Genomic DNA, 72,089 nt, shown 5'->3' on the forward strand with positions numbered 1-72,089 from the left:
TTCAAGGGAATGTACCATCTTAGAGTCTGTGTTCTTTTCTTTATCTGTGCCCTTAGACCTGTTTTTCTACTGTTTAGGCTAGTTCTTCTTCTGACTATTACCAAGGCTCCCAGTACTTGTAGTGCTTAAAAATAGGCAAAAAGGTTAACAGCCACAGCATTCAGTGTTCACTAAATGTCTTCTAAAATGAGATACATTTTAACATACAGTATATGTTCTTAAATCTACTATAAAGGATCAGCTGGGATTTTTCCAATCTATGTCTCAATAGAAACACTAGCAATGCAATTCTGCATCTTGCTCTAACAGGGCTGGATCTCTTCCTACAGGCATACCCAGTAATCCCAGGTCAGAGAGCGGGAGAAACTCAGACAACATTTGTAGCATTCTCTCACAGTTTGACATGTGAAATGTAACAGGTTCAGAAGAAATCTAAGAGTTATTTTTACAGGTATTTAAAAATAAGATACTGGATTTTTTTCCTTTGCTTTACAGCAGCATCTTAAGGCATGTAATTACCTAGAGGAGTGGGAACACAGTGACACTCCATAAGACTACTTTCTGAAGTCATAACCAGAGCTCTTTATCAGTGGTAACTTTAAAAAGGAAACTGTAAAATTATTTTGAAGTCTTTCCAGATTTTTCTTCAACTTTAGATTTGTTTCATCCCTGCTCCACATTGCTTTAGGGCTGGGAGATTAGGCAGCTTACTAGGCTACATTTCAGTACCTCTGCCTGGAGCTAGCTGTCAAGGGAGCCGTTTGGACAGGCAGAGGAAGCATGCTCTGAATTCACTGTAAATACAGACAAATGCCTGCACAGCAAAAACATTACTGGAGCTGGTTCAAAGATGCACACATTTCCTGGTCAAGAGCAGAGGCTAGAGGAGATTGCTGTCCCCCAGACCATGCTACTGGACTCTAATTTATTTCAGCCAGAATTTTTCACCAACTAAAGCTCATTCTTAAAACAGGAAATATATGCAACTTGTCTTAATAAAGATGTTTTGATATTTGAAAGCACAATCTGAGTAATTTTGAAGTCTGAATAATATCCATGCCAGCCTTCTACCAGAGTTATAAAGTCAATTATTTTATTAGAAGACATATGCTTGTTACTAAAAATAGTCTGGTCTCTTTGCTCGAAATACAAGCCAAATGATCACACAGATTACTTTTTGTGCCAACAGCATTTCATATTGCAACTTCCTCAAAATTTTGCCTTGGAAATGGAAAGGTCATTTAACAAGCAAGAAGAGCATTCTGCAGTTTGGAGTGCTTCCCCACAACCTGGGCAACTACAAGCAAAACAATTTCGGACAAGGTCCTCCAAGGCTGTCTGCACCTTCAAGATTTGATGTCCTTCTTTTGAAAATCCAGTCAAGTTCTCATCTACAACTTTATGTACGAAATCATATTCAAGCTAAATGAAAGGAGACCTCAGTATCAAAGCAATGTTTCACGATATTTACCAGATCATCTAATAGAGATGATCTGATAAATAGCTTAAAAAAATCTTGGTGAAAAGAAGGAACTTTTTTGTGTGTTTTACTATACTAACACAGGATACACAGATACTCAAAAGGCAGAGAGCTGGCAAATATTATGTAAAGTCAGAAGAAAGGGACGACCTTTTAAAAATTTTCATTAAAAAAAGAATGGACCAATGTCAATACGCAACACCAACAAAGAATTGGGGTGCATGTGTAATAATGATGGTGCTAATTGTTCAACTGTACAGCAAGCAACAAATGCTAAATTTTAATTCAAATTCACTGGTCATCCTTAGTGATTTTATAGATTTGCAAATCTTAGAATTGTGTACAGGTGCAGTAGCACTCCATTTCAAAAGAAGACAATTTACAAATAACTAATTTTTAGGATAAATGGGGTATGTTAGATGTCTACCATCTCAGGAGGCATATCTGACAGGTTGTCAAGTGCTTTAAGTACATCCCATGAATGATGAATAACCTGTCCACAGTTATCAAGCAGTGGGAGCAATACACCTCAAGAAATTAGGTTAGAGCTCTCTTGGCTAGTAGCACATTTATGACAGCAACAGGACTACTCACAGATAAAACAGCCTCTCCTGTCAGGGTATGCCCCCTGTGATCACCAAAAATTTCATCAGGGATCCTTTTGGAGAGGAGGCAACTGAGTGGATTATCTGAGAAACATGGGGCTCTAAACTATCTGCTCTGACTTCATTCTGATTATAAAAGCACAGGTTTTATGGGTTGGTGCTTACAGAGAGGATTTTTTTTTCTGGTTATATCTAAGTCACAGGCTTGAAGAGACAATCCCAGCTCTCACAGCCTCTCCTCATCTGATCAGTGCTCCAAACCCTAAATCATTTTTTTACTCATTTGTTGGATTCTTTCCAGGACAGCAAGGAGTCTCTTGTATTGGGGAGCAAAGTAGGATGCAGCACTCCAAATCAGAGCTCACCAAGGCTCAGGAGAGGAGAAGGATCATCTCTCTCAGCCTGGTGGCTGCTGTCTTCTCAATGCAGCCCAGGAGGCTGTTTGCCCTCTTTGCTGCAAGGGCCCATTGCTGGCTCATGATCAGCATGGTGTCCTTCATGACCCACAGGTCCTTTCCTGCAAACCCATTTCCTTGATCTTTTGCCTTTGCTGAACTTCAGGATGCTTGTGTCAGGTAAAATCGCACCCCATTCTACACAAAGAGGTAACTGAGGAGCAAAAACCAATGTGGCACTTGTGGTAGAGATGGCACACCAGAAAAAACTGGCACCTCTTAGGTCAGAAAAAAACAGAGGAAATAAATTACAACTTCAAAGCAGCAGTCACCTGGGATTAGAAGTGTGGGTGCCAACAGGGCACCTATCTTTCTGATATGTCTGAGCTCACATAATCCAGCAGTGTCTGATTTTCTTATCTTGAAGTTATTTGCTAACTTTATGCATATTTTTCTTAATGAAACAAGTTCATCTATTCACTAGTGATTAATGCAGAGAAAACCCTATGTCTTATTCCTGCAGTATTATCCAACATGTACATGGTTCAGATTAGAATATGTTTTGACAGTGCAGTATATATATTTCTTCCCTACTGAAAAGAAATTGGTCAGTTGAGTTAAAATAGCATCTGGTTGTATAATCTGTTCCAAAGGACAGTATTACTCAGAATCCTCTTTTACACCTTTTAGCTCCAAACACATCCAGGGCATACGAAACAGTGTGCCGGGTCTAGGAGAAGGGAATACTCAACTAAGACATGAGTGGCATCCCCCACCAAGAACTCCAAACACCTTTTTTGGTCTCTAATGTTCCTGTTCTCACTCATGCATAGGTGTTATATCTTCATAACCTTCTGGAAGACTGGTTTATCTGTCCCACTGAAAGTTGCTTACTTGTCATGATCTTGGCAGATAATCTGCTACTAATCTTATCTGAAAAGTTATGGTGTCATTCACACACACAGAGTTGCAATTTTTTACACTAAAATGACAAAGAGTAGGGAGGTACATTCTTCTGTCTGCAGATGTGAGTTGAGTGATACACTTATTCACAAAACAGTTCTAACAAAGGAATAATACTGCCAAATCTCCATCAAAACAAAATGGTCAAAAAATACTCTGAAAGTTGTCTAACAACATGCATCATATCTCTTCTCCTAAGTGCCTTTAACTGGTTCACAGTGATTTCAGACTTCTTCCCAAACTCAGTGAATTCTCCCAGTTGAACCTCAAACTCTTCCTCTGAGCATGCTTTGGGTTTCCTTTGGCTTTTGGTGTCAGAGCAATGGCATGATGACAGAATGTGTGAGTGAATCCTACCGCAATGAGGTTACTAGGGCTATTTGCCTATGCCTGATTGGTCTTTTCTCTTAGTTCCATTAAAGGCATTTCTCTTTTTTGTAAATTATCTACCAGACTACAGCCTCTGGTGGATCTCAGCAGACATCCACAGCCACACCTGCTTTCTATAGCACAAATTTATGAAGCCCTTTTTGGGACAGACTTAATCTATCATAGGAATTGTTTTTTCCTCTCAGAACCCAGTACAGCAGATGTGATAAAGCACCTGTATAATAGGCTTTCTCAGCTGCTGCCACTGGAGGATGTGGTTTACCACACTATGTGTGAATTATGGCCTACATTTGGAGCTTAAGTAAGCCTGGGCAGGGAGAATGAATTACAAAAGCGAATTGTGGCGATGACAAACACACAGAATAAAGTGGCTCAAAGTCTTGCTAAAAAGAAATTAATTGGTTTTTGATGGCCGAAAGCAGAAGATAAAGCTTGTGTTAGAGTGTCCAAAGCAAGTAACCCAGTACAGTTAAACACTAAGGCAGAGACCACATGCCTCTCCATAAAGACTAGCTTGTATTTATTATTTCCTTTCCTACTTTGTCAGGTAGGTCTGAAAATAGCTGCTTCTGGATTTGTCCAGCTGCCTTACTTTAGTTAGTCTCTGTTGTGGTTTGAAAGCAAAACGAATGAGAGGCTCCAAGTCAGAGATATAATTTAATAAGAAGAAAGGTAAAAAGGTAAAAATAAAATAAAATAAATGCAATAATACAAAGGATCACTGACAGAGTCAGAATACAACCTGAGCAGGATGGTGGAAGCTGTCCAGGTGAGGTGCTCTTCCTGAAGCAGTGATCCTGTAGAAAGGACTGGTAGCTCTGGTCCTCTGGGAATCCAGTGGGTAAGTGCTGCTTGCACTGTCCCACGTACCAGCTTATATCCAGGTGAGAATGCTTGGCTCCTCCCCCTGGGCAGAGCATCTCACAATGGGATGAGGAGTTGTGAAGTGGGTCCTTGATGGCCCATTAAACAGAGATAACTCCTGGAGGGAGTTACCTGTGAGTCATGGGCCAGGCGTTGATGGGCCATTAGCAGAAGACACCCCAAAGGCAGGGGCTTGGGAAAACACTGCCCCACCTGGTTTCAACAGTTCATGAAGATGGTGATAGAATAAATACTTTGTGTACATCCTACACTGCAACCCAGGACAGTTTCCAAGCCACTTTGCCCATGAGACACTATCTAAACTTGCTTATGTGAAAATTCAAGAACAAAATTTGGCCCTGCATTAGACATTTTATTGTTTGGCCAAAGACCTAATGTGTGCCACTTGAAATATTTTCAGGTGCTCCCAAAATATTTTAATATTCCAAGATTCAGCAGCAAACTATTTTTTTCAATATTTAATTGCCAACATAAATTTAGCATCAATATACACTGTTTCCATCAATTTGCCTTCATGCTGTACTCTTGGTAAGTAGAGTTCTTATTCAGGAACACGTGTCTCTGTCTCATGTGAAAAGGCAGAGACATGAGAGAAGTTAATTTGTTGATAGTTCATCAGATTTATTAACCTGAAATACTTGATCATTGAGATATAACCTACTTCTCTATTAAGTGCTGCTTCTAGTACAGAACAGGAGTTACAGAGCAATCTTTCAACAGTAACATATTAAATACCATAATTGGCTTATTGTGTTTTCTGTTTTACAGTTTATAAATGAGATGGAATGCATGATAGATTAATTTGCAAATCTGCCTCCAATGAAAAACTCTTTTGAAAGGATGCAAAATACATTTGAGAATGCCTCTTCTCCCTATCAAGAGAGAACTGTAGAGTTCTGGAGTTAAAGCAGCATTACTTAGGGTTTGAGAGCTTTAAGTCAGCCACAAAGAAATGAAAATCAAGATCCAACAGTTTGAAATGTGTCTAAGTAGGGAATAGGAAAAAAACTGCTACCAATTCATCTGAAATAATACATCACAATGAATCAATTCCAGACTTTGTGGGGGGAGAAGGAAGTTTGCATTTACTACCTTCCTTCTACACCTTTGGCCCTGTATCAATTCAGCAACAGTAATAACTTCCATACTCTAAGAAGAATACCACAGATGTCAACTTCTTCCTGTAGTTCTTCATCAGTTTTGAAATCAAATACAGCCTGGAAAAGGCACCTTTTGCAATTTTATGCAATGTATTTAGCATATCTACCCATAATGATTTCACTGAAAACTTGATCTGCAGAAGATTTCTTATTTACTACAACTCTCTCATTAAGATTATATGAATTGATACAAAGCTATGTAATCTTTCCTCTGTGGCCCAAAGGACATGAAAATGTGTTTCCTTTCCACAGTAAGAAAACATTATATCTTTGGTATGTGGTAGAGAAATAACCAAAGAGAGGTGGATTTGGTAGTGAAATGCCGAGGGCAAAGTCAGATATTAACAGCTTCAATTCATTTGTTTGCAAGGAAAGTAATTGGCTTGAATGTAATTCAAATATATCTGATCTTTTTCTTACCCATTTAAAAAAAACAACCAGATGAGCTTAATTGGTGACTTACACATGATTTCACAGCTTATCACACTCAAGGGATAACAAGATTTCTGAACGCTTAAAACCTCAACTTAATTCAGCTAATTAGTTTTCCAAATATATTTGTTATTTTTAAGAAGCTGCTGCTAAGACAAGCTGCTGGTAAGATAAGCAGCTTTAGAACAAGCTTTCAAAAGTACCGAAGTGAGTGTCTAAACATGACACCACTGGTGGTGGATCCTTTTCTGGTTTTATTTTGGAATATCCTGAATTTTATTTGATGTATTTTGTAGTCCTGCTATTGCTCAGTGTTTTGGCATGGTTGAGCATAGGAGACATAGCAATGATGTATGTTCTACCTGGTTCTTTCTTGAGATGGAACTTTGTTTCCCTCCACTGACAGATCTTTAAATAAATACAGGACTTTTCCTGCAAGATGAAAGAGAAGGCACAAGAAAATCTGCTAGCATCTGTGCTAGGCTCTACAGATTTATCAAAAGAAATACAATGTGCCAGCAAGGAAAGAGAAGAGAGATGAGTTTAAAAAAAAAAAAAAGCCTCAAAAATGATTCTTTGTATTTTTAACCCATTTCTGCAAGGACCACAGGAAATGCCCATTATACGTCACAAGTAGAATCTTTTTTTTTTTTTTTTTTCAATTGATTAAAATGATTTTTTGCTCAAAGGGTTCAAAGGAATTTAGGAATCTGCATCAGCTCACTGAAAATACACAAAAAGGCAGGCAATGCCTTTCAAAATAAAAAACTCCATCAAATTACCCACATCTTTGAAGCTGTTCCTCTGCCCAAGATGTTCAAAGCCTTTGGTAGTAGAGAAAAACATTTATCGGTAGGAAGGTCTGTGCATCTCCATAACAGAACAGAATGTTAGACTAAATGAAAACTTGACCTTTTGAGAACAAGAAAAAAGACTCTGGCTCTTTGAGGAAACAAAGTGAACCCTGGCTTAGCCAGAGATGAGTGTTTGTAATCAGTTAGGCCTGACAGACCTGAAAGGGAAATACAAAGACTGAGGCTTGGAGGAAGGTATGTCCCTGTTTGGATTTAGCTCTCTTCCCTGCATGTTACCTCTGTACAAATAATTAACTAACACAGTTTTTTGAGGACAACATTTGATAACAGTTCTTTCATTCCTGGATGCAGCTTCTAGAGCAAAGTCTCTTACAGCAAAATACAACACAAAGGTTTGTCTGGAGAAAAACACAATAAACGGCCTGCCTGAGAATTGCAGATGATGCTCTGAATTCTGTGGGAGCAGATGCCCTTTTTGCAAGGCTGTTCTTGAGAAAGGCTGAAAAGAGCTGGTCCAGCTAAACCAGCTACCATGTCACTGTAAAATACATGGAATTTTTCCTTTCACTGTTGCTTAAATCTGGTCTACACAGCAAAGTAAGGCTATCAAAAAAAATCTAAGTATACTTGGCTAGGTTTCATAGTTCACCTTCAAAGGAATAGAAACTAAGTCGTATCTTAAATGGGGAAGTTATTCTATGTATGCCTACTCTCTGCATGTAAAGGCTGGGTGACCTTATGGACAAAGTACCGTAAAGCACTTTGGACTCTATCCATCACATTAGTACTCTGGCATTTCACGACACACAAAACCAAGCTGGCTGCCAATCTAAACTCAGTTGCTCACTGACCTACTCAACAGAAAGGTCATTCATCCTCCTCAAATCATCTTCATTTATACATCTGGCTCACTCTGATATTTATCAGGAGTTAATCATGTACAAGAAGCTGAGTTATCATCCATGAATTATAGCAGCACTTCATAAGTTTTGTGACTTTGATTCCTAACTTCTGCAAACTTTCCAAAGTACCCGTGTTTTTTCCTACATGTTCTTTCATACTTTGGAAGATGTCTTGGATTTGAAAATATCTAATAAAATGTTTCAGGGAAACATACAGCTTTATTTTCTGTAATGGACTTTTAAAATAAAAAACATCTTTCCACTGTAAAGAAAAAACTGAGCACTTTGTGTACAGATCCTCCACATTCATTGCTCTACTCTGCTTTAGTCTTTTTGGGCTACATTGTAATAGTGGTCCTCCTTGCAGATTTGCAAAAGCACACCATGATCCTACATTTGACCACTTCATTTCACTACTTCACTCTTAAGGACTCCTTTGTGTCTGCCAATATTTATTCTTTTTATGTAGTTGTAGATTTAACATAGATTTCTTAATTCCTGCTGTAAATGTTCATATTTCTTCGCCTGCTCACAAAGACTTCTAAAAGTTATCAAAAAATATTGCCAATTGAAAGTTTATGTTACAGGCACGATTTTCAACACATTTTATCTAGCACTCTTATTATCTGAAAAAGCCATTTTATCTGTCAGAAATGTCTTGATGTCTCTATAAAATAAATCAGAGTTTCAAACCATATTCTTTGCTCCTTTTATAAGCAGCTAGAATTCAACTAGATATAAATGTATGCATTCACTTTTCTAGAATCTTCCAAACAACCAAACTTTCTTTAAAGTGTTTAAAAGTACAGACTGGAATAAGAGCATATACACTGTCATTCAGAAATAGAAAATCCAAGTTTTTCTCATACTCACAAGAAAATAATCATGTTCTTTAGGTGAAGAAAAATTATTTAATGATAGTCCCAGCAACCTCTGCATCAAACAGTGCCCAGCTTGAGCTGAGGTCCCTAAATAATTACACGGAAATGGCTATTATTAGCCTTGGTTGATTTGCCTTTGCAGATCTGGTTACACTTGTATCATATAAAATCAACATTTTCATTTTTATATTTAATGTTCTCTCTGCCTTCAAATGTTTTACAATAAGTTTTTGTTTTCTTATAAATGGGATGTTTTTGTTTCACTTAAGCACTTTAAATATCTTCACAGTCTACATATTTATTTTTCTGAAGGTGAATTTTCTTCTAAGACTACTTTGCTTTTCTGAATAGATAATTTTCTCTGTTTTTCTATAAAGTAGAACAGTATTAATTCAGACAAGAGAATCAGTTCCTTTACTACCACAGAAGTGTTGCTGTTATAAAAGAGGCAATAAAGTTTGGTGCGGTGTCTAAATGTATTTCACGTTTCATTTAATAGACATGAGCTATGGGCATACAATTTAAGAGAGTGCTACTATGGTCTGAACTGAACCTGAAAGCCAGCCTCAAAGTGTTCAGCAAGCTAAGCCCAAGACCAATTTCAGGTTTCATTGACTGTCTTTATTGAAACCATCTTCCCTGCATAAAGTACATCATATGAAGATATCTATTTGGTTACTTACTGTCAATATACACCACAATAATTTCCCAGGCCAAAGCATTTTTAAAAGCCCTTTAAAAATCCTTCAGTGTACATTCAAATTGGCCTAACAGGACCCAAATGGTCAAATCATATGGCAGAAGGCTCAGCATGGATCTTTTTGCAGGATCCAGATTACACAAAATAACACACACCCTCACAAAAGGTTCATGTGCCCTCAAACAATCTGGCTCGCTCACAGAAACACTTGGAAGAGCTGTAAGTAGGACAAAAATAGATAGACATTCATATTATAACTATCGCTTCCTTTCAAAGTTCTCTGAAATTATCTTCCCACACACACCAATCCTAAAAAGTATGATTAATGCATTCCATCAATAATTATCTTACTGTAAAAACACCCTTTTGCCTCAGCAGCAAGCTAGATTCACCTCAGTTAAACCTGAGTTCAGCCCCACAGGTGATGCTTAGTGTATGTCATGGACAATGGTGGTATTGAATCATCATAAATCATTTTAGCCACATTACTTTAGTAAAAAGTGAACAAAAGATATTTTGTAATGCCTTATGCTTATTTTTCTGTTGTGTTTGTTGCTGTTTGATTTGAACAATTTTGTAATTCATAATTAGTCTTCCAGACTTAGAGAGATTTTATCCTCAGAGAGGGTGAGCAATGAGCAATGTAAATGGCACAAAAATAAATACTACAGCAGAAGGACATAAAAGTAGTCCTTGTGATATGACTGCTGGGAGGGGTATCTTACTAGATTGGGGTTTTCTTACTTGGTATTTTTCATTAGTTACTTTAGAGTTTGTTCTCAAAATTTGTTTACTGTAGCAAATCTGTCATCAATAGATGTAAGCATCTCCTCTCCTAGAACAAGCCTTAAACTTTCAAGAGTTTAGGTTTACGATAATATGCACAACAGAAAATTCTAATGTAGGTAGATGTTGTAGCTGCAAACCATTAATGTTTTACAGATCTGTCAGCACCAAATATTTAACAGCAATGCCTGTCAGAAACTGTAGTTTTATAAAAGCTGTTAGTATTCGTACAATGGTATTACATATAAACATGGAAATATTTCTCAGAAGCTTCTGTGAATGGTTATGAATTACCAAACATAACACTGCTCAAATACAGGAAGCAAATCAATTACAAAACATTCCTGCAGCATAACTTTACAAGGTAGAAATTTAAAATAGAAAAATAATCTGAACATCTTTTAAAGGTTTATGATTCAACCTCCTTCAACAAAAAGCCTGAAAAGAGAGCTGTCCAACTTTCTTAAGCCAGTTAAGAAAACTGAGGTTGATTTCAACTATGATGACACATACTACTTGCAATGGCAGCACTGCACTTCTCATAACAATCCAGGTCTCCTTGGAGTCCTTGTTGATGAACATACTGCCAGGAATAACCTAGGTATCTCTAACAGAAAAAGCCCGGAAAGAAATCCCCAAAGAGAGGACATACTGATTTTCAAACAAAGAAGTATCCATATCACATTTCATTTCACTAACTCTTCAGCATTTTCAGTGTATACACTTGCTTCTCACATTTTGGTTGTCAAAAAGAAAAACGTTTTCTGTGATTATTTTTTTAAATAGTCAAGTCAAACTAATTTAGAGAGTACTACACATTAGTATTTTATGAATAAAATGCTCATGCTAGAAACTGTTAGACTTGCTGATTTTTTAGGGTTTTTTGAAATAGAGCATATCATCAGGTTTTCACTCAATACACATGAGAGAAGACTTCTGTGAATCAGGACTGAATAATACCTCCCCATCTGACCAACCCCAGCAATAAATACTCTAGTCTACAGCAAATGCTACTCAGGTCTGGCCCAAGATCTACTATGAGCAAATAACCAGGTGATGCTTGCACATAAGCGAGGTCCAGTGTAGAGGTGTCTCTCTGCCTTGGCCAGCCCTGACACCACAACAGGAAGGGGTACAGCTTGGTAGCTGGACGAACCTCACCGATGCCTTGGGTTCTTGTTTGCCCGAAGGAGTCAAGCAACGACAGCAGGAAAGAAAGAGGGAGTCTGCTCAGGGTCTAACTGCTGGTTTTTATTCATTCCCCTAGTGGGGACAACCTCAGTTTAGGGTATCTGCCTCAGCAGACACCCCTCAGCAGAAGTAACTCCTTAGCAGAAGCAGCAGGAAAAGTGTGGGAAACCACCAAAAGTAACATCCTTTATTGGGGGGAGGAACTCAGGGATGGGTTTAACTGAGGACAAATCAGGGATCATGTGTTTATGGCTCTGCAGATAAATGACACATATTATAACAAATCAATAACTCTGGTTGGGAGACAGCCAAAATCTCATCCAATCACTCGAGGCCCTCACTGGAACTTCCCAGACTTTTGGGAGAGACCCCAAAGTGACAGACAAGACCCAGGGGCTGTGTAACTTATGACTGACATATAACTGGGGTTGGGGTAAAACCAAGAAGGGTTGAACATGCGTGACATGGGGCAAACCATTATAACTTACAAAAAACAATATAAAACAAGGAACAAATACATACATAAAACTGATAAAACCAAAAACACACCACTACAGTCCAGCACACACAGCTCTTTGCAACATGTTAACATGTTATGTTAACATCTTATGTTAACATAACAATTCCTACAAGTCCTTGTCCTGACTGGAACATCCAGAGATGATATATTACTAAAGTTAAAAAACCCACAGGTGTAGTCTCAATAATCTCTGCTTTGAGAGAATTTGAGCTAAAATACTGGAAACAGTTCTCCAGTCTGAATGCTCCAACCATTTTCTCTTTGCCCTTTATTTTTTTCCCTTCATCCTTTTTTTTGCAGATTTCCAGAAGAGTAGCAAGAAGTTGCATCAGTTCAGATGTATTTCTTTACAGAAATCTGATTTAGCTGTTTGATGTGGCAATGTAGTCTGAGTTGAATTTCTTCTGCTGCTTATCTTATTTAAATGTATCAACTGAACTGTTTCTCATCTATAGTTATAGAGCAACAGAAAATAATGGTGTCATTCTCCCACTGAATAAACTAAATAATAGCAAGGATAAAAATATAGATGGTAGATGAATTAGAGACTGGGTGAACCCCTTCATTCTAACTGAATATTCACCTGATGAGTCACAACACTTCCTTCCAAAGAAAACCCCACAAGGGAGAACAACAGACAAGGAGATCATGCAAACAAATACTGCTCTTGGCAGACATTTCTCTCCACACTCTTTTCTCTGGAATGGGAATGATACAGCTGTGAATTTTAGATGATTTAGAAATTTGCAGTTTGAAATTTTTTTCTAACAAATAAGGTAGATCATCTTTGCCTAAGCAAATAACAAGCAATTTCTTTTAGGATTTTTTCTGTACCCGTTTAAATATTTGCAGTTCTGGTGTGCCTCTTTCTTTCTTTCTTTCTTTCTTTCTTTCTTTCTTTCTTTCTTTCTTTCTTTCTTTCTTTCTTTCTTTCTTTCTTTCTTTCTTTCTTTCTTTCTTTCTTTCTTTCTTTCTTTCTTTCTTTCTTTCTTTCTTTCTTTCTTTCTTTCTTTCTTTCTTTCTTTCTTTCTTTCTTTCTTTCTCTGTTCTCCTATTTCTCTCTTAATCCCTTTTTTTTTTCCTTTGACATAACAAAATATGGAACAATATCAGCAAGTCAATCATATTGTCTTAACTGAATATTATGGATTAATATTAAAATACTTCTTTAAATAGTTTTCAGATTTTACAGAATAGCAATAGATGATCTGAAGACTTAAAATCACAAGGTTAATACTGAGCTCTATTGTACAGTTCTCTTGAAGCTATGGAGTTTGGTAGATTTAACCACAGGCTTCAAGGAAAGCAGCATTTGCTTGAAATTTATGGAAAGCTTTGGTTCAGACCTATTGGATGCCCTATTTAAAACACTTATCTCCTGGTCTGTGCTCTGCTAACATCTGCATTAAACCAGAAAATGACAAACAGCTCGCCACACACTGTAATGTGCTGGAACTCCATCACTTCTGAATTATTCTCAGTTAAACTAGGTGCATGTCATGAAAACTCTCTATATTCTAGAATAAATTTTGGCAGGTGTGTTTGACATCATCCTGAATAACAGAGCTAAACTACAAGAGGAAAAAAAATGTGGACATTTATTACATGAGAATATCTTGCTGATTTAAAAATGCAATTTTATCACATCCTACACAGAAGGAAGCCTACCAGTGAATCCCACTAGCTTCTGTAAATACCTCTGATTATGCAGGGTTCTCATTTTACCTGTCATTCTACCCCTCAACTTGTTCTTGACAAATGCTGTCACAATGCTGTCTGTTGCTGTGAGAACCAGCTATGGTACATAGGACAATAATCCCTTCTGTCTGCCATTTATTATCTCTAGATTTAAATCTTGAGTGGAGTAATTTTTTCAGAAAGGCACTCTTCTTACATGTTACAGCTGCAGAAATTCAGGACAGCTTCAGCTTAGCCTGGAGTCCCTGAGGGACAGCCTGAAGCATCTCTCTGTCCCTCTCCACCCCTAGGCTGCCACTGCAGGGCCTGAACAGCAGCCGTGATGCTCCCTTCACTGAGCTGCCACTCTTAGGGAGACTGTTTTGGCCATTTGGTCTCACCAAGTGCCAAAGATCCAGCAATAAGACACTGGCTGAACATTGTGTCCTGTCACGTGAGATATTTTGTAATGGCTCACACCTCTGCTGTGAGGGTGTGTCCTTCTTATGTCTATCAAATTTTCTACACTAGAAAGTACTTTCTATACTTATTTTTACCTTTAAAAATAAAATAGTAGTTGTCTTGGTTTGGAAAGACAGGTGCCTGCTAGGGAGAGCAGGAGCCTCCCTTGGAATGGAGAATGCAAAAACCTCCTCTTTCCGAATTATTATAATTTTGAAATTTCGTAGACTCTCAGGCAAAGATACGAGGATAGGAATAACAGTTCTTTACTGGTATGTATAACCAGGCAAACAAACAACAACCACAGCGTTAATAACAAACAGAACCAGGAACCCAGGAACAGCTTCCTTGAGTGTGGCACTTTCTCCTTTGGTGCAGTTCCGGGCACAGGCAGCAGGGGTGCTGGTGGCTCCCAGTGGGAGGGGCAGATGTGACGATCCCCTGTGGCTGGAGGGAGCGCTGTGGGGCGGGCTCGGGGAGCGCGCGGTAATGGCGGCTGGGCCCAGATGGGCAGGGATGGAAGGGATGGCTCAGAAACTCTGGAGCTGTGGCTGAAGGGATGGAAGGGATGGAAGAGATGGATCAGAAACTCCGGATCTGTGGATGAAGATGTGGGAGTTCTTGGCAGGCAGGGGGCGTGGGGCTACAGGGTAGCAAAAAACTCGGAGCAGTGCTGAAGAAGCAGCAGGGGCAGGACAACAGTGACCCTGCCCCCAGTGGGGCAAAGAGGGGCAGACTCAGGATCTCCAGACACCTGAGGAAATGGCGACAGGCCCCTCTTTTAGTGGGGCAGGAGATAACCAGCTCCCAGTTCAGTGACTGTCCCCAGGAGCAGAGGCTCACCCAGAGCAGAAAAAACAGGACCAACCTGGGCTCCTGCAGCAGCAATGAGTTCCTTTCCCAAGCAGCAGTTCCACTCTCTCCCTCCAAACTCCAAGATCAAGAGAGCGAGTGTTCCCCCCTCTTTGCTCTTCACCGTCTCAAGCATCCAGCCATCAGTGCTTCTTAGCAACTCAATGGGAAAAAGTTCCACAGGTAGGAAGGAAAGAAAAAGGAAGAAAAAAATCCCAAGAGTAGTAATAAACAGAGAAGAACAGAGAAAACTGTTTTCAAAAGCTCATGCTCAGAACTGTATTTTCTTTCCCAAATATAAAATGCCACAATCTGTGAATTAAAATTAAACCATCAGGCTCAACTGAATGGCACAACTGCATTTGAAGTGCACAGATATGTTAATTCGTGATCCTTTGACCATTTAGATGCACAGTACAAGTGAACAAATGTCAGGAATTCTTTATAGAACTAATCAATGCTGCTGCATAATCTTTGTTTCAGTTGAGATAAACTGTCCTTCCAGTTCCTCCCCTTCTATTGCAGATACCTACTCACAGTTTGTTTTGGAGGGGTTTTCTCTCAAACCTTTTGAACAAAAGTGTCACATCAAATGGGTTTTCTCAAGTTCTGAGGAGTTCTACCTATTACTGAAAATCCAGAATTCAAAATTTCTTATCCAAGTGTTAGCCAAATTCCCTGATCAACCTTCTCTTTTCTCTTAGAATCATTGCTTTTTTATTATTTTTTCTAACAGAATTCCATTATTGTATCAAAGGAATGTGAAAACAGCAGATGGCACTCATTCAGCTCCTGCTAAAATACGAAAAGGTAAATTGCAATATCACATAACTCCACATGAGCAGAAAATGGCAGTTTTATTTGCTTCATCTACAAACCTACTGGTATGATTCCATATGCACACTGATAATTAGGTAATCCTTTTGTTTTACATGTTTCATAGCTCTTCATTGTTTCATCATTTTCACTAAAACCAGCTGGTAATCTCCATCTATGAAAACTGTGTTTGTTTTATTATTATTATTATTATTATTATTATTATTATTATTATTATTATTATTATTATTTTCTCTCCAAGAGGCTTGTTAAGATATGATGTGAACCATTTAAAAGACCTGTATGAGCCAAATATTAAAATAAAAGCAAGACCTTTTGCTTCCAGATAGTAAGTATTAAATACTAGCCGATTTACTAAAAGGCTTAGCATGTATGATAGCTCAAATTGAAATGAATGGGCAAGGAGACCAACTCCTTTTTAATGCCTTTATTAAGATCAGCTCTAGGTAGGGGCTTGAGGGGTTTTGCTCACCACTGCTGCTCCTGATGGTCAACTCAGGGGACGAGGTGTTCAGCTCTGCCACACGGCAGAGATGGGGCTTCCTCCTCACAAGAGTCCCTGGGAAGATGCTGTTGGGCTCCTAGTTCAGAGGTGTCTGCCTGGTCGAGTGCTGTTTAAGTTATGGTGACAAGGTGGAGCTCAGCTTTGGTTGGTTTGAGGTTCTCTATGGTCCTGCTGACTCAGAGTGGTTATTCTTAGTCCTTGATTTTGGGTTGGCTCATTGTTTTTAGGGGTTTTATGTCCAAATAGTGTCCCATGAGCCCTTGAGGCCTCCTCATGTGCATGTCAGGTGGTGTCATCGGTTGCCATGCAGTTGCTACAGGGGGAGCAGCTGGAGAGATACAACTTCAAAGGGGTCCAAGATAAGTATCACTTAAAAGAAAAAAACATTTAGGAAAAGCATTTGCAATAGGTCTGAGATACCAGTATCTAACAGAGAAAGCCTTACAACAGGTAATGGTAAATAGTATCTAACAAGAAAGACACTTTACAATATTAATGCTCAAATGAATTCAGGAACTTTGTATTTTATTTCTTACAAAATCAGATAAGAGAATGAAAACAAATTGTGTTATATTGTCTGTGAAGAGAGCTGACAGAGTTTAAAACACTTTTACATGATGGCTGTTTAAAAAAAAAAAAATAGATTAAAGAAGACTTGGTCAAATAATGTCTGTAGCATTTTGGGTCTTGCTCTAGCAGAGACACAAATGTAAGGGCAAACAGGGAAGGCCAGAATAAGGGAATGCACTTAGAGGATAGTGGACTAGGTTGGCCAGGGGAAGAAGTAAGCCCTTACTGTGATTAAACTCTCTTAGATTGCTGTTGCTCCTGCCATGATGGACCAAGAGTGAAAATTTACATTAAAATACATTATTTTACTTCCTGATGATATGCACTTCTACATTTAACTCATAAGGCAGATTCTACACTTTTATGCCAAAGTTTCTATTTAAATTCAGAATGCTACACCTGTCTTTATTATATCATTGTCAAGTCCTAAACTATCTATTGGTGGAGAGCTTAAAGGAATGTTATAAAAGGTAATCCAGATTGAACACACACACGCACATACATATATATATGTATGCATGTATGTTATGTGTTATGTTTTATATATATATATATATATATATATATATATATATATATATATGTAATGCACACAGTCCAGATGTAAAATTCTGCCTCCCAACTAATAACAATGACATTTTTCAAAGGTTTTAATCCCGGAAGATGTTTGATGTCTGCTAGGAGCTGGCATTCAAAGAGGAGTGGGTATGCACATGCCAATGGGCCACCTGCAGCTAAAGCATGTGAATGAGGATGGAGAGGGATTCTAATGGACAGGTGAGCTTCTGGCATCACTCCCTATCTCAGTCACTATCTAATGGGGTAGGGAATGGTTTGCATAATGCTACAGAGAATTTCCTCTGAAAAGTCTGACTGAGCACACCAGGGAGCTGACTGATCAACCTTCATCACCCCTCTTTCCTAGGAATGAGGAGAGAGGCAGCTGCACTGAAATCACTAAGGAGGCATGGCAGAGGATGGCCTTTTACAAGCAGCTATGAGGACCCTTGAGTCTCACTGTGGCTGTTATACTAAGACTCTGAATTAGGATAGTTAATTTGCATTAAATAATAAACTCACTGTATTTGCTCCTCCTCACAGCCCACTGCTTTGTAAGCTTTACTCACATGTTAATTGAAGACAGACTGAGAGCGTAGGAGTAGAATGTGATGGTAAGGGAGCTCCTCACTGGGAGCTGCTCTCAGCAGGTACAAGTAGGAGCATCAGATGCAGGCAGCAGAATCAGACCCATGTGCTTTGCATACCTATTTCTGGGCTGTCCTACTGAGAATAGTAACATAATTTTTTTCTTTCTGAAAAGTGAAAATACCAGTTCTTACGGAGCTTTCTTTTGTCTTATCAATCACATTATTACTCAAGGCCAGTGTCTTCTGATATGGATGCTTAAAAAAATCTTTGCATTACAATTCCACAGAGGAATATAAACCTGCTTATGAAATAAAATATACTTAAGGATTCTGTATACTTGTTTTCTTCCCTGCTTAATCGATGATTCTTTTTGCTGTATTCCCCAATGAGATCTCAGCACGACATATTTGAAAATAGTATTTTTGCTCTGCTCATACCAGCTAAAAAGTAAAATGCATCTGTCTCTATGACTTTTGTTCAGTGTCCTCCTTCCACTAAGATGTGCTGTAAAAAATACTAATCTTTGCCAGTGTTCCTAGACTCTCACTCTCTAGATATGTAAGTGGGAGCCACAATGAATATAGCTTAAGTGCAAAGAACTTGGTGTACAAAACTGCCATGTTCCTGCTAGATAAGTCCTTAGAGTAAAACTCCTATGGCACAAAGCTCATACAGGAGCCCTACTTTATCCCTTCCAGATCTCTGGGCAGGAACAGCAAGTTCCATGGGTAGATGATATATTTTCCAACTTTCCAAGCCGCTAGCTGAAAATGCAATTTGTGAGCAATCTCTTCTACTTCAAGGATCTATAGAACCACAGGGGTGGAAAATGCCAGTTCCCATTTTTTCTTGGTAGTCTGCCACCATTGGAACCTGTAACACCCTAGAATTATGGAGTTATCAGCTATGTGTCGGGTAAACTTCCAACAGGTAGTTGTTTGGTTTTTTTCCAGTTCAGCTTCTCTCACAGTTCAGCTGACCACTGTTTGCTTTCTCTCTCATTTCCGCTTCAGCAAAACGTATAAAAGCTTTCAGGGAGTTCATGGTTAATAAAACCCACCAGAGGTCACACACCAGACATAAGCACGTTCCCTACTCTTCTTCCTTAGCTAAATTCAGCATAAATTTTAGATTCATCAGGTCTAACCAGCTGCTACTGAGGGACCTCAACAGTCCTCTCCCCCATCAGCATCTGCCTGAGCACCTTCTCAGGTTGTCAGTGCTAGTGCTGGTTTGTACAAGAAGCCAGTGCTCTCTTCTGACCAGGGAAAAGGGCTCAAATATTGGGACACAGCACAGAGAGTAGCAAAAAGCAGGGAAGATTGCCCACAAGCAATGGTGTTTATACAATTAACTTGAAATTTTCTTAGTTTATCTTCTTTCCAGCTTCTTACTACATCCACTGTATACTATGAAAGTCTTTAATTACTTTGTATAAGGCAGGCTTTTGTTGCTCTTTCTCTGGGGTGGGAGAAGAAGGGGAGGGAGAGTTATCTTTTTAGCAATACTGCTAATCTCACAAATATATTAAACTACTAACTGTGAAATTGCTTGAAAAAATGCATCATGTTGTGTCACTTAGGATTCATCCTTCTGATGTGAAAGAAAAGAGAAGAGGTGGGAAGGGTGTTGCAGGTGCTATCTCTAGATGGCACAATGTATTTTCTTTACCAGAAAAGAGGACTACGATAATTTTATTCTGCAAAAATCTGCCTGAAGCAGAATTTCTGTGCTACAGGAAGGTCATAAATGTAGACATGGACAGTCAGTAAAAGACAGGTTTTGCAGGAAGAGAGGGAGATGCCATTTCCAGAACAGTATTGTTGCTTAGTTTGACAAGTGAAATCCAACCTTCCTGCGCTGTCCTTTGGAAGAAGCTGGCTGTGTTTCAAGCTCTCCCTCTTCAGCATATCTAATACCTTAATACTCCAACCTGCCCTGGCCCTTTGCAAGGATTGTTAAGGGTCTCCATACTAGGGGAGGGGACGGGAGGGGAGGGGAGGGGAGGGGAGGGAAGGGAAGGGAAGGGAAGGGAAGGGAAGGGAAGGGAAGGGAAGGGAAGGGAAGGGAAGGGAAGGGAAGGGAAGGGAAGGGAAGGGACAGGGCATGGTGCTGGGCACAAGGAAGGATAGCAGCAGAGAGAGAAGAGGGTATATTTGGTCCCTGGTTTTCAAATGGCCATAGACCTGTCTGGGCCTTTCTGGGGGAAAGAAAAATGCTTGCAGAGGAAAAATGTTAAGTGGATTACTATGCCTCCAAAATCAATCCAGATTTCAGTAAGTTTTCAGGAAGTACTCTGTCCTTCCATTAGATGCAAAAAACCTAAGCTATAGTGTTATCTCTATAACAAGTAGCAAGATGGGGACGTCATCAGTTTCTCTTTTTCTCCCCACTCACAGTAATTTAATACCCACTCATGGTAATTTCTAAATTCTGAAAGATTTTGTAACAGCAATGGTAGAGTATAAATTTATATGCAGACACAAACACACATTGTGTGTGGGTAGAGAGACCATGTAAGCATCTGACGTTCATCTCACAGCTGAAAACTACCATAAAACTAATATTATTAAGATGCCAGATACTTTCTTCTATTGCACTATATCATGAGAAAGGAAAAAAAGCTCTGGTGGAAGGAGCCAGACACTAAAGGAGCCAGGAGAAGAGAACAACTGTTCTCCTTCCTGTTCTGACAGCCCAGTGACACGGTGCCAGACTCTGGTGGCTCGCAGCCCAGAATTGTTTGAGAACAGATGCAATATACCATGTTCCTTTCTGAAATTAAGGAAAGTAAGGGAAAAGGAAAGCAAAAGGAAATTAAGCTCAGATCAGTACTTCCTGACCTGCACTTTCTCCACAGTGCTTGATCTTTGAAGTCTAGAGACAGAACTCTACTAATTTCAAAAGGATTTGATTCAGAGCTTAAGGAGAAGGAAAAAATATGTGGCACAGGGCAGAGCTCATGGGCATCATAGCTCTGTGGGAATGCAGAGAGCTTTGCCCAGAGCTACATGTGCTTATCAAATGTTCTCCTTCCTTGGAGATTGCCTTTGAGACATGCTCTATCCAGCAGGACCCATGAAAAGATTTAAAATATCTTTAATTTACACATATTTGACAGAGAAAATAAGTGTTTTTCCAGAAGAATATGCAAGTCAAGAAGTGCTTTTCCTCCCCTCACCTGGAATAAAAGAATATTTCCTTTTTTCCTGGCAAAATGTTCCTGCAAGAACATTTTATTAACTCTGCATATTACTTGAAAATTTTGTGTTGTCTTTTCTGCTTTACAAATACAGTTATTACAATCAAGATTTCTTTCCTCTTTTAAGACTGGTCTTGCTGTGCAACAATCATTACTAGTATCTCCACGACCCACATTCATTTCACTGTTTCATAGATGGAAAGCATTTAATTTTTCCTTCAAATAGCAATTTACTTTGATATTAAAATGTCCATCAAAATGTCTGCAACTCAACTCATTATGAAGTTTTCAATATTTATATGGCTTGATACCAAAAGAATTTTCACCGAAAAAAAAAAATCTCATTTAAAGTACCTCTCACTCCAGTTTTATGTTTATCATATGGTAAGAATAGCTCTCTGGAGCATCATACATCATTTGGTCTGGAAAATAACCCAGCAATGCTCTCTTTCCTCCCTCCCCCAGAATAACTGCACAATCTTTGTGAAATACACTGAAATAATAAACTACGCATAGAAATTATGCACAGAATTATGTATTCAAGTACCTCAAGCTCTTCAATGAGGAAGGGTGTAAGGATGAAATACTGTGTGCATCTAGCTTGTGATGCTTCCAGAGGACTTAATGCTGCCTGCATGATCTAACAAAATATAGGGTCAAGGCCCAGAAACAATAAGGAAAATTTATAGGTTCAGGATGCATGTAAGTACTTGCAATGAAAGTTGCAGTAAGGTGCAGCAGTGCCTGTCCTGCAAAGCTTGGCCAGCCCCAGCACCACTGCAATGCTGTGTGAGACTTGGCTGGTCAGGAGCATGAACGAGATAAAGGCAGGAAGGAAGAAAGAGGGGACTCTCGAGAGGTTAAACAGCAGCAAGTTTATTGGAGCTCCTGCATAGAGTCCTCACCTCAGTGTGTCAGCCTCAGGAGAGACAAGACTTACCCCAGCGCAGCAACTTTCAAAGGGTGGTGGAACACAGGGGAGGCTTCAGCCAGGGACCATTAGGACAGAACAAGGGTGTGGCTCATAACGTAATAGACATATACAAAAACCATATAGCAAAAGGTGGGAGGGGGCAGCCTGGATCTTGTCCAATCACTCGACGCCTCTCCCAGAATCTTCCAGATGCAGGGAGAGGCCTCCAAGTGATGGACAGGACCAGGGGGTTATATAACATATGATTGACAAGTAACTGAAACTGGGTAAAACCAAGTAGGGAAAAACACAGGGGGTACACAGAACAAACCAACTTACAGTGCAACATTAACTTATGAAACAAACATCAAACTGGTAAGACCAAAAATGCACCTCCATAGTAAGGTACTAAAATTTGTAATCTTCAGTTTGACAAAACCATTAGAGTAGGTTTTTACAGTTGTCAGAAACTCCTCCACTGCCTCATCTGAGTTTCTCACACCATGTGAGAAACAAACCAAGCAGCAGAATTATGTTCAACATATGAACAACATGTTCAATGGAACAACAGCAGAGCAAATGGCCTGTCTTACTCGGCATTCCTGCATGGACTAACATTTGAAATGGCAGATGGACAGGCAGCATGGGCTTTGGAAGGGTCCAGTAGGCTAAAGAAGAAATTAAAAGGCCATATTTTACAAATGTGACAAAAAAAAATGCTTGATCAAACCTGCTGGTATGGCCTGGTATGAAGTTTAGGCTAAGGGAAATCAAACGCCTCCAAGGCTACTAGTGAAGCAAAAAATTACATTAGCTGTACAGCCTGAAGCGTATTTGTTAGTATTTAGAAATTATGTGCTTCATTTAAATACTGTTGCTAGTAGCCAAATAAATTTAAATCACCTCATTAGGCTTTACATCAGTTAAAAAATTAAAAGAGGCTTTTCTTACCTTCTGTCTAGGTGTCTTCCTGCTTGTTCAGTCAGTGCCAGTAGGGACCTGTGTCACAGAGGCCTTTTTCCATATCATTTCTCCCTAGGCATCCTGAACCCATATGGATGCAATGAAAGACAAGGCACTCATGTGATTCCAGAACATTGCCACAATTTCACATTCAAAATTATTATCACTGTAATAACTGAAATGGAACTGACTGAAGCACTTGCATCTCTGCAGGCCCACCTGCTGTACTATGGTAAGAAATAGGCACAAGCAAACCAGCAAACCCCCAGAACAGATTGTATTTCACCAGCAAGCTGCAACAAATACAGGTAAAGCCTTGCATGGGGGAACAGGGAGAGGCCTGGACAACCCTTCTGCTGTTCACTTCTCCACATCTCTTATGGCTTGTCTTTGAGCAAGCTGTTTCATTATGTGTGTTATAACCACTTTGTTTGTAACTCGGAGATAAAGACACTCTAGGCCCAGATTCAGATTGTTTAATTTTCCCCTAAATTCCACGTATTTTTCCTGATACACGTTTCTGAAGATCTGTGGCCATTCACAGATGCATAAAAACTGAAGTAGAAAATAGGCCTTTAGTATCTTTGGCCAAGTCTTCAATTTATGGAAAAGAAAAACAAAGTACAAGTCACCTGTTACTGTAAGTTCATATAACCATAGTTAGAAAAACCTAGTATGTCCCTCCCTAAAGGATAGTCCTTTTCTATCGGGATAGATAGGAAAAAAAGACAGTTCATAACGTCCTGGTTTAGGATGAATTAGGGGAGAACCTCCAAAGGAATCCCCTAATAACAAAACCTCTACCACCCCTCCCCCAGCCCTGGGTTTGTGTCCTGGTTTAGGATGAATTAGGGGAGAACCTCCAAAGGACTCCCCTAATCTACCACCCCTCCCCCAGCCCTGGGTTTGGGAAGGAATTTCTTGAACAAAGTGGAAAAAAACGGTTTATTAACAAATTAATAAACACCCCCCGACACAAGGGGAAAAAAAGAAAAAAAAAAAGCTCAGGTTACTGTGAGGGGGAGGGCGCAGAGCTTCTTTTGCGGGCCCCAGAGATCCTCGGACTTCTCCGGTCAGGTCAGCTCCGGTGCCAGTCCAAAATCTTAAAAAGGCGGGGGGAGGGTGGGGGAGGGGAAGAAGGGAAAGAAAGGGAAAGAAAAAAAAACCGGAAACAGCAAAGATGAGCAGCGTAAAGGAAAAAGAGAGAGAGAGAGCGGCAAGCGAAAGTGCAGCGAGCTAGCCCAGAGCAGCAGCAGAGCTAATGCCAGCAGAGCCAAGAGAAAGGGGGGCAGCCAGTGCCCGCCCAGCCAACAGGAAAACAGGGACAGCTGTTAGACATAACAAGGTAGTCCACGATATGGGATAGGAAGCACTGTCAACCCAGGACAGTTTGGGAAATAATTTCTCAAACAAAATGGAAAAAAATGGTTTATTGACAAATGAAAAAACACCCCCTGACACAAGGGAAAAAAGAAGAAAAAAAAAAAAAGCTCAGGTTACTGTGAGGGGGAGGGGGCAGAGCTTCTTTCACGGGCTCCAGAGATCCTCGGACTTCTCAGGTCAGGTCAGGTCCGGTGCCAGTCCAAAATCTTAAAAAGGTGGGGGGGGGCGGGGAAGAAAGGGAAAAGAGGGAAAGAAAAAAAAACAAACAGAGGCAGCAGAAAGAGAAAAAGAGCAAGCAAAGCAGCAAAAAAAAAGCCAAGCCAGAAGCCAGAGCAGCCAAAAAGCCAGCAGCTAAGCAGACAGAGAGAGCGAGTGCCTGCCGAGCCAACAGGAAAACAGGGACAGCTGTTAGACATAACAAGGTAGTCCATGATATGGGATAGGAGGCACCGTCAACCCAGGACAATAAGTATTTGCAACATTTGACCAACTCAATTGAAGAAATAATGGAAAATCAAGGAAAGACAAATTCTTTTCTTATAAACAGCTCATTCTCTCTGTAAGACAACTTGGAGAAACTAAGACATTTGAAACTTGCACTTTACAATAGGCATGTTGTTGGAGTCCAGGGCATCCCTCTGGATGCCTTGGATGGTCACAGACCTCGGTAGAGAGGCCTGGGACCTGAGAAAGAGGGTCTGGGGTCTGTGCAGCGGGGTTTGCCTGGCACAGAGCCCAGGAGGACATAGTCTTTGATTTTGGTCCATGAGAAAAACTTCTAACACGGAGAAGAATTGCAAGTCACAAATGTGTAACAGACAGTAGTGTAGTTTATCACTGTGTGGAAGATTTTGTAGTTTTGGGATTTTTAGAATGTAGATGCAAGGCGACAAGATGGTGGAATTAGGGTGGAACCCTGAGTTCTTCTTCTTCTCCCTTGGCATCCATCTTCTGCAGTGACGTAGGCACAAAGTAGTTTCAGTGGATTGCGTCAAAGCAGAAATGACCCTTCTAGTATACGTAACAGACATTGGTATGAAATGGTAAATTATAACCACGTAGTTATCTGTATAAAAGCAGAGTGACCTCCCATCACGGGGGGAGTCACATCATGTCCAAGCTACTGTGAACATCTTGGCGGGACACAGAAACTTGTAAGATAAGAATTAATAAACAACGTGAGAAACCAAGAAAACCAAGACCTTGAGACTCCACTTCATTCTCGCACCAACGCACCAAGCACAGAGTCAGACTTAAATCCTTCAGAGGTCAGGAGGGAAAAACACTCCCTCAGACCCACTCGAACCACCAGCCTTGGAATCTCGGGCAGAGAAAACCATAAAACCCAAGAGCATGTCAGAAAAAAAAAAAAAAAAAATTTCTAAGTGAAGCATTTCAATTTCTAATTTAAAGTGTTATTTTAGAATCAGGTTTAACTCATTCATATTAAAAAAATTAATAATGAATAATAATAAAAAAATTAATCAAAAAATCTTTATTTGTTAAAATCTTTCCATGCTAACTTTACTTTTTAGCATGGAAACAGAAACATTTTCAGTTCAAGTCACCCAGTAGCAGCTTTTCTAGAATGATTTGCAAGGCCCTGCTTAGGAAATATTTGAAAACTCGCAGAAAAATTCTCTAACTGCACTGCAGGAAAAAAAATATAGAAGAAGGCTGCATAACTCACCATATATAACTACTACCAATATGTCTCAACATTTAGAAAATATTTAAGATTCTCTATTCCTAAGTGCTGATTTCCTGTTGAAGCTAACAGGATCATTTGCATACTTCTGATTAAATGTCTTCCTAAAGGCTTTGCCAAGTCAAGGTACATGAAGTAAATGATAATGAGGAAAGCTGTTGAATAACTTGACAGTTATCAAGAACTTTTCTGAATAAATTACATGAACACTTTTACCTGTTAATATCCTTTTGGCATGAAAGTCACTATTTAAAATAGTTCCTCCTCTTTAATGAATTTGACATGTGATGATGCTTGGTATCTCCTGTCTTTACATTTTAGCCTTTCTCTGAAGTGGCAATAACAACTTACAGGGTCCTGATCAGTCTGAGACCAAGCCAGTGGTGAGGAACAAGGAACACAGACATCCACACATCAGTATCAAAAGCAGTCAGGTAAAACTACATGTAAAAGATGTGTTGCAGTAACAAAAAAAGAGTAGGAATAAATTAGCTAGCTATACCCTCAAGATTCCAAATAAGGTTAAGGCACCAGTGTTAACTCCTTGCTAGTTTACTGGTCCAGGTGCATGCAGTTATATCTCAGTAGTGGAAGAGACAGCTGCTGGTTAGAGTATTGGTACTCTGCATGTTCCACTGTGGAAACCTGTTGCAAACAGAAGGCTGCCAAAAGTATCAAAATTTTCATACCACTGTGATTTAGAATTTAATTCATTATGGCTTGAATTAGGCAATTTCTAAAATTCAATACTGGGGTTAACAATAACATGTTATACAGATCACTCTCTTTTACACTTTACTTCAGACATTTGGAGAGTAATAGTGATGTTGAAACAGTCACATCTATTAAATATAACACCTCCCACTGTATGTTTAATTTTCAGTTGCAATTCCCTACCTTAGCTGCTATTTGGTGAGTCTAAACTGTCGCTACCCAAAGCACCTATAAAGCCAGTCCCATTTCATCAGAATTCCATTGGTATGATATACAAATATTAGACAAATATTGATTTTGGAAACAGTGATGTCATTAGGGAGTTCTTCAGAATATTGCATTCACAACTGAGCATGTACAAAAAACTAAGCAAATGGTATCAGTGTGTGATGTGAAATTACTCTCATACTAAAGCAAAAGCTGGTGCTAAGTCAATGACAAAATCTGTTTTCACTACTTCTAAGGCAAAAAGGAAAAAGGTATGGAAGAAGCACTACAGATGCACAGTTTGGTAGAAACTAGCTCATCCCCATGTGTTTCAAGGAGTGACAGCCAAGCTGTCCCCCAGAGATTATCCTTCCATGAAACTGTTTTAAGCTACAGCTCAGAGCACATGCCCACCACTCCCACCCTGACCTAGTGACCTGCAGAACTTTGCAACCACGTGTCCAAAAGCCACAACTCCTCGCCCTTCCCTTGTCAAGGCAATGTTGGAAAAACATCACAGATTCTGGTGCATTCAGGCAGCATATGTGGGATGGAATAAATCAGAGTAGTTCTCTCTACATTCACATTGGAAGCACTCCCCATCTGGAGAGAAATGGCCATTACCCCACCTGTTACCCTGGTTTGGGGCAAGACTGGGTTTGCAGAAACACTGATAACCCTAAGAGATGCTACTGGCCCGCCCTTTATCAGTCACCACAAATAAATGCAATTAAGGAACATCATTTTCCCACAGCAGTACAAGTGTTTCCTAAATCCCTTCTCTCACCTTCCTGCAGTCACTGCTTCTTTGGTAAGAAGAGCTTCTCACTCTGCACACAGCAACAAAACAAGGTGACAAAGAGGAAAAGGTGAGTCCCTAGTGCATATGACAAGAAAAAAAAGAATTTAATCTGAATCACACACTCTCTGCTTAGATTTACACACACAGACAGAAATGAAACCAAGAATTCTGGATGGTTTTAACATCCAGAAGTTAAGAATGTTATTATAAATAAGTTCAGGGTAAGGGAAGTTGGATCTGCATTGCTCCAACCTGCCCTCAGGATCACAATCATTATCTCTACCAAGAAAAATCATTATCTCCTATGAAGACCTGGGGGTAGAGCTCTGAGGCAGGGCCTCCAGGGTGACTTCAAGCAAACTGCTCACCTACAGCCTTGTGCAGGACCTGGTGTTCCACCAGAAACATGGCAGCTGCCCCAGTCTCCTGTTCTCCATCCATGAGCCACCAGCTGTGCTCCCACATTCATGCCAGGATGCAGAAAAACTTTCCAGTGTCTCCACAGCAGACTACCTGGTCCTCACCTGGCCAAAGACTGTGCACCACTTCCAGAAACCACAGTGATGAGAAAAAAAAAGACAAAGAAAAGAGATTAAAAAGGGGAAAAAAGGTGGAAATGAGGAAAGGAAAAAATAGAAAAGTAAGAAATTAAAAACAAAAGCAAAGAAATAAGAGAAAATATAAAAGGGAAAACAGAAGGAAAGACAAATCAAGGAAAAAAGATAAATAAATAGGAAAGAAGAGGAAGGAAAAAAGAAAGGAAGCAAGAAAAATAGCAATAAAGAAAGGTCAACATCCTTTTAAACACAGGGAACAAGACGTTAACTCTGGAGATCAGAAGGGGAGACTAGAATTTAAAAAAAATTAAAAATGAAAATGCAGTTTATTTCTAGTAGCATATGCAAAAAACCCACCATTTTTCATGCTCCTAAAAAGACAGATAAAGCCATACCCAGTGGCTGCTGGAGTGAAAGAAGGGCAGCTGGACCATGGGGTTACTATAGCCATTAGCATTTTTGCCAGTTGATGAGAAAGCATTTCATACCCAAAGTGTATGGTCAGCAGAAAACAAGCATTAACTTATTGCCTGTCTGATTTTCATCATTCATTTCAATGTGCTGAATTATTAATGTCATCCTGGTCGCTAGCTAATTTTTTTTTTTTAAGTCTCTATATAATGTTGTTACACAATCTAAAAGCATTCCGGGCTCTGATGCAGCAGCCCTCCTAAGGCGGCTTATGAAAACAGGCTACCTCAAGTGCAAAATAAACTTTTACCATAGGCAGTTACTATTCAGCACCAGCAGCACTGCAGATCCACTCCTGCAGGAAGACCAACAGGATAGGCTCTGTGGTGCCTTGAGGCAAAATATGTGCTCTGGGAAGTGTGGAAAGAGGGAAGTGCGGAAAGAGGAAAATGTGACACACCAAGGGCAGTGGGTGGATTCAGTCTCCTCAGAGAAAGCTGAGATGCAGACGGAGGCAGTTGTCTCTTCTGAGGAACCTTCCTTCAAAGCCATGGGTTTGTCCACCAAAGCCAGGCCAAGGCTGTGTGACAGCCACACCCCCAGGGCCAGGCAGCACCACAGCACCTGCAGTATGGCTCACTGTGCTGGAGGCATTGCAACTGCACCTTCCGCTGCCAGCCTGCACTGTGACTGCAACACAGGCATGCTTCCCTTTGATGCTGGAAGTAATCCCTGCTGACTTTGCAAATGCCTTTCATGGAACCACTCTTGTAAATTTGCCCGAAGGGCCTGGAGAAGCCTTTGCAGGGTCAGAAGCTGATGAGGCAGTTGCAATCCATGATCTTTATCCATTACAGAGTACAGTAAGGTTTTTGCTTTAGGGAGCAAAGACACATGGCTGAGAAGAGTGGAAGCTTAAGCTGTATTCAGAGGGCTACTATTGTCATGTCAACACTTAAAAAAATATTGCTTACCCCCAGCATTGCTTAAAAGGTTTGAAAGTATTCAGTGCTGAATAGGACTACTTCTTTATTTATTTGTTTGTTTTACAGATTAACACAAAACAAACCAAATATGTAAATTTCATTCCAGTGAAAAAATATTACATGCCTAGAGGGAAAGAATCAAATGAATGTGTTTACCATAACTCTGCAATTTGAAAAAGCAAACTTGAGAAGAATGATTAAAAGCACATGAAATAGGAAATGCAACCTTTAAATACCAACTTCTAATTGCAGTGATGTGAATATGTAAATCTAATTATGCACATTTAAGGATCAGGTATTTTATTGAAACTGCCTTGATTTAAATTGCACAATCAGTCCTTTTATTAAGACTGTTCATCAATTTTCGTTCTGGTATTTGTTAATAAGAACTGACAAAATACCAGAGACTTACTATTTCTAAAGCCATTGCTGCAGTGCTTCTACCAGTACAGCTGGATGAATGCCCTAGTGCTCAGCTCCAACATACAATAACACATGGCAGTGCTAAAGAAAATCTTAATTTTAGTTGCACATAAAAATGTTTCTTAGAGTCTTAAGTGCAAGATATAATCCCACTATATATGATTTTCAAAAATTTTGCTTTTCTTTTTAAACTGGTGGGCACATCTCACCATTAATTACAGCCGACTGTCCCGCTGGCCAAGCTGAGAGCCCCTGTGTGACAGCTGCCAAGAGCAGTACTGGGGTTTTGCCTGCATTGCACTCACACCCCTTGAGCACTGGGCACACAGGTCACCTGCACCCACTGCCTTCCTGGCTAACAGAACAGCTCTTCTGCTACCTCAAGCAGCTGTTTCATGTAGAGGTCACCACTTGTGCCTCAGCTTCTGGAAAGGCAACTGCACTTCAGTGGGCAGTGCAACTATTCCTCCAACCTGGTGCTGGTTTGTCCCAAGACCTAGTGTGACAGACTGTAATATGCTTGTCTAATTTATTCTCTGAATTTGACTTCAGCACCCAGCATCTTCCTCATAAGATCAAACTGCCCTTTAATGTTTACTGTTCCCTTCTCTGAAGACATTGATGCACAGAACAGGTAGAGCAAAGGAGACACCATATCATTTCAGACAATCAATGCTCATAATTTTACAGAAAAGAAGCCCAAAGTATCTGGATTAGAATGTGCCCATTACTCCTCATTCCTAAATACTGAAGTGTGAGAGATCTGTGCCAAGAAATGTGTAAACAAATTGTTTCTTCCTCATTACCCTGTCTCTCCATATTTAAAGGTATTTGAAAACAAACATTTTCCCTCAATTCTTTCTGTGACTTCTTTTCATTTTCCAGAACAAGACAAACTAGTTCTCTAAAGAGAGCACAACTTCTACATGGGTGCAGACCCAGACAGATGGTATATTTTTGTAGACTGCCGGCAGCCTTGTGAGCTTTTGCAACTTAAAAGGAATATTGAGCATACTGAAGTGCATGATAAAGCCCCAGTACAAGAGTTAGGAGATTGCACAAGAATTTGAGTTTTATTAGAAATTACATGGGGAGAACCTATACATGCCAAAAGAAACCTACTCTAAAGTAACAAGGGAAATGGCAGGGAACATAAATGTGCTATTTATTGTACATAAATTTTCAATTTGTAGGGCCTATTACCATCAGTCAGGATTGGCTTTTGAATTCTCAGCATTTTCTGTTTGGCAATACTGAAAAAAGGTAAATTATTCAAACCAAAAAAACGTCTTCCATCAGACCAAGACTAACACACATACTATAATGAGGAGGGGAAAACATAACAGGAAGGTAAAAGCTAGACTGTGTTTATTTCATGTTTGGAAGGAAAAATCAGGTGCATCTTCTTTCAATCTAAACCATTTTGCCTCTCTCAGAAAAAAAGGTTTAAGGGCAACCTTTCTGAAAGTTGAAAGAAAAAGGATTTCACAGACTGTTAAATTTCATCTTCTGAACTTCTTTTCCAGAACACTACACCAGTAGTACTGAAATTCTCAACTTGCTCTTTCACTGAATTAATTACTAGTCATATTTCAAGCATCCACACAGAGTACTTTGAATCAAAGGCCCTCAATACAATTCCACAATCATTTACATGAACAATTAATCTTTTGCAGTCACGTTCAATTCTATAGAAAGGTACTCATTCTTACCCTGTTATTCAACTACCAGAACCCACATGAAAACAGTAGAGGAAACCTGAAATAAACTTTATCATTGACTATTTTTGACAGTTAATGCACAGATGCAGTTACAATGTATATCTCTAAACTGGGGGAAAATGGTAGTAAGATCACACACTAAAATCTTGGTGTGGGATTTTCTCTTCACACCACAGGAACAAAGGGTGATTAACATAAATGTAGAAAAGATCAGAATCAAGACTGAAACATGAAACACACAGGGTCCTAGTTTCTGCTAAGTGACAAAGTTCCACATAAAACCCACGCTTTACTTCTTCAAACTTGAGGAGCTCTAGCACTTGGAAATCCATGGGACAGCAAAAGAAAAGCACAATGTGGAATGTGCAGGCACAGGAATGAAACACACGTCCATCCCAAAACTGGCACATCCTTTGAAGGGTTTCAGAGCCTTTGGCTCAAAACTCGCCAAGGATAAAGGAGCATTCAATGTCTGTAAGACTGCCCTTCACACTGGCTCCAGTTCTAAGTCAAGGACAGGAAAGCTGTTTATATCTCTGTATTATCTTGAAGCCTTTGGACATTCCCTGACAGAATGAATATGGGCATTTGCAAGTCTCCTCTCCTCATGTGGTTTCTGCTCCATTCTTGTGCCTATGTATGAGTGTCCATGCCAAGTGACCTGCTGCTAAAGAGGGTCATGATGTCTTGTCCCCACGGACACTGATAGCTACTGGGATAACAGTATGTAGGAGTGTCATGAGTTGAAACATTATCTCCCTGCTAGGACCTCAGGATTCTATAGAAAAGACAGGGACCTATGCGGGGGGGGGCAGGTTTTGGATTGACATGCAGTTCTGACCACTCAGAGAACAGAATGTGACTTTTGGTAATATCCATATAAAAACTGAAGTTGGGTTAGAGACGCCCTTTTTGTCCCCCGTTCGGCAAGCAGATAACACGTGGGCTGGCTGAGGAGAGCCCGGCTTAGGCTGCCCTCAGGGTGGCCGGGACCAGCCGGGACTCCGAGGAGCTGCTGCCCGCAGAGGAGGCAGGGCCAGCCGCGTGTCTGGGTGTCTGGGGCCGCGGCGGGGATCGGGGCGGGTCATGGTAGGACCGTGCCCTGGCCCCCTGGCTGCCAGCACCCCTGTCCCGGGAGGAGGATGGGATCCCCCTCCTACCCTAGGCTGGGATTTACAGAGCATCTGCGAGAGGCTCACGCCGTCAAATCGAAGTGCGGAAGACGAAGTATTTATCAGCTTTCACTCCCACCAGCATGGCTTTGGCACATTTGCAGCTGCTCCAGCAGAGATCACCTGACCATCGCAGGCCTGGGCAAGCTTTAACTCTTTCCTGACACAGATTGAGACTTAAAAACTCTAACCCTTCTCAGAGATGGGAGACAAGGCCAAGTTGGGAGACATGTAAGGAGACAATATGGAGATCTCAAAGTCAGTAAAGGGAGAGTGACCTTTTTAAGTGATAGAGATGACGAGTTGCCTTGGTTCTAGGCTGAAAATCTCTGATGGATTTTTTTTTTTTTTTAAACAGCTCATTTTTAAAAGGTACTACCCCAATTTGTGAACTACATGGCACATAGGTAGTCATGGGAAAAGCTATGTGATATGGGAAGTTCCACAGATGCACATTCTCTGGGCGGGCTGCTTTTGTGTTAAAGTTACCAAACCACAGGAGTGACTTCTCTTTCTCAAAGACTGAATAAAAGACTGTTTTATAAGTAGTACTGATCTGGAGTTCTGAGTTTTGCCTTTTTACATTGTTTGTAAAAAATGAACCATTTGTAGTGAGAGGGTTCGTTTTAGAAATGAATTTCATTGAGTTTTTTGGCGGTGTTTGTTTGTTTGTTTGTTTGGGGTTTTTTTGTCTTTTCTTATTTTTCTCCTCTTAGTGTATGTTAATAAAATCTATCTGGTTTTGCTTCTAAGTTGAGCCTGGTTTTGTCTTTTTCTCCCAAAAATCCTCTCTTAGTTAGCAAGCAAATTCGGCAAATGTAAAACCACCACATAAATGGTGCCATGACTTGGATAGCAAACCTAAACCACAACAGGGAGCAAAACTTCCTTTGAGATCCTCAGTTATACAGGAATTCCAAGACTAAGGCAGAACACAACAGGATTTTGTAAAAGGAGATCATTATTTGGAGGTTTTAGTACCCTGTCTCCAACTATACTAAAGGAGATGAAGAGTTTGGTTCTTTCTAGTCTTCCTCATAACCCAACATTTTAGAAAATGAAGACTCGAAATTACAGATGTCAGGTCAGGAGCAGAGAAGTATTCTGACTAGACCAGAATGCGAGATCAGAAATAATATACTAGAGTTTGTCAGTTGAAATATCTGAGGCAAAAAAAAACCTCCAACCAACAGCCCAGCTCAATCTCACACTTTATTTTTGTTGTGGTTTGAAAGCAAAATGAGTGAGAGGCTCTAAGTCAGAAATACAATTTAATACGAAGAAAGTTAAAAAGGTAAAATAAAATAAAATAAATGCAATCATACAAAAGACCACTGACAGAGTCAGAATATAACCTGAGCAGCGTGGTGGAAGCAGTCCAGATGAGATGGTCTTCCTGAAGCAGTGATCCTGTAGAAAGGTCTGGTAGCTCTGGTCCTCTGGGAATCCAGTGGGTAGGGGGTACTTGTACTGTCCCAAATCCCAAATTATATCCATGTGAGAATTCTTGGCTCCTCCCCCTGGGTGGAGCATCTCACAATGGGATAATTGATGTTCATGAGGGTCTTGCCCCCTTTGTGCTCCCTTATTTGCACCCTCTTTGCCCTCCCTAAAGCATTGGAACTCCTCCTTGAGAGGGCATGATTGCTACCAATGACCTCTTTTCCCGCACAACATGCAGGGCTTGTCAGCGGGCCCCCTAGAGGGTCGCATCGTTGGCCCTGGCGTGCAAGGGGTTTGTGTTGCCGGTAATGCCTTGATGGTCTCAGTGGCTGCGGCGACCGTCCGGTGGTGAGGATCTTTCTTTTCAGGGCGTCCTGGTGTCATCATGGGCACTTCCTCAGTCACAACCTGCATGTAGTCCTGCAGGGTGAGCTTTGGCTTTTTGGGCAAGGTCAGCATGGCCCTCTTGCAGACATCATTCGCATGGGTGAAGGCCAGTGACCTCACCACTGACTTTCTGGCAATGTCTTCATCCACCTGTTGCTCCACTGCTGCAGTTAACCTCTTGACAAACTGGAGGTAGTGCTCACTGGGACCCTGAAAGATGCCTAAGTAATATTGTAATGGCCCAGATGGCCGCATATCAAGGAAGGCTTTTTCTGCCACGCTTGTTCCCTTTTCTAACACTGGCCTTGGGATGTCAGAGGCTTGCTTTGCAGGGATTTCCCAGTCACCCTCGCCTATTAGGTCTAGCATAGTAATTTTATTTTTGTGGATGTCCTCAGCAGTGTTTGGATTTGCTAACATTCCTGGAAGGGCATCCCTCAAAAGATCTCTCCAGGTAGCCTCCCAGAGTTGGTACTCTGCTCGCGAGTAGAGGCACCTGAATAGATGCTTAAGATCAAATGGGACAGCAACCGTTCCGGCTAGCTGGGCGTTTAAAAGGCCCTGGAAGTATGGACTATCCCGCCCATACTCCTTGAGCGCCTTCATTAAATCCTTGACAACTTGCTGAGGCATGGCCTGCCAGGTTATGTTTGTGGCTTGTCCACCCCTTGTCCTCCAGCAGGTTACCAGAGCAATGGATGGGATACGGGGACTCTCACTCCTGGAGCCTTGCTGTTCCTCCTCTGAATCCCAAGCATGGGAACCAGGGGGGGGGGGCGTGGGAACCAGGAGGGGGAGCGTGGGAACTGGCTGCGTGTGGGTGGGGTCTGGGGCGTTCCATGGGAGCAGTCCGATCGGGTGATGTAACTCTGGGGGCGTGGCTAGAGGCAGAGCGGCGGGGCGGGGTTTGGAAAAGAGGTGGGGATGGGAAAGGGTTTTTGCGGGGGTAGGGAGGATTATGGGATGAAGAACGAGAAACGGCGGGAAGGGAGGACGTCCGTGCCACACGGCCGCCGCCATTTCCTAACTGAGGGCTGGGGGCGCCATTCCCATAGAATTCCCCCCCCCCGCAAAACTGAAACAAACTCTCGGGCGCGAACCGGGAAAAGTGCGGGGAAGGGAGAGATCTCTAGCAGCCTGGCCAAGGCTGAATCGAGAATCCCAGACAGACTGCTTTGTCTGATCTGGGAGGGGGAATTTCATCATCCTGAAGGGGCCAGGGCTGGCGGGCCAGGATATGCCCGCTGCACCCTTGAGGATGCTTTTGCGGGAGCTGGGAGCGGGACTGGGGAGACGCTTCAGGGAAACGGGGGAAACAAAAACTTTCTCGCTGAGACGACTCTTTCTCTACTCCATTTATTTTTTCAACCACAGACTTAATTTTCTGAGACCAAAATAAATATTTTGCTGCTTTCCCGTCTCCGGAGGTGGCCAATTCCGTAAATTTAGAAATTACTGAGTCCCAATATCGGACTTCAGTGACTGTCTCCGGAGTGGTATCTGGGAAATGGAGGAAGAGTTTTCTCAAGAACTGCTTCAACTGTCCCTTTGAGAACCGAATCTTATTAACTGCCAAAACTCCAACAAAACTTAAATAAACGTTTCTCTGAGCGACTGATAAGCAAGCACCCATGACTGATGTTAAAACCAGTCACTCCTTCAGAAACCACCGTAAAAAAAACCCAAACTGAAACCGTGAAATAAGGTGCTTTAAAAACCCGGGTTAGGCTTACCAGCCTCCTCACCCGACGCACCTTGGCACAACTAAAATCCTGTCTCTAAACACCACAATCCCACCCCCGGGGAAGCAGCAGATAGGGTAACACAAAAACTTAAAGGATAAATTAAAACTAAAATGCAGGAAGCCTTTCAAAACAGCCCGAAAGGGAGCTATAAAAGGGAGCCCCCCCCAGGGGACCGCGCAGCACGACCTCTTGAGGCGGCAGCCCTCAAGCCGGTCACCGAACAGCCCAAACCCGAATGGGACAAGAGTGTATCCCCCGTGGGATACCTCCACTCACCCTCACCAGGCTCCTGTGTAGCAAACAGACGGTGGCACTGGGGAATCCACGTCAAAGAGGACCTCGCGAGTGTGACGAAGCTGCCCTCTTCATCCCCTGGGAGTGCTCCCGAAGGCTGCTTCCACCACGGCCACGAGGCACACGATAGTCCACAAAATCCACGTGAGGAAGGACTTCTTCGCGGAGGTCCTCGAAGGGGCTTGGCGTCGGATGCCTCGCTGCAGCGACTGGTGTCTGCTTCAGGCTGCCCCATGCCTGGGCGCCACCGCCACAGTGGTTTCTCCCAGGTGTTGCTGGCTCCGGCCAGCCCTGGCACCACCGCAACACAGGGGTCTTTGAGCCAGTGAAGCAGAGTCACTACTAAGGCGCGGATGAAATGAGAGACGGGACCTTCCAAATAAACAGCAACTGAGGTTTATTCTATCTCAGGGCCAAGGCTCCAAACAGGTATTGAGAAACGGAGAAATGGGGAGATGGAGAGACCTCGAGCACCTGAGGGTTACAGTTTTTAAAGGGGAGAAGGAACACATGGGATGGCAGAGCATGGGGACCAATGACAGGGACTCAGGGCGTGACTCAGGGAGCATCAGTCAATATCATAACCAATAATATAATTTGTGGGAGGGGGAAACCCTGACTCTAACCAATCACCCGGGACTCTTCTTAGAAGCTTCTAGACACAGGGAGAGGTCTCAGGGTGACTGGCAGGGCCAGATGCCAGATGCTATGTAAACAACACAATTGACAGGTAACCACTTTATGGTACTAAGAATAGGGAGAAAAAGGGGTAACAGGTCATGAACTATGCAACATTAACATATATCAACAAAGGATAACCATTAGCACTCATCAACCCACTGCCACAGATGATGAATCATGAAGTGGATCCTTGATGGCCCATTAAACAGAGATAGCTCCTGGAGGGAGTTACCTGTGAGTCATGGGCAAGGCATTGATGGGCCATTAGCAGAAGACAGCCCAAAGGAAACAGGGCCTGGGAAAAACACTGCCCCACCTGGTTCCAACAGCTCATGAAGATGGTGATAGAATAAATACTTTGTGTACCCTACACTGCAACCCAGGACAGTTTTTAAAACATTGTGTTGACCAAATTCTTTCCTGAATCATATAGAGGGCAGAAACTATCCTATAAATTACTGCAGTGTCAAAGAAGTAAATTCATATTGATTGGACATATCATTTTTGCATGTATATGAGCCCACTGCTTGGCCAACTAAGTTTGCATCTTATACCTTCCAAAGACACATGACTGCTGGAGGGCAGCTTCAGGCTTTGTTTGCTCTTATAGTCCCATTGCAAGGTGGTCTATCTGAACCCAGGTGGTGGATGAGAACTTTGCAGCTCTGCTGCCTAATTCCTGTTGGTGATACTCAGGCCTCTCTGAGACAAAGCTCTCCCTTCTCAGCAACAGAGATTTTGTTTGAAAAGCTGTGTACAGTTTGGACTGGGATAAAACCCAGGAACTTAGGTCTGCAGTAAGATTGGGAACATTAACTGTACTTAGTGGTTCACCAGTAATCTTGATTGCAAAAACCACTTCTTGAGTGGAGGACTGTCTAGCACAGTTTTTCTCCAAACAGAACTGTAAGAGAAACTTGGATGGAAGGTGTTTTAGGTGCCTCATGTAAGCCCTTGTCCACAACGGCACCAGAAGAAGCGAAAGATGTGTCTGTACTTGAGGGTTAGGGTTAGGGGCAGCACTCTGACACAGCTCCCATTTCCTGCAGCTCCTCCTGCCTTTTTTCCCTGACCTTCAGACACATGCACTGCTACCATGTTGACATAGTTCTAATTCAAATGCCTACCCAAACTTAGAATATTCTCAATTCACCGTCCTTGAATGCAAATGAATTAAGACACCAGGGTAATAAATGGGTTGCCATATTAACAATGATGTATCTCCCTGTTCCACAGAGCCAACATCAGAGTCATTTTCATGAGGAAGTCATACTGTCACTAGACTTTGCTGCTATTAAGAACATTTAAACATTAATTAATAGGCATTTAAACTTACTAGGACATGTTCAGTGAAAAATTCTCCATTGGCAGAATAGTAATTGGCTTTCTAAATTTCACAGATCACTTAGAAATGATTTTTTCTATCCGCATGGTCCATAGCTCCACCACTTCAATATACAGTTCATTTGGTAATCATGTACAGACAGACAGATGACTAATCTATTTCTTCTGACACTTTGTTTTAAAGTTCCATTTAAGTGATCGCTTCCTAAGAGAATGAAGTATTTAGCAGGAGAAAAAAGAAAAAGTAAATGAAAGCATTTATCATGCTTAAAAGAAATTGTTAATATTCAGAAACTCACTGACATTCCAATAGTAGTAGTCATTTTCATGCCCTTTCTCCAGGAGTGAAAACATAATGGAAAATTTAAGTCTGCTGTTCCCTGCTTCATGTGACTGTATCTCCTTATTTTAAAAAATCAGTACAGACTATTAATCATTTCACTCCATGTCCAAAGATGTGAATACCTTAAAAGGTGAGCTGGAAATGTCTGGGAAAAAAAAAAAAAAAAAAAAAAAAAAAAAAAAAAAAAAAAAAAAAAAAAAAAAAAAAAACCCACACCAGGGAGAGAAAGAAAAAAATCAAGCCCACCATTAATTAGGAGACAGATATTTCAAACTGATATTTAATTGATACACTGTCACCCACCCTCTTTTTTCACATCTCAGCCTCTTCACTCAGTTGAAACACTGAAACACACAGCCACAAACAAGTATGATTATTCATCTACCCTTACTGACCAGCCCAGAAGCAAAGAAAGACAGGATTTTATTCAACAATCCAGAGCTCTTCCTTGTCCTTTTTATCTTAGCTTTTTCCCCCTTAGCTTTTATATACTAGATATAAAAATAAACACTAAATCATAAAACACTAAATAAAGTCAGATTCTTTTTGCCTTCTTGCAGGCTTCTTTCCATGCACACTCACTCAAGACACAAATGTGGCATGTTGCTATCTCTGAGTTTAGTGCAGAGCTGACCAGAGGTGGATGAACAGCTTCAAAATCCAGGAGGAAAAATGCCATTCTTCACCATGCCAAAGTGCTGCTAATCTCAGTTACTGGTGAGCCCCTGTGCATCTGTCACACAGTCTGGGACACCAGGCTGACGCCCACAGCAGATCAGAGTACATCTTCAGTAAAGGCAGACTGTACCAACTCTACTGAGCCTAGTGCAGTTGCATCATTTGAGACCACAGCGATATTTTCATTACAAACCTCAATAACTGAAGACTTTTTTTAATCCTGCTGTTCATCTGTTACTGTAAGTGCAGCTATAGAAACACTAACTTGGACCTTGTGAAATTAGATAATGTCATTTCACCTCAGAAGTTTTCACCACCAATTGAGACTAGACTCAGTGGCCAATACCACAGCTGATGGGACCATCAGAGAGCTCCCAATGAATTTTTTACAAATGCTTTTATAAAAGAGCAATGTGTGCTCTTAAAATGCTATATTCTCTGAAACTGGACCAGATTCAACAATAAACCTTAAAATAACTGCATTTCTAGTGCTGACCTTTACTAATTTTCAACACAAAACCTACTTAATACCAATGGGAAAGAAAAGGCCAGACCATCAAAAAGGTGACTTGCATATTTACAGAGACACCATGACCTCATCAGAGTAGCATCTTTAAATAATGTTGGTTTTACTTTGCATGTAACACCAGCAAACTGAAACCTTCACATTTTAAACGTCTATTGATTTGTCTGATTAATGAATACAAAGAAAGCTAAGTAGTCAAAATGCTATTTGGGCTGAATGAATTTGGTTTTTAGCTAGAAATGCTTCTACCCAATACAGGCAAAGCCTGCCCTCTAGAGCACTCTGTCCCTCGTAGTGAGAAACCCGTCTGCATCAACTGATTTGTACTCAGTATCTAGCAGAGAAAAGTGAACTTTTGTGATTGCTTCAGTTGTCTCTCAGATGAAAGTGACAGATTTTTCAGTTAGAAATACTTGATTCTTTGAGCTAGAAAAAAGTTTTCAGTTCAAGGTTAAATCACAACAAATCCCCAGCTGTGTGAGAAGGGACATGGGCCAAATCCAGTGCACAAACCCGAAGATACTGCTTTAGTACCACTTGAGCCACTTTGCAACAGAACAAAAGGAAATTCCTCTCTGGCACTCACCAAAGCTGCCATCTGCTCTCTAGCAGCCAGATGTAAGCAAAGAAGGCATAAGACTCCCACAGATACAAAACCTGTACACATTCCCAGCTGCTGAGCATTGAACACTGAGCACTGCTGGCACAGTCTCAGTGACAGCACTTGCTGCACTGCACACCTGTATGATGGCTCTGGTTGTTATACTGATAGCGTAGAGCAATGGCACTCAGTCCCACCTGGAGCTGCTGGCTGCATTGGAGGATTATTTCCCTGGCTCTCTGGCACAATGGCCTTGCACCCAAGCAAATCTGACAGAGCATACAAGAAGGGATGGACAGACAGGGGAATAAAGGGATCTTTGCTATGTTTTTACCCCACTGCACTGTTCTTCATCAGAGTAGCAAGTTCAGTTATGTCTACATGCTATGAGCAACTCATGGCAAATAACAGCATAAAGATAATCTTTCATCCCTTTAATCATATATTTAGCGATATATACAATGTACCTGCTTGGCTAAAGGCACTGTCTGACCCAAGAACACACCACAGGAGACAGGAGTACACAGATGAAACTCATTGTCTGAGTTTCTGTTCTCTTTGGGGTGGTTTCAGATACCCTTTGTGGATTTTAAGTGGAATACTTCACAAAAAAGTACAGAGCTTGAAGTACTTCACAAAAAATGGCCAGATTCTCAGGTCACTTCAGAAAACTGTATTAGATTTGTCAGCAGGAACCTCCTGGCCATGGTTCAAGACACCTGGATACCGATACTTTCTGCACTGTTCCACTTCTACACTTTTCTACACCTCTCAAGAAATGCCCCTGAAAAATATATCATGGATGTGGTGAAAGAAGGGTTTTCTTCAAGTAATTTGTCTTAACCAGTCTTAGGATTTCCACACCTCACCATAAAAGCTATGGAAAAATCTTGGGTATGAAAAAAGAGTGAAATCTTAAGCTTTATTCTGGGATAGCCCATGTGGTGGAAGCAGGAACCAGAGTGCTGCCCAAGGTGACTTACCTTCTTTCTCTGGTTGGATTCAGTTCTTCACCCTCACTGGCAGAGCAGGGAACTCAGCTACAGACTGGTGTGGGAGGGAGCAGTGGTTTGGGGCTTCCTTACAGAGAGAGCCTACAGTTCATCATGATGTGCCAGAACGTGGAAAGAGCAAGTATTTGGCAGAAGGTGAAGAAAAGCTATTTGTGGTAAACGACAGTGAGGGTTCAAGGGCTGGGCAGACAGACAGAGGTTTGCATCAGTAAGAACAGGCAGAAAATGAGAGCATCTTAGTGGCATATTTAATTTATGTAAGCTTGTTCTTTTAGGCAACAACCCAAGTAGCTGCATTCATTTCATGCACAGACATCTCTAAGGATCCTCTCATATATGGAAATCACTGAAATCACAAATGAAATACATCTGTCTCCCTGATGCATTGCAAGAGTCTTTTCACTAGGCACAGATACTCAGTGCAGCAGACTCAGAGAAAAAATAAGCAACAATGCACAGAAAAAATGCTCAATTGTGTTCCCCTGAGGCTCTAGGAAACCATAACTAATTACTGTTATTTAGAGAGGAAATGTAATTAAACCACTTGGGGTGGACAGAGTTCTGATCTGATGGGAGGAGGGCTGTGCATCCACAGCAAAGTGTGGTACGTGAAAATACATGTTTGCAGACCAGCTGTTAGATATTTTCTCTACCCCTTTCTCACTTGCCGGGTGAACATATTCCTGAAATTTGTCCCAAATGTTATCATCACTTTCTGTTAATCCTCTCAAAGGTGTAAGAGGATCTTCTAATGACCAAAGGCATTAAAAATCTCACTCCTATTTTGTGTTCAGTGGACAGCATGACTGAAGAAGCCCCTTTTCCTGCCACCAGGAACCAGGCAAGGGGAGGCAGCACATCCCAGACAGCCAGCAGCACCTCCTGCTCCGATGTGCTTGCACATCCCAGCTGACAAAAACCAGACAGCACACAATGCTAGACAATACAGATGCAGCCCACCTGCCTTTTTGCTGTACTTGCACAGATAGCAATATTAGCTTTTCTAGTTTTATTCCTTGTAGCAATTTCTTTTTTCTGTCTGTTTTGAGAGCTGGAAGATTTCAACTGCATTAATATGCTTCAGTCCTCAGTCCCATCAGAAAGTGTTTGTTCCTTGGACAGGATATGAATAATTGTAATGGAATAACTTAGCTTCCACTTCTGCATACTAATATGAGAATTAATGCATAAAGTACCAACATTCTGAAATGAACACTTAACTTACATTTGGACAAAAAGTGATGACCTATACAAAGTATTTGCCTTCCTTAAACTGCTTCTGCGAGCTGTGTTGATGTCATTTCATGACATTTCCCTTGCTGCTGGAAAGGCCACCTTGAAAGTAACAATGATGCTGGACTTTGAAGATCTGAACCATAAGACACTGGCAGGAAAAAAGACATATTGTGTTTATCTAATCCTTGCACTTCCCATCATACTTGGATTTGGAAATCAGGCATTTAGCAGCAGAGGATGGCAGTTCTGCAGAAGTAAGTGTGCATTCAGTTTTATGGTTTACTTAGTAAGGCCTAATCTTCCTTAATGTTTGAATTTTTTTTTCCTTTTTTGCGTTCTTGATTTACTTGAATGTCTAAGAACATTTCCATATTAATAATAATTGTATAGCATTTTCAAAAATGCTCATAAGATGAACCGGTAAAATAGCTGAGTGATGAAACCTGAGAACATTCTCACTGGATAATTTCAGATGAACTGTCACTTTTGTTTTAGTTGCTGAACATTTTATATGCTGTTGCATTACTTAAAGGGTTAAATAATTACTAGATCTACATGAAACTGGTAAAATGTGATGGCTGATTTTTACTGAACATTTTCAGTGACTTGTCATTAGCATTAGCAAGGAATTTTGGGAATCAGCTTCCAAAAATGTACTTCAAACATACAATTTTTCTATGAAAAATTTTCATTGAAGTACAAGTTGGTTTTTGAAACTGGCTTTCTAGAGCAGCTGTTAATATTTCTCATACATACTAAGTAATTAAGAGACTGTGTCCAGCAGGTCAGGGACAGTGGCAGACTTGGAAGGCAGAAAATTCTCTGTGCTCTTCAACACTACTCTGTTATTATTTATCTTCTACTGTGAAAATAGCCTTTTACTTGAGAAGCTGGAGTGATGAGGCAGGAACAAACCACCTTCCATGCACCCTACTTGTACTTGCTGCCACCAAATACTAACAAAATAGTGACAAGCCAACACAGAGCCATATCCTCAAGGAAAATTAATTTTAATGGTTCTTCTTTACTTATCTGAGCCCATATAACACTCCAGGGAACACAGTGAGTGAGATGTATGCCAATCAAGAAGTTTAAAAAGTTCAACTGTGTGCATATTAATAAATATGCTAAATTTAAATTCTGAAGTATTTTTTTCAATTGAGTAGTCTTTCCTAAGTTTAAAGTGTGAAACTTAAAATTGTAGCAGGAATATTTCTCAAGTTAGATCTTCTGTATGAAATAAAAATAGATAACATATGACACAAAGCCCTGCTTAATGAAATTAGGTGTAAGCCTGAAAGCAGACATACATTCTTCCAACAGTGAAGAATTTTTTAATATGCAAATCTAGAGAAAAGAATTTCAGTAACTTTCCCATCTAACACAGAGCTAAAACTCAGTCATTACATTCACTTTATTAAACTGATATTTCACCGTAATTATGCATGGATGACTTAAGTGAAGGAATCATGAGCTCTGTTCCAGCACTATGGAAGCCGAGTTCTGTAGAAAACCAGTAGCAGTGGAAGTTGACTGGATGGGGAATCTTTCAAAAATTAATGTCATTCTGCATTTATGGTTGGCCATAACATTACTTCTGCTGTTGCTGAAGTTGCAGATGTCTTCTTATCAAAAGCCCATATTTTATGTAATATTTGTAACAAATATTTTCTCTGAGACACAGAATATTAACTTGCCGGCTATATTCTGCCTCTATTTCACTCCTCTACAGTATAAACACAGGTTTAACTCATAAAAGAAATTGGCTTGGTTAGTAGCTGAGAAATATTTGACAACATTAAGAAAACACATTTGGCCATTTCTTGTGGTAACATAAGCCCGAGAGTACTGAAAATTAAGACATTTGAGACACTTTGTAATGAACCTTCTGCTCAAAAGCCAAATCTCAGAACACAACAAAGACAAAAGCTACTGCCTGCTCACTGGCATTTTAAGAAGCCTTAAATTTTAAATGCACCCTCATGCACTAGCTTTTTCTCTCACCGAGCCAGGGAAGGTAGAAGAAAAGCTGGCAATCAGGTCAACAACCTCTGCAACTCACAGCTCATCCCCAAGGGGCTCTCTCTAACCACCAAAATGGAAGGAGGAAAGAAGTTAGCACAAAGGAGCTGCCAAAGCCTCCAGAGAAACTTAAAAAGGAATCATGGGGAAGGTAGAGCTGCACAGACGTATTCATAGTCATGTAAACTTGAGGGGAGCAGCTTCAGAACCTCAGCCAACCTAGAAGAGTTTTTCCAAACCGAAGTCAGCCACTCCATCCTTGTTCAGGAGAGGACTGGACAGAAGGAAGAGGAGGTGGGGGAGGTCTCGACTTCAAGGCCATTGCACAAGAGGCCTAAGAAGAGAGATTCAGACAAAGGACTGTGCAATTTTCCACGAACCTAAAACTTTCCTGGACTCTGAGGGAGAAAAGTGAGTGTGAAGAAAAAAAAGAAAAAAAATCTTTGCTAAGTTTTCATTTCAGTGTTTGACATCCCATGTTGTATGAAACAAAAAGAGAGCTTATGCAAGTTGGTGGTGAATGAATCTAAGATGCTGTTCCTTGAGCCAAAGAATCCAAAGCCACAGAATCAGAGACTATCTTGAGCTGAATGGCACCCATAGGGATCATCGAAGTCCAACTCCTGGTCCAGCATAGCTGAAAGGGAGCCAGATGCAGGACCTGACCTGGGGACATGACCAGTCCCTACCCAGAAAGATACCAGTGGCAGAACCTGCTTGCAACAGCCCAGACTGCAAAACTAATTCACATTTTGACAATAAAAGATAGCTTATCTAGTCTGTGACTGCAGTGGATAATGCAGGTGGCATTTCACCTCCACTGCTGTGGTAACAGTAACATAATAGAAATGCATTCCAAACAGAATCCTTTCTGCAGGAATACAAAGATATCTTAATTACACAATGGTACTGCATTTGGATTCTAGCTATCCTAAATGATACTTTTAGGTCTAATTCATGTCCTTTTCAGGTAAAATGAGAACACAGTCTTTTGAAGGCACTGTAATTACATCTGGTCAAACTGCTACAACAAGAAAATCAAGCCATTACGAGTACAGGCTGGAGCCTGGGTAGATACTCAGCAAACATAGACCAGAGCAGATTCACTGCCTGCTGTATTTACAAAACAGCAGAGATTATATTGTTAAATTCAAGTGAAGCTGATTCAGAACAATTTTGTTAGGAGGTCATATGCCATGCTGGTGCCATTGTCTAGAGGATAAAACTGCAACTGTAAAAATTATTTTTCTAATTCCAAATCTTTAAGGTAAGATTGGAAGGACACAATGAACATCAATATATCATCATGCATGCCATGTATGACATTCCAGAGCTGCTGTTATGCTAAAAAAGTTACAGTATATGTATTCCAGGAAAAAAATTACATTAATTGTACTATGCCATAATGAAAAATAAAGAGTGTCAGAAATACTTGTGAAGTATTAAAGCTTCCTTTCAAGTATAAACCTACGGACCTGCAGATCTTTCATGTTTTATAGACTCTAGATGTGATTCTTCTCTTCCTGCAAATGACTTCACATGACAGAAATTAGGTAACACTTAGTCCTGTCTCATGTGAAAGACAAATCAGAGTTTGGACACTTAAGTGAATGCTATGAGATCCTCTAATCCTCTCAAAGAATCCATCTGAAGCATTAGGAGAGCAAACTATCCCCATTTCATGCTATGTGTGGATGCAAAGTCTTGTTCTTACTATAAGTCCCTGTGTATCCTATCCCAAAAAGGACACTTCACAGGCTTCCATCTTAGTGAACTGCTTTTGAAGTACTCCCATAACAGAACAATTACTGATTTTAATGGTCACATTTGGCTGAGTTTTTTAAATAGGAAAAAATGAGTGCTTTTTCTATATGTTTCCATAAAGAAAAGATCCTTTTGCTCTTGTTCTCTTCAGCCACTCAGAATGAGCTTGGTCAGGCCACAGGAATTAAAAATGCACACTATCTAGATAGATGCTTTTTAGGCAAAGGCAAATAATGAACAAGCAAAAATTAAACCATCACATTTAAGGCTGAGGCTTATTTAAAAATGCAGACTTCTCTTTTAACAGATCAGCTTCTATAGCCAAAAGGCACAAATTTCATCACTACAAATAGTAAAGGAGAGGGAGAAGGAGGGCTGTCTGAGCCTCTAAAGGATCCTGCCTGCCCAAATTCCTATTTGTTTGGGACACCACCAGTACTTTGTATGCTCCAGCAAGCCAGGGAAAATGGCAAGAGACCAGCTTCAAAAGAATAGGACTCTATAGGCCAAGCTTTCTGCATGGAAGAGAGCTCTCCATGGATATTCTGATAATGGAAGCCTTCAGATCTAAAAGTATCCAGAGAAGTCACAAACAACTCAAAAGAGGATAAAATTTATTAGCAGATTTTGTATTCAATTTAAACCATCCTTTAAACTGGAAGTGACACTTTGTCAGAAAGCCAGCTTTGCAATTCCTTTTATTTTGTTTTTGTGACAAAACCTAGCAGCATGTCTTTTGCAGTTCTCCCTTATTCATTAATTCCATGAATAAAACATTTTTCTGGTGACTAACTCACCCGGACTATTTGGCCACCAATCATGCCCTTTTTATTCCTTTAGGGAATGGATTTCCTTGCAGATTTAAATGGCAGGCCTGAAGAACACTTTAATGATGGCATTCTACACAAGTGGTACCATTCTTTCTTGAGGAGCTGATTTACCTGCCTCAAGAAGAAAAAACAGTGCTTCAATTAAGGAATTTAAATTATTCATAAAGAGAAAAAATTCCACGTCTTAGAGAAATGTTGTCTGCCCATTTCCTTAGATGATGCACACAGGCACAATAAAAAAATACCATTTTTCAAACTACTTAGCACTGAAAATGAGAAGAATCACTAGTCGCAGCAAACCTGGAGCAAGCACAATAAAAGTCTTTACAGAAGTTGGACAAAAGGCACTTGCTTAGCTTGAAACAACAGAAATCCACCTTGTATCACCCTAAGACAGGAAGAGACATCTTTCTATAGATCTCAGTGCTCCAAGTTACTTTAATCACATCAAACTTTGTTTCTCATTTTAATAACATAACTATGCCAAGTACCCCATGGCAAAATGAAGGAACCATGTCCCCAGTGAAGTCAATGACAAGCTACACTTTCAAGAGATCCAAGATTTCCGGTCCCAGTTTATTATTCTAAACTGGATGATCAACTTTTCACTTACTATTACTCCATAACAATGCAGAATTCAATTCAAACACCTCTATAGCCAAGAGCAGCCAGTGCTCTTCAGATCAATGCACAACTCTACAACAGACAATTGTAAACAACCTGACCATGTGAAAGTTCTTAAAAAACCAGCACTTTCATCAGCATTAAATAAGCTCTAGAATGAGTTATTATCTATTCTCAAAAGTCACAGGAACTGATGCCAGAAAACTCAAGCATAAAACATTTTTCTGTGCAATAAAATTGAAGTAAGTAAGGCATTTATCACCTTCATTCTCAACTGAAAGTCAATAGACTCTCAGAGTTTTGTTTAAAAACGCATTTCCTCCTTGCTGGGTGAGAGAAAGATCACAGAGCTCCTGCCTGAGAAAATGAAGAGAATAGTCAAACTTGAATCCCAGTGCTGCTGGCACTCCCTATTGAACTCACTGTCAGGGAGGATTTCTGACAGTGAACCTGCATGCAGCTGGTTCATAATTGCTCTAAGCAGCATCTCAAATCAGCCTTCTCCTAGTCTTCTTTCCAAAGAGTGGGATTAACTCTGGACCAGGTGCACATTGATGGAGTAGGGAAAGAAGACAAGGAGTGAGAGTTCTGGCACTAAATTTTCATCAAAGTATTATGCATCTTTTGTACACTGATGTTTTAAATTTGTGCATCACATAAAATCAAAGGATGAAAACAAAGTAAAAATGTGAAGTTCATAAGTAATCTTTGTCTTAAAGTAAATGATACAGCCACTAAAGAAAGAAGTCAAACTAAAAAGAGGAAAACACACTGTAACAATGGTCACTGGACTGAAACACATAACTTCCTCACATCCATCCCCATGAGACATGCTAGCAAGCTCACAGCTTCCAACTATGACTGTATCATCAGAAAATGACAGGTTTGTACTTTATTTTTTCATATTACCAGTTCAGAAAGAGCACTGAAACAATTTTAAACATGATTCTGTGCAGTAACAGAATTAGAGGAATGCTGCTTGTGCATACTGCAGAAACCAAAGCCAAAAAAAGACCTTTTAGACTTCAGCCTTGACCTGTTCCATTTACACTTGGCATCACAAAATAATGAATGTGTGTGTTAACAGCAATAGAAACGAGAGATGTCATTCCCTATAACCTCTGCTGTGCATGGTGGAAGGCTTAGGTGAGATCCTGGTGAATGCAGTACTTGTTTTAGACAACAGTGACAACCAGTCCAGCTTCTTTTCAAAAGTACTCAAAGATCCTCAGAATGCCACATTCCTTCAATATATATCCTCCATGAATGTGCCTCTGTCACTCTCAAGAGCCTCCCAAAACAGCACAGGAGAAACATGGCCAAGAAAAGAATGAGTTACACTATTTCAGACTTCTTTTCATAGAATCATAGAATCAATTATGTTGGAAAAGACCCTGAAGATTATTGAGTTCAGCTGTAATCTACCAGTAAACCACATCCTTAAGCACCATATCTACATCTTTTAAATTCCCCAAGGATGGTTGGTGACTCCATTACTTTCCTGGGCAGCTTATTCCAGTGCTTGACAACCCTTGTGGTGAAGAAATTTTTCCTAATATCCAACCTCAATCTCCACTGGTGCTGTTCTTGTGACTTCATCTTTCTTTATATCTTAAAGCCAGAATCTCATGGTCCTGTACACACAGAAGGCAGGAGCAAGAGACTGATTTTCACAAGGAGTGAAATTCACGATTTGATGATTAGCATCAATTTGAAGCTCAGCTTTCACTTATCTAGTGACATCTGTGACACGTGACAGGAGGTTGTCACAGCCCTTTCACAAGAAGAGCTGGTCACTTTTGACTCCAGATGTACTTTTGCACTGCTACAGAATGGAGATCTAACAGCCAGCAGCTGTGGAGGGGTATTTCACTCTGGGAAGCTAAGCGAAATGGCACCACGTTTGTCATATCCTGGTTTTACACATGCTACTACAGGAACCTTTTAACTAGGACGAAGGCCAAAATCAAGTGAATGTGAGATAAATATTCATTGAGGGCACAACTAATAGGGATTAAGTCAGGAAAATAGAAAACAGAGCATGAGAGAATATATTATTAAATTATCAATTTCTCTCAGTTTATGCATAATATAAACTGAAATGAATAAACAAAACTCTAGGCACCACCAGCATTATGCAAAAAAAAAAAAAAAAATTGTAAACTGCACAATAATTTTGTTAATGATGGGAAAGACATCTTCAACGTTTTAATTTTGATTTACCTATTGCATAATCCATAGGTGGAAAAAATATTACTAAATATTCCACAACACCACAATAATCCCAGAAGATGATCAGCATAATTTAAAGGATCAGAATTGAAAATTAACAGTTTGTTCTCTATTATCAGAGCTATTGATGACTTTAGATGAATAAATGTCAGACACTGCAAGAGCATACACTAGTTACCATATATATCCTTACTGGCCCAATAATCAAGTTCCTCCCTGTAATAAGGATTAACCTCTGCTCCCATGCTTCTAAAGGCACAGGCCAGAAGTCGGTGAAAGTATTCAAGAAGTATATCAATAAATCTTACATCAGAGGTAACTTTTCTTCCAGAGATTAACTGATGCATAACAAGATACTGAAAAATTAGGTCCTCCAATGTGATGCGAATTCAAAAAAAGCTTCTAATAATCTATCATCTGTAATTAAAAATCATTTAATATTTGCAGTCCTCATTCACCTGTTCTCATCCTAACCCTGCAGATTTATGGTCAGATGACTTTCAATGGGCCCAAAGGGCATATTTTGAACAGTAAGTGTGAAAGAAATGAGTAAGTGCTAATGGGTTTTTCAGAATCATTTTCAAGCAGGAGTTACATCCAACAAGATTCTGATAAAACTCACTTAGCACCTATCTGGAGTGTTAACTTCTTACATTTTAAAAACACCTACATGAACAAATTTTATATGATACCTGTGATACACTTAGCACATATATAAATTCCAGTGTTGTTACCCCAGGCCTTTAGAGGGGCAACACGTTGTGACGTGGGAGTGGACCTTGACAGAGGACAGCAGGCAGCAGCTTGGTGAAACATGGAAAGCTCTTTATTATCTGACTCCAAAGGCTTATATACATTTTGTACAGAGGGCCAAGATTGGCCCAAGGAGGTTACAACCTCCTGACTCCATTGGTCAATATGACCATCAGTCAAGTTCTCTCTCAGAGAACAAGAATGCAAAACATAGAGATAATTTCTAAGAATACTATATTGTTTACATGAAGCAGCGTGAGAAACTGCTGCAAAGACTCAAACACTTGAAACCAAGAAATTCAGGGACGACATCTCACCCTTTTTACCTTTAAAAAAAGAAAAAAGGAAAAAAGAAAATGAACTACAGTTCAATTTCTGTTCCCATGGGAGGACCAGTGGTTTCCTCCTCTGTTGACCTTCATTCGGTCACGGTTTCTTGCTTTTCACATTGCAGGGTTAGTGAAATTCTGTGGCACCTGTAAGGTGCTCCATGGCATGCAAAGCCTTTGCCAATTAAATTTGCGGGGTTTCACCCTGCGTTCCCCGTTTTTGTTTTTGAAGAACCAGGCCTCTGTGGCACAACAAAAGGTTCTTCAGCAAATGGAACAAACAACATTGCTGACTCCCTTTAAATTGAACAACCCATCTGTGTGCCATGTCGACCACAGAATTTGAATCCGTGACTAAATGAAAAAGTTTCTGGGAAAACTGTGGAAGTGCCATGACAGCAGCCCCAAACAACCAAATGGGCTGCCCATCCTCAGGGGCTTCCAAAACTTGCCCTCAAAATCATCCTTCCAAGGAACACTGGCCTACTTCATCCTCCCAAATCATCTGTAAAGACAGTGGGCCCTTGCACTAAATTTCTGAATATTTTTGGGCCGCAAAAAGAAATCCAAAGGATTCTTGCCACTCGCAACAGCTCATGGCTCCAGAGCATTTGGCAGAAAAACACTGCTTGCAAAGCTCCAATCAAATTCCTCCCATAATACTGAGAGTATGAATTTTACAAAAACCTGCACCCATCAAATTCGCAAGCATTGTTGCCTGCATTATCAATCGAGCAGTGAGCTCATACAAAAATGATTGATTGCCATTTTTGCGGCTAAAATCGAGCAATAATTAGCTCAAACAAAAAAAAAATAAAATTGATTGTTTGTTTATTTTTTCAAACAATATTTTTGCCGCCTTGTGGCAGATGGGGCAAAAATGACCCATTCCAGAACGTGCAAGGAATTGGACATTCACCAGCCAGTGATACCTGCAGGATACAAATGAATCACAGAAAACAATCATTCAGATTCACAATTGAGGATTGGCTTTTTGGAGGTGTTATAAAAACCTCCAGTCCCCAGAGTTCTGTTTCGATGCAGAACACAGGAACATCCCAGGACTGGTTGAAATTTCCAGATGATCCTGGTCCATCAGCTCCCAAACGAGTCACGAAGGGCGATGAATGGATCTTGAAAGACAGTCCATTCCAGCTGCTAAACAGCAAAGGAGAAAATCACAATGTCCGTTCCAAATTGTTCCAGGACAGTCTTTGATCAGAGCAACAGTCCAGTGAAATCCAGGCAGCTCAATACTTCAGAGCAACTGCCTTCTCACCACCGACTCTTTGTCCTGTGAACAGAAAACTCAAACACAAATTAAACAATTTTGGTCCCTTCAGGGACACTGATAGGGAGAGGTGGGTGTGGGATTAAACCTTCCCCACAGACCTCCATCGGCTGTGGGGACTGGGAAGACTCTTCTGTCCGAGCACGCTTCCTCTTTGCACCCCACTGCCCTTTTGACAGAGGCTGGCCTTTCACATGGCTTGCCTTGCAAACATCTGCCGTGTGATTCGGCCGTCCACACCTTCCACAAAGAAACAAGGGAGTGATTTCTCTTTTTTGCACTCTCTTTCTTTGTTTCTTGCTGGCCTGAGCATTAGATGAGGCATCATGCACCTCTGATTCCTGTCCTGTGTGCTTCACAGGGACAGGGGTGAGAGATTTTCTCACCGCACCTGCTGGGCTGGGGAATCCATCCCTGCCCTGCAGGGGGCGCCGTACTGACTCACGGCTGCTCACAGCATCAGCCTTGGCTGGGACATCACCCGAGACTGGGGGAGATCCGGCATCCCGGGACCCTCTACAACGGGGGAACAGCCGCTTGTGATTGCGCTGTCCCTTTAAAACGAACAGATCGGCTGCAGCTGCCTCCGCCGCGCTGCTCCTGCTCAGCGCGGGGGGGAAGGGCAGCACTGGGAGAGGCGTGTCCCGCCTGCCATTCACAAGCGGAGCCGCGGCTGTGGCTCCGATGCCGCCCGGCTGCACCGCGCGGCGCCGTGCCGGCCCGCCCTTTCTCAGGGGTGGCGCCGGCCGCTGCGGGGGGGTTTTCTCCCGCCCCGGGGCCGTGCGGGGGGGGCCTGGGCTGGTCTCTTCACTCCTTGGGACCGCCCCGTCCCGCGGGGGCTGGGCAGGCTGCATTGCCCACCCCGGGCCGGCCCCGCCGCTTCTCGGGGCCGCCCCGCCCCTCACAGGCTGGGCAGGGCCCCACCCCCGCTCTGGCGGGGCACTTGGCCTGTCGCCAGATTGCACGGACCTGTGTGCCCCGTGCAAGTCCCCGCCGCGGGGGGAATGGCTGCCCTGCCCGGCGCCCCGGGACGGCGCGATCCCGCGCCGCCCCGCCGCACGGAACATTCCACCGATGCCCCACAGTGCGGACAGTCCACAAAAAACACCCCGCCCCCCCGAACCGAGAGTGCTCCCGGCGCTTCCAAGGCCGGGAAAACATGGGGGGGGAGGGAAGTGGGGGAGGTGATTTTTCCCCTATGCCGCCGCTTTTTCCGCGGCGGCTTGGGACTGGGAGGGGGGGCCGATCCCGAGGGGCTCTCAGAAGCCCCGAGTTTTTCCACACTCCAGCGCCGATGAGGCGTGGGTTGGGGAGGGGTCTGCTCCGCAGGAGACTCCGTGCCCGCCTCAGCTGGTACGCTGAGTGCAGGCAGGCTTCCCGCCATGCTGCTGCGTTTCCGAGGAAGGGGAGTCGGCTGTCCCGCCCGTCTCCGTGGAGCCGGGACAGGAGGAATGATTCCACCGTCTTCCCTGGCACCCAGCCTGATGGGGCTGGAGCTGTCCTCAAAGCTGGAAGGCTGTACTTTAGGCAGCACTTTCTCCAGCTTGCTCCAGGTGGATATGAGTTCCAAAAGTTTCACACTGCGATTTGCCAAGAAACCCTGGAGCAGATAGTCGCCCAAAGACTTCCACTCTGCTGTAGAAAAAACTTCTTCAAGGCTGCAAAAAAACCCATGAGTTCTAGCATAATAGAACAATTTCTGGAGAGCATCTCCAGGAAAGGAGACTTCTCTCCTCAGGACCTCAAGGCAAAGGTCCACCATGAGGGTTTCCTCATCTGAGGATGGTTTAGACATCATTATCTCTTACCACGATACCTCAGGCAGAGCAGCTCAGTCTCTCACTGGGCAGACAGGTCCACCGACGTGCAGTTCTCTCGCAGTCGGAGGTCACCGGTGTGACCTGTTCTCCCACGTCAGGAGTCCGTTCAGACACGGACAGTGTCCAGATGTGCTGTTCAGACACAATGGGTCAGCAGATGCGACCCAGCTGCAGTCCAGACACGGAGGGGTCACCAGATGCACTGGAGACCCTCTTCCCACACGTCCAGGGTCACCAGATGTGACTCGGCTGCAGTCCAGACACGGAGGGGTCACCAGATGCGCTGGAGACCCTCTTCTCACACGTCCGGGGTCACCAGATGTTACCCCAGGCCTTTAGAGGGGCAACACGTTGTGACGTGGGAGTGGACCTTGACAGAGGACAGCAGGCAGCAGCTTGGTGAAATATGGAAAGCTCTTTATTATCTGACTCCAAAGGCTTATATACATTTTGTACAGAGGGCCAAGATTGGCCCAAGGAGGTTACAACCTCCTGACTCCATTGGTCAATATGACCATCAGTCAAGTTCTCTCTCAGAGAACAAGAATGCAAAACATAGAGATAATTTCTAAGAATACTATATTGTTTACATGAAGCAGCGTGAGAAACTGCTGCAAAGACTCAAACACTTGAAACCAAGAAATTCAGGGACGACACAGTGTAACCTGCAAGAATCAGACTAGGTATTACTGATTAATTACAAAAACCAGTGAACTGTGAGCCCAGGGCCAAGCTGGAAAGGTATCACATGAAAAAGGCTTGTGTATTTCTTCACTCGGCCATGGTATTCTAGGCACAATCAACAGAAGACTGTTGTGGACAGGACAGCAGTGATTAAAGGACTTCATCCTGCTATGGCAAATTGATTTCAGAGGTTCAATTTTCACTTTTATGCTATTAAAACAAACTTTTGCAGATTTATCAATGATTCCATAATTGAGCTCAAAGTAGCTGTTTCATAATCACAGATTGTGACTCAAAGCAATGACAAAGCCATCATCTGTGTCATTTCTGGCATTCACCACCTCCTAAGTTTGAAAGGTTTTCTATGAGGCCCAAGCCTCCCCATAAGCATTTATTTTGCTGCTACTGGCAAAGGAAGTATACAGTAATGTTTTAAGGGAAGATTATCAGTTTATAGTTCTAACTGTTTGTCTTTAAAACAAACACTTAAGACCAAAAGCACTGCTGGACTATTAGCAATCTTCTGACTTACAAAAAAAACAAAAATGCAGACTCTAACTAAGCCCAAGAGAGGATCAGCTTCAGGTGAGAGCCTTCAACAGAAACTATTCCTAACTCTCAGTCCCTCTCTCATGTTTTTTACTAGCAACATCATAAAGCTTTGCCTTCAGCCTGGATGCCTACCATCTCTGTTATTTTTACCTTATTTAGCCAGTGATACCACTTCAGAAACACTGCAGTTGTCTGGATAGGGACTAAAGTGATGTAAAGAAAAAGGGGTCAAGATGGGATTATATAAGACAAATACATAGTGAAGTAATTTCTAAGTCTTTTCACATCTCTTTCATGCTGTTCTGGCAGCATCAAGCAGTTCCTGCCCTCTTTAAAGTTACTCTATGGTATTAGGCTGTTGAAAAGGAATCTACCAGATGTCCCTAATTGAGATCTATCATTTTCCTAGTTCCTCAAAATAGGCATGATGGTAAATGTATTCTTCATTACAGCACTTCAGCAAGAAATAAAGTAATACCTACAGCACACTTAAGGGTAATACACTTGCAACTCCCACTTCCAAAAAAAGGGCAAACATATTGATTTATCTACAAAGGAAAAGGAGCTTCAGTTCTGCAAACTATTTCAAAGACCTGCCTTGCCAGTGACCAGTGGCAGCACAAGCCAGCATTGAGAATTGGGCAATGAGCACAGAAGGTCAAAGCACTCAGAAACCACAAGTGGCTTTATTAGATCTTTGTGACATAAACATTTCCAATATTGTGCTGGTTTTGCATGGAAGTGATTTTTCTAAGAAAGTTATGGCAAAACCAATCAGTGACTTGGTTTGAATATTTACATCTGGTGAAGCCACTAGAAAGGTGATACTGTAATGAATGCTAGGAGACCAGCTCCTTAGTGATTTCATCTTTATTGGGAACAGTCTGTGGAGGGAGCTCGTAAGGTGTGTGCACACCACTGCTGCTGCTGATATGGCGTGGGGGAGGAGGATGTCAGCTCTGTCACCTGGCAGATCTGAGCCTTCCTTCCTCACAGGAGTCCCCCAGAAGACACCTGCTGGTTTCAGGTTCATGGTCCCCATGCATGCTTAGGGTGACAAATGCAAGGGATCCTGACTAGAGCTTTTGATGTTGCCTGATGTCCCCTCTGGTTAGGAGTGTTACTTCAGTTCTTTACCTGCATGGGGGTTGTGGCTCATTGTTTTTAAGGGTTTTGGGTGTTTTGGGGTGTCTCCACTAGGCTAATTCCCTCTCCCCTAAGTCCTGTGGGAATCTGACATTTGCATACTGGGTGACATCATCCTCCTCCTCATGGTCTCAGGTGGTTCACCATCTTGGAGGAGAGGGGAGCAGTGGGGGCCATACCTGACAGTAAGGGAATGTATACAACAGCTCATTCAACCAACAACTCATTATCTTCATTAACTTACAACATTTGAACTTTATATCAACATTCTAACGATTTCTTCTCTACACTACAACTGTGTGAACACACAAATTAAAATCAGAGAAATCTGAGAAAAGTTCTCTTCCTTCTGCCCTGGGAAGAGGTAACAAGCAGGCCCAGCTCCCTCCCTGCCATGGGGGCCAGGCCACCCAGGCCCTGCCTGGGGCCAGGCGCCTTCCTGGGAAGCCCACAGGGCACAGGTTGGGGCTGGGCCTGGTGCCTACTGAGCAGGGGCAGGGGAGGAGAGAGAGCCCTGTCCTGGCTGGATCAGGCCTCCAGTGGCTGTAAATATCCTGAGGCTAAGCAGCCCATCCATCATGGCCCTGGGAGGCCTGGCAGGGCTGGGCCGGGCCCCCAGCGGCTGCCAGGCAGAGGAAATGGGGGAAGCCCCAGCTGTGGGCATGCTGAGGTGAGATCCCAGCTGTCCCCCACCCAGCATGCTGCAGCCACCCCTATCAAGACTCCTTGCTGAGGGAGGGGCCCAGCTGTATGAGAGTTCATGTCGCTAAGACCAAGGGCAGCTCTGCGACCGTGCAGAGTGGCCCGCGGTTAGACCACTTTTGGCCACTGCCCAGGAAAGACTATCATGCCCTTTGCAGACCTCGGAGAGATTTAGCTCTTGCCTTACACAGATGAAACTTGCAAAACATTAAATCCTATCTGAGTGAGAGAAAAGGATAGAGGGAGGACACATAGAGAGACAACATGAAGATATCAAAGTCGGTGAAGGAAGAGTTGAATCTTAGATGGAAAGAAAATGAGAAGATGCCTGGTCTTAGGCTGAAATTCTTTGATAAAGCCATGGTAATGGACTGTAATATACTAGGATATCCCTGTAAATTGTGGAAAATATGCACTGGGGAGATGGAAGTATTCAAACTGTAGATTTGAGTAATGGTATTTGTGGTGGATTAAGCAAATATTGAAGTAGCTGTGATCTTATGAGAAGTTTGAACAGAGGAAGAGAGATGAGATGGAGTTGAAGCTCTGCCCCCAGGAAAATCTCTGATCCTAGAGATAAATTATATCAGAGATAATCTCAGAGAGAGATAACGAGAACCTTTGCTTTTTAACCACTCATCTTTAAAATGGTACTCCCTGAGTTTACATGGCCCATTATAGAGCTGTGGAAAGGCTGAATGATATGGGAGGGACTTTACAAATGCAGATTCCCAGGAAGCTGCTTTTGTGAGAATTAAAAGCCACAAGAGAACTGTCTGTCTCATGAGAAGTTTCCATGGCAGACCAAAAGAGACTTCCTTCTCTAAATTAATTGATGAACAACTTTTTTATAGGTAGTAAACTGACCTAGAGTTCCAAGTTTTGTCTCTGTATGTTGTCCATGAGAGGGGAAAGGAAAGTTGTGGGGGAGGGGAAGTGTTTTAAAGGTTTTATTCTGATTCCTATTAATTTTTTCTCTCTTGTAGTTTTGTTAATAAATCTGTCTTTATGCCCTTTTAAGTTTTGAGCCTGCTTTGCTTTTCTCCTAATCCTATCTCACATCAGAAAAAGAGTAAATAATTCTAGTAGGCTCTCAAACCACTACACTAATTTTGGGAAACAGAAATTGGCAAACTGAAACCACTAGATGAATTAGTGTTTCCACTCAGTTTCCACCTGAAACCAGCACAAATATCCATGCAGAGAAGGAAAGAAAATTAAAATGCAAAAAATAGCGAAGAGAGAGGTACTGGGACCAAGACAGCACCAGAAGACTCGGGAAAGCTCTAAGATGCACCAGAGGCAGTAAGAGTTCACTTCTCAGCATCTGGCCTGTGCGCTACAGAGTTTAAAGAGCACAAGTCTCTATATGGGATCTCTGCACTCATTTGAGCCATCTCCTCCATGACATGGGTTAACAGTTGTAGGTTATATTTACAGGAAAATGGACATGTACTAAATGAACTAACCTAACCTTCTGGAACTAAAGAACGAGGTCATCTTTTTGAATAAAAAAGCTGATGTTGAAAGAAGCAGCAGAAAAGGTACTGACAGACATAGCGGTGTCAACTCGAGTAAAATTATGCTTACAGTATCCACCAATTAGATTAAGAATATGCATGCTTGCCTCATGGACAAGGTAGAGCTACCAATCAAGAGATGTGTGGACAAAGTGAAGCTACCAATCAAATAATGAGTGTGAAAAACGAGGTTCACTTTTTGGTAAATTTTAAGGAATATGTTTAATAAAATAATTAAGACAATTAGGAGATAAAAAAAAGCCAAGTACGGCTGGCTGGGTGACTTGGCATTCAGCCAAGTCCACACTTTGCTATCTCAGAGACAATTTTTAAATACCCTTCTTATCGCAATAGTTTATGAATTCCATAAACTAGTTTCCATATTCCAGGAACTGTTTTGCATTGTCCCTCCTTGGGTCCGCCTTTTTAGAGCATGCATGGTTCGTGGCTATGTCTTTATTATCACTTCCAGGTTGGGCCTTGGTCTGTGCTTTCTGCAGGTGGTAGATGCTGATAGTTGGTATATCAGTAGCAGAGTCTTCTTTACATGTTCACTGGATGTTATCCCAACCAAACAGACAGTTTAAGCATACTTACATCAACTACTCCCATTATATCTAATCTTCTTTTACCAATAGCAGAAATAAACTTATATCCTATATCCTTACTATGTTATTAATCATATAGCACACATCTTGCGAAAAGCCAATTTTATAATACACATTTATAACATGAGTGACCATGTAAACCAAGATAAAAAGTAAATATAAACAATATTTAGAAGCACAATAAATGGCTTTTGCTTGATTCACATGAAATCATGCAGAATCCCTTATCTTCTCTCCTCAAACAGTGTTCTGAAAAACATACTGTACCACTATGGTAGCAGGGCTAGGGTGACCTCTGCATTTCAGAGGCAGCAGTAAGACACTTGTATCCATGTTGAAGGGAATAAAGTTAAAAAGACTCCTGGTTATATGTTGAAAGTTTAAGGTGTTAAGAACTAATAATGGTATCCCCTTGATTGTTGAGTAGCAAATGTATTAATGTTCTGAATGGTTTGCAATTGTAAGCCCCTGTGGTGTGGCAGTGGGGAGCCACCTCTGTGGTTTCCCTGCAGAGGCAAAAAGCAGGTTTGCTTTTTGGGCACCGATGGCCCCGCTCCCCGCGGGAGGGAGGCGGCGGCGGCGCCGCCCGGGTCACTGCCGCCCCCTCGGCGGGTGCGAGGGGTCTTGTTCTCCGCGCCCGCGCTCCCCGGAGGAGACCGGGGCGCGGCCACTTCGTTCTTTGTCTTTCAACACCGTGACGAGCCCGCGTTCTCGGCGGCAGCCCGGGGCCGCCGCCGCCGCTGGTACCGCCACCGCAGCCGCTGCCGCCGGTACCGCCACCGCAGCCACCGCAGCCACCGCAGCCACCGCAGCCACCGCAGCCACCGCAGCCACCGCAGCCACCGCAGCCACCGCCGCCGCGCGCCCTGCCGCCGCCACTAGCACGGCTGCCCCCGTGCCCCTCGTCTACATTTCCGCCCGCCTGCGACCCGTCGGCATTTCCTGCTGGTGTCTGCTATGGAAATCAATGGAACCCCCATAAAGCCTCGCTGTGAGTCGAGACCTAATTGGCACCAAAAGTCCCCAGCCGAGACAAACCAAGACGCAAGATCCGGACCCACAAAAGACAGTACTGAACTGGCTATGCCCTAAAGTGTTGGCAGACAGGTTTTTTTTTGTTTGTGTTTTTTTTTCATCTCGCTGTAACTTAAAGTATGCCCGAGAAGGGGGGGATACCCCTGGATCGGACCGGCCTGAGTGAGTTCTGGGACACCTGTGGGGACGGAGTCCCGGCTTTGCAGTGACTGAAGCTGCAAAGCCACATTGCCCCTCCTCCTTCAACGGTGGACCAGGAAGAGCAGTGACGGCTCAGACCATCCCTTGAGCTACCCCTTGAGAGCTAATCAATAAAGGCATTTTAAGGAGAGAACATTATCTCCTGCCCATTTTTAACACGTTTTGTTCAGAAGAACACCTGCAATATGGTTTGGCAGTATTCCAGAGAAACAAAACCAACGAAGTTCTCCTTTTTCACTCCTAAGAAAGCAGAGGTAAACATCACAGAAGGGTCTTGCCAGTTTTCTTGGGAACTTGGAGAAATAAAGAAATGGTACATTGCCTCTTGTTGCACAAACACCAGTCAGTTTTTGACAGTGTCAGTGCAGCTTCCAGCTCTCCAAGCATGGCTTTATCATCTGAAGCATGAGAACAAAGTCAGGATTCTGCTCATGACTAATGACTTCATGCTGTAATGCTTCAGGACTACACCTTGAGTTAAACAACCTCATAAAATTAACTGAAGAATTACTCAAGCAAGGAGAGAGTGAAAAATTTCAGGACTGCATCCTGCACTTCTAGATGGACATCAATATCTGCCTCAATGGCTCCCTTCAGCTTGTAGCCCCCAATGATGTGAGATGCAGAGATGGGGTAGAGACTGAAAGAAAAACAATTTAAGGGGGGAAAAGGGAGAGAGAATCACTTGAAAAGAGAGATAAGTAACCGGGGAAATTACAAAGCTGGCTTGTGCAGTAAAAAGCTCAGTACATAGAATCGATTGAAGCTTTCAATACAAGGGAACAAGGATCTCATTTCAACTGCTGATCAGTTTAGATTCACGGCCACAATGGAAAACGCTATGTTCCATGGCTTCACCTCCTGATTATTAAGAAGAGTTTCTACTTATGAGTCTTTGTTTCCTTAAGATAGATTCACATTTAGTGATTTCTCACCTGATGAGCACTATTCAGATAAAATTCACGATCAGAGCTCATAATAGCTTTCACATATTAGTAGACTTATATGTCAATAATCCCCATGGCTCACAAAATCTAATCCATTCAGGAAAACTTTCCAAAAGCACATGTCCTCAAAAACAAGTCTAACAAAAGAAAACTCCCAACTGAAAAAAAAAAAAAGAAAGAAAAGGAAAGTTTAAGGAAAGATCTATAATTACAACCACGCACAGTTTACAAGACTTAAAGGAATACAAGCAAGTAGAAAGAACAGCAAGTGCTGGTATTGCCAGAACTGCACCTTATTTATAACTGTCCTAACTCACCAAAAAGCCAAGCGTTGCCCATCTCTGATCCCTGAATACCATCAACAGCTGACACTGAAGCATAGCATTACCGGACTGCCTGTGTTAGGATAGCTGTCTCCCATTTATCTTCTCTGTCATCAGCAACTTGTTTGTGCAGATCCCAAAAAAAAATCTGGCAGAGAAACTGAAGCAGAATTGAAACAGCCAGAGAAATAAATTTCCCCCCTTTCTTTTGGACAAAAGCAGGCAGTGATTAACTGCTGAATTTTTAGGTAATAAAGGGAAGTTATGTGTGCAGCCTCCTCCTTCATTCAAAAAACCAAGGGTTAATTTCGGTTGCTCTTAAACAAGAATACAAAATGTGCAAATGCAAAATCTGTGTAGTAAGAATCTATGCTGAAAAGAGTAAAAATGGGCAATATAGTATTTTCCTCAAACTCCATATGGTCAGCCTATTGTATCCGATCTTAATCTGATTTAAAGTGCAGCGTTGGTGACATGGAGATTAGGAGCAGCAGCAATACACGTCTTCCCACATGCTCCTTTCCCAACACATATAGCTTGCTTATTTACATGGAGGAAGCAGAAAAAGGCTGCAGGCATGTGGTTTTGGCAACAGTTAATTATTGAAAGGAGAATTTCAGCTCTCTGGGGTGCAGAAATCACAGTTGCTCTTGATGTTGGGACCAACACAGACATTCTCCCCTGTAGCTATGAAGGAAGCAAAAGTAAGTTCTCCTGTACATGACTTCCTCATGGCAGTAAATGAACACCATCACTATGCTGCTGCCAGCCACTGAAGCTAAAAAGCTGGCTACCAGGCCTGACAAAATCTTTACAGCTCTATGATCACTGTGTGCATGACTCAGTTGCTCCCTTTTGCTTTGCACTGTTTATGAAGGGGCAATGATGGACTTGATTTGCTTGAGCTCAGAGCTTAGTGCTTGTGTGGTGTGTGATAAACCATAAAGCTTTGGAATATATGGTGGCCCTTCATGCTTAGGAAAGACCTTATGGTCTGCCATGATCAGTCAACCCACACTCCCTTCCCTTTCTGTCCTGGAAAAAGGAACAAAGGACACATGCAAAGCATATGCTGTATTTGAGGATGAAAACAAGAGGACCAGTTTCAGCTGCAAAAATGCTACATTGTGATCTCTTCTCTCAGGGCATGTGCAAAGAATACTCAACACTGACCAAAGACATACATCCCTTTTATCATCAAACAGCCAATATGTGCTGGCCTATTCATAGAGAAAAAATACTCGTCTAGCTGCAGGTTCCCTGTTGTGACCGCTGAGTCTCCTTAAGGGTAAGGGAAACTCACTCAGAGTTGATATAGTTCTTCCTGGTGAAGCCCTGAGAGCAGACAATGGTGAAACAGCAGAACATCCAACAGGTCTATCAAAAGAATTGGGCCTGACAGCAGAAGAGGGTAATTCACTTTCCAGCAAAAGCCACATGAAGCCAAAACTGTGGGTCTTATTTAAAGAGACTTTAGGGGAGGAACTCTGATCAAGAAGTTGCAGAAAAAATTTAACATCCCTACTCATCTTTGCACTCAGACTACATCTAAACATTGCAAGTTTTTCCTGCACAATACTTCTTAAAATATCAACTTGCAAAATCATGTCGTCCCAATCTCCAAACAAGCACTCATTCAACATTCAGCAGCATACTGGAGATATCCCCTTCCTTGTCTGATACATGCAAAGCATTGTCCTTACCTGTCATTGACTCCCATTACACTTTTTCTACTTGTTCCCGCTTCTCTAGCACAGACGTATGCTGCTTGTTTCTGCTGCCAAGGCCTTGGCAAAGCTATCTTTTCCCTTGCCATCAGCTCTTACACAAACACCTCAGACTGCAACCAGCTCTTCAAACCCTTTTCAGAAGCCTAAGGGCACAGTGAGCCCAGGAAGTGAACACCCTGCTCTGACGGGCCAAGGCTGGGACACTTCCACAACTACAGCACTGACGATATCCACTGCTTCTAATGCCCCAAACGGTCATTGGGTGATGACTTGCAAATGGAGTGAGAAAGTATCAGTTCTGTCTTTGCCCTGACAACTCCCCAGTTGTATTCCACTGTGGCCATTCCTGCCCAAGGCAGAGTTCTTGCCATGCAGGACAACTAATAAAATCTCTTTTGCCTTCTCTGTAGCATTCCCTCAAGTTTTCATCCAATGCAGTCATAAATCTGTCTGATATTCCTCCCTAGGTAAGATGTTAACTGCCATGGCATTCTTCCATAATTGACCTTGTTTCTTTGAGTTTGCAGCAATAGACAATAGAGCAAATTCGCTTTTCAGGTCTCACTTCATTGTAGCATACGGACAATTTACAAATATGCAGCTGTTAACTAACAATTCTAGTGAGGCAAATGCATTCAGCAATTCTGTATTTTACCTCTAAGGCAAAGAGGACGAGAGGGATAGCAAGGCTCCTCCCAGTAAAAAAAAAAAAAAAAAAAAAAAAAAAAAAAAAAAAAAAAAAAAAAAAAAAAAAAATTGAAACTCAGATGTAAAATTCTGAGAAAGTCACAGGTAACAGCAAGGCTGAAGTGTTATTTGAGGCAGCAAAGCAGAGAGTTAGACTCCATAATGATCAGCAATGATCAGATGATACAAATCCCATCATGCGACATCAGAGCCAGGCAGCCAGCACAGGGAGTCTGGGCATCACCCCCCTGCCTCCCCAGACTACATCCCCATCTGCTGCGAGTTGGCCACAAGCAGCAGGCTTTCCCAGGCACAGACCCATGTGAAACAAATGCTCACAGATCACATATTGTATTTCCAGCATCTGCTTTTCCTTTTGTATGTTGTTCAGGTGCCAGGCAGAAAGGCTGGAGACAATGTTGACAAGTGAGCTTGGGGCACATTACCAACTCTGAAATACTCAAAAATGTATAGGTTATGTACAATTCCTCACAAAAGTGTACAGGAAAACTGCTGATCTCTAATACAATCACTTGTAAGGATAAAATGAAGTAAAACTATATAAAACTACCAAGTCACTGTCTTTGTTAACCATAACAACATCCTTTGTCTGTGTCATGGTTTGAAAGCAAAACGAGCGAGAGGCTCTAAGTCAGAAATACAATTTAATAAGAAGAAAGGTAAAAAGGTAAAATAAAATAAAATAAATACAATCATACAAAAGACCACTGACAGAGTCAGAATATAACCTGAGCAGCGTGGTGGAAGCAGTCCAGATGAGATGGTCTTCCTGAAGCAGTGATCCTGTAGAAAGGTCTGGTAGCTCTGGTCCTCTGGGAATCCAGTGGGTAGGGGGTACTTGTACTGTCCCAAATCCCAAATTATATCCAAGTGAGAATTCTTGGCTCCTCCCCCTGGGTGGAGCATCTCACAATGGGATGATGAGTCATGAAGTGGGTCCTTGACGGCTCATTAAACAGAGATAGCTCCTGGAGGGAGTTACTTGTGAGTCATGGGCACAGAATTGATGGGCCTATTAGCAGAAGACAGCCCAAAGGAAACGGGGCCTGGGAAGAACACTGCCCCACCTGGTTTCAACAGTTCATGAAGATGGTGATAGGATAAATACTTTGTGTACATCCTACACTACAACCCAGGACAGTTTGCCATAACAACACAGATAAACTACTGATATAAATGGCTTTTTTTGTAAAGTTTAGGAGTCTAACATTCCTAGACAGGAATCTGATCTTGACCTGGGGCAAAAGAGTTTTTGAGTAATCATTGACTTGGGAGCAACAATCACATCTGGCAAAAGGCAAAATAAATTTTAAAAAAGATTGTGTTCATTTTCTCACTTGCATCATGGCCTGAGACAGCATCCTAATTTTCAAATTGTCATGGGTTAACACAGGTTGGTTTTTAGTTAAAGTGGAAATAGTTCCCTGTCAGGACCTTGGAACTGTTTTGGAAAAGACAGGGACCTATCAGAAGCCAGTTCTTAAATACTGGCTTCTGATATTGTTTGGCACATTGTTTGACACACTGTTTGAGGAAGCTGAATGCGACTTTTGGGAATACACATATAAAAATCCTGACTATGTCCAAGTCAGCCCTTTTCTTTCTGGCCAGAAGAGTAGGTAACACCGGCCGTGCAGCAGCCAGGCAGGCCGGGCCAAGCCCCACTGCCCCACAGGGCTTGCAGGGCCAGGCCATGGCTGGGCCCAGTGGCAGCTGGCGCAGGGCAGGGGAGGAAAAGCCCCACCACAGCTGCCCACACCGCCTGCCAGGGCCAGGGGGGAGATGTTTCCCCCCCTCTCCCTCCAGGGAGCAGCTCTGAGCTGGGCTGCCCTGGATGGGACAGAGGAGTAGAGAAGAGGCATCCATCGGCGTGCTTGGCTGCTGGTATCCTGGCTGCCATTTCTGGGCCTCCCCTATTGGCGTGGCTTTGGGATCCTTGCAGCTGCACCCCTCCCCTGGCAGAGATACTGTGACCATCTGCTGGCCCAGGCAAAAATGTTATCTCTTTCCTGGTACAGATGAGACTTTTTAAAATTCTGTCCTTTTCCTTTTATTCAAAAGTAGGATTGAAGTGATTGAATGTAGAGAAGACACAGCATGAAGTCAGTGATGAGAGACTGAAAGTCCTAAGTGGGTCGAAGGAGGAGGAGTGGCCTCGTTCAGCTGGACTTTTTCTTGTGAAGGCATGGAGAATGGACTATTTCCTGTAACATGTGAATGCTGCTTGGTGGCGGGGGGGTGGGGTGGGGGGGGAATGCATGGCTCTAGTTAAAAGTTGCAGACTGATATGATTCAGATTTACTAGAGAATTTTGAATAGAGGAAGAAAAGTGATATGAAGCCGTTTGCTCCTAGGGAAAAAGGAGATCTTTAGTTTTAGAGATGCAGATGATTTTGGAGATGGAAGAAGAGAATCTTTGTCTTAGAAGAGGCATCCTTAAGCAGTACTTCTAACAAGCTGATAGGCACATATGAAGCCATGGGAAAGGCTTCTAATGGTGGGATTTCACAGTTTGCAGAGGTTTCTTTCCGGTGGCTGCAGATTTGTGACATGGGAGCCACCAGAGGACTGTTTCTTGTGTGGCGATGTCTCCATGGGAATCTAATAAAGACTCTTCTCCCGAAGAACTGAGGAAAGATTATTTTTAAAACAGTGAAACTGACTGAAAATCACAGGTTTTGTCTCTTTAAGCTGTTTTTGGGAAAGTGAACACTTTTGGGGGAAGGAAGAGTGTTTTGAAAGTTCCATTTTGATTCCTTTTTTCTCCTTTTAGTGTATGTTAATAAATCTATTTTTATACCTTTAAATTTAGGCCTGCTTTGTTTCTCCTGATCCTATCTCACAGAAACATAAACCACTACACTAAATCTGGCAGAGACTGGTGAACGTGAAACCACTACACAAATTCATCCAAAAATATCAACTTCTATTACATACATCTACACAACTATCAAACTTTTCCATTAAACTCTATGAAGTTTTTTAAAAGACATTTACTATTCCTCATTCAAAAAAGCAATATCATTTCAATTCTGTTCTCCCCTTAATCCTGAGGAGAAAGTTTGAAAGGCTTACCATCAATAAAAAAAATAAATGCCATGGAATTCTTTCACCTCAAATAATCTGTGCAGTCTGATCCCAGTGCTGTACTTGCACTGGGATCTGTAAGGTAATTTAGTATGAGCAGTGATCACAGCCATGGCCTGAATGTTGATTTTCTGGCAAATGTCCGTTTCAATGTGAAAAACGTAGAGGGCTCAAACAAAGAACAACTGCTACATTTGGTGACGATATGCTGTTCATATACTAATGTTTCCATTTTATACTTTTAATAGGTGTATCTACACCTTTAGTAGGTGATAACTGCATAGCTTTGTAGCAGTCTAGACCCACAGACCAGTCATAAAACTGTCATCTAAAATTCATTTCACTTACTGTAACAAGGGAAGGATTAGGCTCTTTTTTTTTAATTAGGAAAACCAAAACTGCTTAACAACTTACATTAAGTTCCTGTTGTGGGAACTGCTGCAGTAAAACTTAACAGTGGGAAAAGAATTCTATGACACTCAAAAGAGAGAATGATTTTGTTTGAAGTTGCTGGATAAATCCATCTTTATATTTCACAGCAAGATAATGAATGAGGAACAAAGCACATTTGTCTGGGCTTCCTAGTATGGCAAATGTCTCAGCAAGCAGTTTTATTACTGACAGCACTAGAAAATTATGAATTTCAAAATGAAATGTGTCTTACTATCACATAACAGAGTGGATACCACAGCAATGAAGACATTATCTCAACTGTACTGAAATCACAAATTTTACTGATATCCTATTCAGTCTCATCTATGAACTGAACACACAACAAAGTTTCTGAAAACCAAATAGCAATTCCATCTCATCACACTGTTCAACAGTTGCAAACTAGGAGTTTAGGGACACTTGTGACACTTTTCCACTGAGCTGAGAAGAGTCTAAAAGGGAACATGTCATGGTGTTTCACAAGAAGAGCAGGAAATTCTGATCTGACTCCCTGGAGAGAGCTCTTAGGTGTGATGGTAAAGTGCAATAAAGATAAGCATTTTTGTGGCATAAAAGTTCTCAGAGCTGTTAGTGCAGAAAAGTCTAGTGACAAAAAAATGCAAAGTTGCTTTGGACCCAGCAGTTATGAGCAAGAGTGGTACGACAGCCTAATTAACGGTATTTAAAATATAGCAGTCTAGAAGTTTGAAATGTCAAGTCAAATCTCACAGGACCCATGTCTTGGTTTGGAAAGACATATCTGCCAGGGAAAGCTAGAGTTTCCCTTGAATGGAGAATGTAAGCTCCCCCCCTTCTAAATTATTTTAATTTTGCAATTAAAGGGTTTTCAGGGTAAGAATTGGGAATAGGAATAACAGTTCTTTACTAGGAATATTAAGAATACAAATGTATAGTACAAAAAACAAGCAAAAAACCGAAAAATTCTAGAAAACCTGACAGAGTCAGAAATACACCCTGACACCCTGTTGGTCAGGGTGTTGGAAACAGACCAAAGTCCTCCTGGAGTGGCAGATGTTGTTCTGTTGGAGTAGAGATGGTCCTGTAGAAAAGCGTCCAGTAATGGCAAGATGGGTCTGATCTTCCTTCAGGAATCCAGTGGAAAACCAGAATGCCTGATGTTTTGGTGTCTCAGTTTTTATTTAGGTAGGAATGATTTGGCTCCCCCCACTGGGTGGAGCATCTCACAATGGGATGATGTGATGTGTCATGTCATTAGTGAGCTTTAATGGCCCATTAAAAGGTCCTGGAAGAGAGATAAGGAACAATTCCCCACCCGGTTTAAACAGCTGGACCATTATCAGAAGGGACCTGCCCCCCTCCCCCCTGGAGTTACAAGAGATAAAAACATGTCCCCAGCTGCTTTCAACAGATGAAATAGAATACACTTTTTTTTTTTTTTTTTTTTTTTTAATTACATAACCCAAGACAACCCAGAAGGAAGGACTGTATCAATGTTCACTGAATAACCTTCATATTTTCCAGCAGGTTAATAGCCATACCAATGCTGCTCACCCCTCTTCCACAGCTTGTGTTTCCAGGGCAAGAGCAGATTTTATCCCCCTTTACAAGCCAGTCACTTGCCATCTGTGCAGTGTTCCCTGTGAATATGTTTCTCTACCAATCCAACAGCAAATGGGGCACTCAAATTTATCTGGGGAGAGATGAGAGCAGCTGCCAGTATTAGTGCCCTTAGAGAGCTGATAGCACTGCTCTGAGTCCACATCACATGAGATGCTGCAGGTAGACAGCAAGAGTTTCTGTACCTGTGCTATATGCAAAAGCAGTTGCAATAACCTTCTCTTTTTATCACTTGATTGAATTCAGTGACTCACAGAGGAACAGATGAATTGACACATTCCCTTTTGTTCAGAAGCTGTCTTCTCTGAGCCAAAACGTACACAGGGATAACTCAGAGTGAAGAGCGAGTGCTTTTTGTGAAGCTGTGTAACAACTTGGCATCCTCACCAAAACCAATACACCTGGCTAAAAAGTAGCACAGCAGTTCAGATGATGGAAAATATATAAGTAAAAGGGTGGCAGATTCTTTTATTGGACTACTCTGAATTTCACTCTGTTCAGACTTGTAGATATTTTGGAGTTAGCTTTGAACTACCCAGCCTGGGCCCCACACTAAGGCCAACTGTAGAGCCTGTGATGCAGTTAGAAATTAGATGTTAAGGTGTTAATGATGATAGTGGGTTTTCTAGAGGTTAATAGGTATAGTTATTAGTGTGAACACTTTAGCGACCTTAAGGAAAAGTAAAACAATGTTTGTTTGCATTTTTCCCTGTCCTGTATGCCAATGAGAAGTAACTGTAATTGTAAACTATATCAAAGTGTATATAACCTGCCATTTTAGATGAAATAAACTGAGAACGTTGCATTAATCATAGTGACTGGATCTGTGTTTGCTCCCATCCAGCTTCCCATTTATTTTAAGGGTTTTAAAGACTCTTGCTTTTACAGACTCTCCCAGTGTTATTTTGGGCTAGAGAAAAGGAAGCTTCACATGCTCAAACCTTTCTGTTTGGTAGCACTATGCTCTGGCCAGTCCTTCCACATTTGTTAGGTACTCTCTTGCCTCACAGCAGTCCAGAAAAATACAGGACACTTACAATCCAGAGGTATCTGGCTGTCACACAATCCCATTTTTTTCTCACCACTGCAAAAAAACAAGTTCCACATTGGAGTTCAACAGCAACACTAGGCTGAGGTTTGCTTTTCTACAATTTGTTTCGCCACGTTGCTTCTCTGGCCCTGTACAATATTTGCAATGTCTACAGCAAATCAAGCAGCAAGACAATGCATCACTGCACTGGGAAGGAGACTCGGGATCCATGCAGACATCCCATAACTTTTCCCTACTGCTTTACCAGCACTACAAAGCAGGTGATGGTCTGGGTCATTTCTGCTAAAAAGTAGAGGATGACAATGTTTAGGCATTTACAAATGGATTACAAACCTAAAGTAAAATGCTGCTGCTTACTTCTCTGACTCCAGATAGTTCCAGCAGACATCTGTTAAAGCTCTCAGCAATTGCTCTATGCTGCAATAAACAGCCATGAGGAACAAAAAATTAAATCTTACAGGGATATCATCATAATGGACTGCCACAAAA

The 72,089-nt window shown here is 41.7% G+C and overlaps 1 long non-coding RNA gene across 1 annotated transcript; it reads right to left on the reverse strand.

Moving 5' to 3' along the window:
* Positions 1 to 16,572: 16,572 nt before the first annotated feature.
* LOC310911845 lies at positions 16,573 to 42,383 on the reverse strand. Its single transcript, XR_014590593.1, has 3 exons — positions 42,345 to 42,383; positions 23,224 to 23,316; positions 16,573 to 16,751 (listed from the first exon to the last, which is right to left on the reverse strand). It is a non-coding gene; the product is annotated as an uncharacterized lncRNA (long non-coding RNA).
* Positions 42,384 to 72,089: the final 29,706 nt, after the last annotated feature.

Source organism: Zosterops lateralis, assembly GCF_965231275.1.
Source record: "Zosterops lateralis genome assembly, chromosome: 8".
Taxonomy (NCBI): domain Eukaryota; kingdom Metazoa; phylum Chordata; class Aves; order Passeriformes; family Zosteropidae; genus Zosterops; species Zosterops lateralis.